At 53.9% G+C, this 69,464-nt stretch overlaps 3 protein-coding genes across 6 annotated transcripts in view; 2 read left to right on the top strand and 1 right to left on the bottom strand.

The window, feature by feature from the left end:
- MINDY1 (MINDY lysine 48 deubiquitinase 1) overlaps nucleotides 1–3,445 on the bottom strand; it is a 25,126-nt gene extending 21,681 nt beyond the window's left edge. For both annotated transcript variants that reach the window (XM_075908434.2, XM_075908435.2), the window contains exon 1: nucleotides 3,100–3,445. The gene's annotated coding sequence lies outside the window, so the exon portion shown is untranslated. The remainder of the gene's footprint in view (nucleotides 1–3,099) is intronic.
- A 5,668-nt stretch (nucleotides 3,446–9,113) lies between these two features.
- On the top strand, nucleotides 9,114–34,878 carry PRUNE1 (prune exopolyphosphatase 1). Its single transcript, XM_075907101.2, has 8 exons — nucleotides 9,114–9,272; nucleotides 25,060–25,164; nucleotides 25,356–25,561; nucleotides 25,976–26,154; nucleotides 27,706–27,864; nucleotides 28,119–28,213; nucleotides 28,813–28,971; nucleotides 31,988–34,878. Exons 1-8 carry the CDS (start codon nucleotides 9,234–9,236, stop codon nucleotides 32,489–32,491), a joined length of 1,446 nt encoding a protein of 481 aa, XP_075763216.2. The 5' UTR covers nucleotides 9,114–9,233; the 3' UTR covers nucleotides 32,492–34,878.
- Nucleotides 34,879–43,080: 8,202 nt separating this feature from the next.
- Nucleotides 43,081–69,150, top strand: BNIPL (BCL2 interacting protein like). Of its 3 annotated transcripts, none has more exons than XM_075907292.2 (10): nucleotides 43,081–43,267; nucleotides 56,236–56,343; nucleotides 57,891–57,952; nucleotides 58,335–58,562; nucleotides 60,300–60,482; nucleotides 61,020–61,122; nucleotides 62,773–62,904; nucleotides 63,867–63,953; nucleotides 67,347–67,445; nucleotides 68,003–69,150. In XM_075907292.2, the coding sequence occupies exons 1-10, from the start codon at nucleotides 43,224–43,226 to the stop codon at nucleotides 68,043–68,045; spliced, it is 1,089 nt and encodes a 362-aa protein (XP_075763407.2). In that variant the 5' UTR covers nucleotides 43,081–43,223; the 3' UTR covers nucleotides 68,046–69,150. The 3 variants fall into 3 exon arrangements, with proteins under 3 accessions (XP_075763407.2, XP_089628550.1, XP_075763408.2); XM_075907293.2 differs by lacking the exon at nucleotides 43,081–43,267 and adding an exon at nucleotides 54,208–54,342; XM_089772424.1 differs by lacking the exon at nucleotides 56,236–56,343.
- The last annotated feature ends 314 nt before the right edge of the window (nucleotides 69,151–69,464 follow it).

Genomic DNA, 69,464 nt, shown 5'->3' with positions numbered 1-69,464 from the left:
TTGGTTTTGTTTTTTAAATACTAGATTTATCCAGCGCTGCTCGAATGAAAATGTCCAGGCTGCGTTTGAATCATTGCTCTGGGGTGGGGCTGTCGCTGGGTATTTCAGGATGCAGGCTGCTCCGGGGGGCAAAGGACAACCCCCGCCCTCTCTCACCACAGCAGTTTGGGGGCAGGTGAGAAGCGCCCCTCCATGCTACTGCAGCTCCAGGGGGCACAGTTGGGGGAGGGCTGCGAGTCCCTCAGCTGGGGCAGGTCCAGGTTCCTCTGCCCCCAGAGGGAAGAATGAATCAAACTGCACTTTCCCCTTGCTCCCTGATGAAGAGGAACAGCCAGCAACGTCCTAATATGAATTAGCAGGATAGCAGGGGGAGCTTCAGCCTCCCCCCACTTTCCCTCCCTAAAGGGTGCCTGGGGGGAGGCTTGGGGCTGGGGCAGTCCCAGATGGGGCATCAGGGACATGCCCCCAGCCTGCCCCTTTCATCAGCCTGATGATTCTGTCTCTTTTCTGTATGGTTTTCTGAGAAGCAATCCCATTCCAGGCACATCCCGTTTTCCTGGCACAGCCAAACCCTGACCTTGCTTTAAGTTATAATAAGAGGAAGCTGCATAGCAAATTTGGTAGTTCTAGCTCTTACTGCTTAGGGGGAATACTTGAGCAAAGAGACAGACAGACAAACCCTCAAAAATATACCATAGATAACGGTGGGGTTCTTTCTATTTACTTCCCAGCTTCTGAGAGTCCTGCTTGTGTGCTTCCCCGCCTGGCTGAATTCATCGGTTCACTCTTTGCTTATATGTAAATAAGAAGCATTTTGGAATGGGGGATCCTGTATTTGTTCAGTTTTGTACAGCACCTTCCACGTGGAGGGTCCTTGCTCATGATTATAATACAAGTAATAACAGAGCCTTTAGGGTGCATGTTTTCAAACTTTTCTCCGTGTCCGCAAGCACTGTCATTTGCAGCCCGAAGCGGATCGTGTTCTGGGAAGGGGGTAGACACCTGCCACCACCCTCGTTTGCCTATTTAAAAGTTGTCTTCCTGACCCCATCTCTTGCGGAGAATGGTGGGCGAGCTCTCTGCATTGCTTTGTCATTTCTAGTTTTAAATGAAAGTTAAGATCCGCCCACACCACATGACCCCGGGAGCTGGGGCTTTAAGAAACACAAGAATATCACAGGATTTGCAAACAACAAAAATCACAAGAGAAGGGTATTGTTGTGTTGCAGAATCTCACATTCTTTCCCAGGGCTGCTCCCCGGCACTGTCAAAACAACTATTGCATCACAGCGGACAAAACCAACTTATCAGACGTGAAACCTCAAGATAACATTTCACCCAAATTCTCCCCAGCCTTAGTCTACTAGATTGTGTCACTTGCTTATTTCCATGCTCAATCTTAAATGGCAAGCAGGCATGGATCCTAGCGGGGAGAGCAGGACTCGTGAGTTCTATCCCCGCTCTGCCAGTGACTCCGTCACAGCCCACTAGGTAAACCACATGCCTATGCCTCAGTTTTCCCACCTATAAAATGGAGATAACAGAACATCCCATTGCTAATCACATGCCATACCAAAACACATCGGGGGGAGGGGAGTCTTTAAATGCAAACCTTATTCATTTACAAGTTTTGGGATGGGTAAGAACATTTTGTTGTTTATACAGGCAGCAAGCGATTTGCGCTGCAAATTCTGGGGCTAGATGGGACCACGTCACTGCACCAATTGACACCAGCAGTGAATTCGGCCTTAGGGGAATGGAAGGCATAAGTCACCGAGGTCTGAGTGGAAAGGAGAGGAGAGGGGTCTCCATCCCTACGTGGGATGCTGCCTCCAAGTGTCTAGGCCTCAAGAGCTGGAAGCCAAGGGGTCGGGTGCTCTATGAATTGCTACGAAAAGGATGTGCTGGCCTTTTTACTGCTCTTTGTCCTGTAGGATCATCTTAGAGGGTGGAGTTGTTGGGGCCACAAAGCAAAGCAGAGAGCTCGCCCGCCATTCTCCGCAAGAGATGGGGTCAGGAAGACAGCTTTTAAACAGGCAAACAAGGATGGTGGCAGGTATCTACCCCCTTCCCAGAACACGATCCGCTTCAGACCGCAAATGACAGGTTTACAAGCTTAGCCTGGAGTGACCCAGTTTCTTATCTGGGGTCCTGTTGCCTGGGCTCTCCGTGGTCACCACAGCGTGTGTGGGTGTGGCTCTCCCAGACGCACCCAGTCCCGTGGAGCCCTCCCCGTCTCTGGGATTTCACTCTCCAGCCCTGCCAAATAAAAGGAACCTCTGGGAAGGAGGTAGCAGGCGTCAAGCTGGAACCAGAGAGCAGCCAGGGCCCCAGCAAACTTCCAACACTTGAGTCCCGGCCTTGAAACCAAGCAGCCACTGCCAGGAGGTGGGTTGCAGCCTGGGCACATGTTTCCCCCCCTCCCCCTGCTTTGGAAAACTTCTCCAAGTCGAGTCACAACCGTCTGGACCCGCCCCTGCTTGCGTCTTACCACACAGCAATCTTGGTCTCCAGGTTTGCAACACACACGCGCAAAGGGACGCTCCCAAACTTGCCCACGACACCGCACCCTAGGCGGCCGGGCTTTTTTTTCCCGGTGCTCATCCCATGCTCCTTTTGCAAGCAGCCAGCAAACCCTGAAGCCAGTTCCGGGCAGCACAGCTGTGAGGGTGGCTTTGCCGTGTCCCAGAACCATGGGAGGAAGGGAACAAGGGTCCAGATAGCTTTGCCCATATGGCTGCACTCATCAAAAGCCACATTTGCAGCCTCCAGACCTGGCACGCAGACACCCCTTGCGTTGGGGACCAGGGAAGCAGGGTCAGAGCCTCACAGGTGGTTAGCTCTTAAAAGCAACTCCCCCAGCCTTTCCCAGCCCTAAAATGTCTTATTCCAGTGCCCCAGCCATCCCTTCCCCAAAGGCAGCCAGAAAATGAGTGGTCATCTTGCAAATCCACACTCCCTCCCCTATTCCAGATGGGACAGAGGTCTCAACCCACTGACACCCCCTCTGCCAACTCTGCCCCTCAGCAGCCATATTTCTCTTTCCCCGCTGGCATCTGTCCCTCTCCCCCCACCAACCACCTGCTTCCAGATTTTTACCTGGTAGCGGGGAGGTGGGAGAGTAAAGTTTCTTTGCAGATTTCACTCTGAAGCCGCCTCTGGGCCAGGACGGACTCTTCTCCTGCTGCCTCTTGTTGACAGCACTGTGTTGTTCTTCTTCTCCGCCCCTCCTGGTGCTCATGTAAATGCAACTAATCCGGATTCTGCTACTGGGCTTGTAACTCTATCTCCTTCCTGCAACACATGCAAACTCCCCTGCCTGCATAGGGGGTCTATAGGGTGCCCCCAACACCTCCCACCGCCCTGAAACTCTCTGCTGCTACTTTGCTGCCTTCTCTGGGAACTTTTGTGTTTTTTATTTTTTTTCCTCCCCTGGGTGGATCCATCAACAAGAGGCCTGGAGCAGCTGGGGAAAGAAAAACTGCTTGGGTTTCTTGGCTTGGCCTTTGTATTTTCAGAAGGGACATCTGCTGGGTTGGAGGATTTACAGCAGTCAAGGAGGCGGAGAAAGTTTTTTCCCCTCCTCCTTGCCAGTTGAACAGTAATCCACAAGAGCTGCCTGGAGAAAGAAACAAGACGAACAGTCCAACCACCAAGGAGTCCGGTGGCACCTTACAGACTAAAGTTATTAGGGCATAAGCTTTCATGGGCTGCGGCTCACTTCGTCCGAGGGGGGAGGTTTTTTTCATGAAGCTGATGAATTTTTGTACGCGGCAGCCCATGAAAGCTTACGCCTTAATACATTTGTTAGTCCTCAAGGTGCCACAGAACTAATTTTTGCTGAAACAGACTCACAGCTACTCCTCTGCAACTCGTCAGTAGCAAGACATTAGCCTTACTTACTGGCTGTGTCTATATTGGCATGCTGCCTGCCTACACTGGCGAGGAGTTCTTGTGCAAGAACACTGACGTTCTAATGCAGTGGTCCCCAACACGGTGCCCGTGGGCGCCATGGCACCCCTGGGGGCATTTGTGTGCGCCCGCCAAGTGCTCGGGGCTGGCCTGGCCCCGTGCACGTGGCACATGCATGGTGATAGAGCCGGCCCTGGGTGCATGGCGCACCGTGAGTGCCGGCCCCGGGAGTGCCACGGATTGGCCACCCGCGCTCTGGGTGCACAGCGCATGGGGGGAGCACTGGCCCCAGGTGCGCAGCGCTTGGAGGGGGCGCCGGCTCCGGGCGCGCAGATGTTAAAATTGTGTGTATTCTGAAAATTTCAGCAGTTACGCGTTTAAACGGATGGTGGGGGGAGGTGTAAAGGTGGCAAGTTCTCTGGGAGCCAGCTTTTAAGAGGCAGCAGCACCTGGGGAGAAGGCCTGTGTGTAACCATGCTCATCGGTTAACCTAGACCTGGGCAAAATATGGCCCGCGGGCCGGAAGCAGTGGAGAGCTGCATAGCCCTGCGGGGCACTTTCTTTTTTGAGTCCAAAAGGGGGGGGGGGGGGAAGAATCATATGCTGCTCCTGCCCCCAGCACAATCCCATTGGCCAGTTTCTGGACAAACACTAGCCAATGGAAGCTGCCCATTTGAATAACCGGCAGCCAAAAAGCACAACCCTCCTGCTCACTCGCTCAAGCACATGGCTGAAGAGGCAGAAACATTTATTTAAGACTCCTGGTGAGAACCTGCCTCTGGCACCTCAGCCCCTCCCTTCCCCAACCCTCTGCCTCAGACTCCTGCCCCGCTACTCCACATGCACCCAAACCCCCTCCTAGATCTGGCACCCCAATCTCCTGCCCGAGATCACAATCCCCTCCTACCCTAGGTCACATGCCAAAACACGGCACCCCAGTTCCCTGCCCTAGGTCACACCCAGGGCCGGATTAAGCGGGGGCTTGCCGGGCAGCTGCCCGGGACGCCAACCTATGGGGGGCGCCTGATGGCAGCTGTAAGGGGCGCTGCACGCCTGGAGCTGGGGGCCGCGCGACACCCCCTAGAGCTGCAATCAGGCTCCGGCACGCTCAGTAAGGTGCGCAGTGTGCCGGGGGCAGGGCCATGCATGCACTGTGCGCCCAGGGGCAGAGCGGCGCCTGCATTGCACGCCCACTGCCCGGGGCGCAGGAATGGCTCGAGCCGGCCCTGGTCACAACTACCTCCTTTGCCTAAACTCCCACACTCCATTCTCCCTTCTTTACCCAAAGCTCCCTTTGGCACCCACCTCCATCCCAGACCCTGCATCTCCTCCATGGAAGAGTGTGGCCCCCCCATCCAAAATTTCAAAAATCTCGGGAGTGGCCCCCCCATCCAAAATTATTGCCCACCCCTGGGTTAACCATTTACACATTGACAGTATCACATCCCTAGGCGGTGCTATAAAAATTCATAATTTTAAGCCACTCTTGAATTTAAAAATATGATTTTTGACCCTTTCAATGTCCCTTTTTCTCTTTAATGTTTTGCTGCGCTTCTTTATTGGGAAGTAAAAGTGGTTCGCAAACAACATTGTCAGCCTAATCGCAATTTGCTGCAGGTTATTTTTGCCTCGTGACGATTTTTTTTTAATTCACGTATTTATTGTAAAGTGATTGTATGTCAGAGACACGCGCATACACACACCGGCCTCCCTAATTCTGAACCGCAGCTGTCAAAGCAACGCCATCTCCCTCAGGCCAGCTGCTGCACTGGATTTGTGTCTCATATCTGAAGCGTAGCTAAAGGCAAGAGGAGTAATTCAGAAGACAGACTAAGAAGCAAGGTTGCTGTAACAACATAAGGAAAAGAACCAGTCCAGAAGTGAGCCGGGTGTTATGTAAATAACACAACTTTGATGTTGGGTAGCAGAGAATATTGCTTGCTGGCAGAGGTTCTCTGAGGTTTTGGTCAAAGAAATATAACAGGACAACCAATCAGGATACAGGGTAATTTAAATTACAGGGTATGCAACACTGGAGGGGGGATTGGGAATAGTGTGACTGAAAAACCATACCCCCATCCCATGAAAACTTCACAGCTCACTCTGTCCCCGTCACTTGGCCCAAAAGATCGGCCTCACTCTCACTTCTGTCAAACTGGATCAACAAACTGCCCCCACATACTCCAGCAAGTCACCCCCCTTCCTACAAAGTCCACACAACCGCACGCTCACAGCTGCTGCCTGTGTGTATTTCCATACAGCTCCGCGCCTGCAAAGTACCTTTCCATCCCCACAGCACATGAAAACCCCTCTGTGTACAAACACAGCCTCACAGAGCTCCCTGCAAACACACTTACTTCTATGTACAAAAACACAACTACACACACACTCCCCCATCACACCCCTAGAATCCCACTAGCCTTCTGACACACACATACTCACCACAACCGCACACTGTCATCTCACTACCTCTACACTCATGCCATACTACCCACACTCAGTTTCCTATGTTCATAGCTGTCCTACACACACCACCATACACACTCACTCCCTACTACACATGCACATCACAACCCAAACCCTCTAATCTCACAACACTCCTATGCTCAAATTCACAACTACATACCATCTCCTGCACACACAACCCTTCCACATATATTCCATCACAACCCTTACACACACACACACACTCACCCGGAGCAGAACCCCATGCACACTCATTTACTGCTAGACATATGCTCCCCATCACAAACTCCCCCCAGTCACACCAATCCTATACACACAACTGGAACCCCTAGACACTCACTCACAGCTACACACATATCACAACCTGACATCCATAACCTTCCATTTACAAATACATTCCCTCCCCATCACAATTGCTACACTTGGACCAGATTTCTTTACATCCCCCCCCACGCACCCCAGTCATAACCCTCATACATACTTACAATCACACACACACTCAGACAGCTGATTACACATTCACTCACCACTACAAACACATCTATCACAATCCTCTGCAATTTCTCCCATCACACTCTCTCCTATACACACACACTCTCCCATCACGCCTTTTCCTACACACACCACAGTCACAGCCTCTCCTACACACACACAACTCCTACAGCCACACGCTCCTCTATATCCCCGGCTGACACACCTGGGCCTATACAAACATAACCCCCACAGTCACAATCTCTTCTAAACACGACCCTGCCAGTCACACGCTTCCCAACACACACATGAACACCGTGCAGTCACACACACATACCCTAGTCACACCCACCTACACAAACATACACATCCCACGGTCACACCCTTCCTACACATAACACACACCCCAGTCACCTTCCCACTACACACACACACACACACACACACACACACACACACACACACACACACACACGGCAGTCACATTCCCCTACACACAGAGTTACATCCCCCCCTACAGTCACATCCCCCTACACACACACACACACACACACACACTCACAGTCACATCCCCCTAAATGCACCCCCCTGCAGTCACATCCCCCTACACACACCCCCCCGCAGTCACATCCCCCTACCCACACACACTAGTCACATCCCCCTACACACACACACACACACCAGTCACATCCCCCTACACACACACACCCCGCAGTCACATCCCCCCCCACACACACACCAGTCACATCCCCCCCCACACACACCCCAGTCACATTCCCCCCCCACACACACACCCCAGTCACATCCCCCTACACACACACACACACACACCCCCAGTCACATCCCCCTACACACACACACACAAACACACACACCCCAGTCACATCCCCCTACACACATACACACACACACACCCCAGTCACATCCCCCTACACACACACACACACACACACCCCAGTCACATCCCCCTACACACACACACACACACACACACACACCCGTCACATCCCCCTACACACACACATACCCCCCACAGTCACATCCCCCCCACACACACCCCAGTCACATCCCCCTACACACACACACACACACACAGTCACATCCCCCTACACACACACACACACACCCCAGTCACATCCCCCTACACACACACACACACACACACACACACCCCAGTCACATCCCCCTACACACACACACACACACCCGTCACATCCCCCTACACACACACATACCCCCCACAGTCACATCCCCCCCCACACACACCCCAGTCACATCCCCCTACACACACACACACACACACACACAGTCACATCCCCCTACACACACACACACCCCAGTCACATCCCCCTACACACACACACACACACACACCCCAGTCACATCCCCCTACACACACACACACACACCCCAGTCACATCCCCCTACACACACACACACACACACACACACACACACACCAGTCACATCCCCGTACACACACACACACCAGTCACATCCCCCTACACACACACACACACACACACCAGTCACATCCCCCTACACACATACACACACACACACCCCAGTCACATCCCCCTACACACACACACCCACACATCCCCCTACACACACACATACCCCCCACAGTCACATCCCCCCCACACACACCCCAGTCACATCCCCCTACACACACACACACACACACAGTCACATCCCCCTACACACACACACACACACCCCAGTCACATCCTCCTACACACACACACACACACACACCCCAGTCACATCCCCCTACACACACACACACACCCCAGTCACATCCCCCTACACACACACACACACACCCGTCACATCCCCCTACACACACACATACCCCCCACAGTCACATCCCCCCCACACACACCCCAGTCACATCCCCCTACACACACACACACACACAGTCACATCCCCCTACACACACACACACACCCCAGTCACATCCCCCTACACACACACACACACACACACACACACACCCCAGTCACATCCCCCTACACACACACACACACACACACCCCAGTCACATCCCCCTACACACACACACACACACACCCCAGTCACATCCCCCTACACACACACACACACACACCCCAGTCACATCCCCCTACACACACACACACACACACCCCAGTCACATCCCCCTACACACACACACAGTCACATCCCCCTACACACACACACACACACACACAGCCCGCAGTCCCAGCCACCCAGTCGCAGGGCCGCTCTCTCGCTCCCCGGGGCCGCCCCCTTTCCCGGCAGCCCCGCGCGGCGCGCACCGAGGAGCTGGGGCCGGGCCGGGCTCCGCACCCGGCAGGAGCCGCAGCTCGCTCGGAGCCGGGAGCCGGGACCCTCCGGCCGCCATGGAGCGCTTCGTGCGGAGCCTTCGGGCCGCCCTGCAGGTACCGGGGGGGGCACGTGGGTTGGGGGAGCCCCCGGGGGACCGCAAGGGTCCCCCCTAACCCCCCAGCTCCTCCAGCCCCCCAGCACTCCCCGACTCTTCCCCCATCCACCCATGCCTGCTCCTCCGTGGTCCCCCTTCATGTGACTCCCTCTCCCCTCATTCCCACCCTGGACTTAGCCCTTGTGCCGCCCAGCTGGTCAGCAGAGTCCCCAGCTAGTGTGTGTGTGTGTGTGTGTGGTGCACCTTCCCACATGCCTCGGTGCATGTCAAAATTGATTCCGCACATCGGTGGGAAAAATCCATTCGGGGATGGAAAAGATTAGAGGGAACTTTGATGCCCGCCATGTGCTGCAGGGATGGGCACTGATGGCTGATGTAGCCCTTTGCCTCTGCAGAACCAGGAGAAAAGTTACTTGGGGATCAAAGTATTTTCTGTTTGGTGCGGGGGCTGAAGCCACCACTTAGCAAAACTATTGGTCCTGGAAGGCACCTTATTAATTACAGTCTTGCTTTTCAGCTTTAGTTGCTGCTCTTTCCCCATCCAGGAGAGTTAGCGTCTCAGGCTGGCACCTTCAAAGGATCCTTACAGGGACATTTGACTCCGAAATCCCTTTAATTTTCAGTGAAAGGCGGGTTCCAAACCCCTTCAGTCCCTATGAGAATCGCAGCTTAAGAGTTTTTGCCCCTTGGATGTTGGATTTTGAGGATGTGCGGGGGGGTATAGTAATGCTGCCTTGAGAACCCACAAAACCCAGGACAGCTAAAATCATGGACGAATTTAAATAGAGAATGAAATGTAAGTCTTTATGTCTCGTAAGTGTCTTTAATAAGAAATCTATATCCCCTACTTCAACTCACACAACTTCCAGTGACATCTAGTTCTGATGTTTCATCCTGCCATCAGGCAAGTGTTTGGTTTTGGCACTAGTTTCAAACTGGCTATTGCATCTCATGGGTCCATATAATTCCCTGTGCCTGTGGGACCTGTTGACTGACAGATAAGATGAAAACAAGCTCAAATTGTAGAAACAAAGGGGCTGGTTGTTAATGTTAGTGTGTATGGGCAAGGAGAGGGAATGTCAGAACTGGATGCATGAAATGACCCAGGGTTTCCCCCTCCTCTGTTAGGGAGAAGCTATCACTTTCATTTCTTTAGGATTCTCGAGTTCTGCTGTGTTGGGCAGCGAAGCTAAAATGAACATGTAACTGTGTCAAACTAAGAAGTGCAGGAAATAGAGGTGGGAAGAGAAAGGAAAAGTGAAATTCTACCATTGGGGTATTAGTGTCTCAGCCCTTCCCTGCTTGGTCCTCTCTCTATTAGAATTTAGCGTTGCCTTGTCTGTTTTGCCAACATCTTTCTAGCAATGAGCTAGATCTTGGCTGTAACTTGGAGAAGCTGCCTTTTATAGATGAAGGCGTGCCACTCCTTTGAAAATCAGCAAAGCTCTAGCTTGTGAGTTTACATGTAAACTCGGCCCAGGCGATGAACGCATGGTAAGGGCACAGTTGAGTGTCAGCACTGCGATTTTACTGCACGGTTCATCTCTGGAGAGAATTTTCTTAGCAACAGACTAGGGCACTCCCAGCAACTTGCAAGTGTCTGACAGCAGTCACAGGCTGACAGCTCTGTATGATTTGGGGCATTCTGACGTGAGGAAAGTGATGAAAGAATGGATGTGTGGTTAAGACTCCTGAGTGTGAGTCAGGAGCGTGGGTCCTATTCTTGCCACAGCTGTCTCTCGTGACCTTAGTCAAGTTTTTGCGCCTCAGTTTCCCCAACTTTGATACTTCCCTATAGCCCAGGGCTGTGGGGTGGAATATTTAACCTCACTTATCTTTGGAGCAACTTTTTCAGGGAGGGCTTAGAATAGAGTGCTGTGAGCACTAATTCTTATGCTCCAAAGGACCCTATGGATGAAGATATGTCAATAAAATGAAATATAAGTAGACCACCCTTTATAGATTCTTTCTGGCCTCAGGACCTTATATTTTCAAGGCCTATTACTTTCTTTCTTTGCTTATGTGGGATATGCACTAAAACCGTCACCACTGGCCTCTGAAGTATTCGAGATGAAGATATTTGAAAAGTTTATGCCTGATTCCAAGGTAGAATTAATGCTGGGAATGTTTGATTAGGGTGCTGCTGTTGGACAAGCTCCGGAGCGGAGTCCAGATAGGAACATACAAATGGAAGATTGCCTGCCTCTAAAAATAGAAAGTGTGTTTCTTCCTGTCGTCCCCCAGTGTGCCAAAATGCAAGTGAAGGCAACGGTTCTATGCAGACAGATTGGAGTGGGGGTGAAGAGTCTATAACCGCTCTATGTGTTGTGGCAATGAGTTTTGATATCCCCACGCTGTTTGTGGCCATGATAATTCTCATGCCCCGCACGTCTCTGTCTCTCCGTGTCTGGAAACTGTCATTCATCTTAGTTGGTCAAGGGATAAAATAATAATAATAATAAAAGCCCCCAAACCTAACTACATGACATGACGCACTTGTTGGAGACATTCTAGTGAATGCAATGGAGAATTAGGTCATTTAGCTGCAGGGCGTGGTGTATCAGCGTGCTTGAGGAGCAAGGGAAGATAAGAAAGACAGAAGAGGTTTGGCTATTTTGATCCTGATTAGGATGTGATTTAAATTACATTTCTCCTCTAATAGGCTTAAATTTCCTAACCAGAGCATACCGCTGTCTTTTTTCTCTACACTGACACCTTGTTATGGTAAGGGAATTATAGCTGAGTATTTTTATGCAAGCAGTTCTTCCAGGAGAGACATGAGCTAATCAGTGATATCTTTAATCTCTCTCTCTGCACGGAGGTGCAAACATGTTGTCTGAGGGTTGTTGGTTTTTTTTAAATCGACTTGACATTTCAATAGACTGCAGAACCTGCCTATTTCTCAGCTAATCCCCCACTTCGATCATTCTTTCTCAAATCGTCCCCCCAAGTTGTTGGCAGGGGTGGTGGTTGTTGGATTTAACAGCAAAGCTAATGCAGCGATGTCACCTGTTACTAACACTTACCATACTACAAACCATAATAGTAACACCCCAAGTCACCAGCTGAGATCAGCCAGGAAAAAACGATATGTGGAGGGAAGCCAACGGACTCTGGTAACCCCGGTCGTGGGCAAGAGTAAACAGAATGTCTCACAGGCCACACACAGAACACTGATGGGTCTCGGTTTGCCCACCTCTGGTTTGCAATCTACACAGACAGAACAGAACGTGGGAGGAGTTTTACTGAGACGCGGAGTGATTTTAAGTGTCTTTCCTAGAACCCAATTCTCCCGAGTTCCAGCCTCGTGCCTTCGCCACAAGATCAGCCTGAACCATCGTCCCTGCAGTGACCAAGTGCACTGAAGAAGGACACCCACTTTCCCTAGTGAAACAGACAGTTTTGCTGTATGGTGTCTTCCCCGTTCCAGGAGCTCCTCTTCCCCTAGGGTTGAGCGTGTGGTTTGAAGGCTGATGTCACCACTTGGCCAGGGACAGCCTGCATGTCACTAGCCTCCAAGGACGTTGCTGTCAGCAGCTGCACAACGCACTCCTGCCCACAGCTGCTGCCTTGTGGCTGGTGACTCGGGTGGGGCCTCCGTAAGAGGAGGCAGGCACCCCCGACCTCCTGTCCCATTGAGGTTCCTCTGTAGGGTGGTCTCCCGACCTTTCCAGGTTGGGTCCTGAAGTCAGGTGATGCTGTATAGCAGGGGTGGGGAACCTCAGGCCCGGGGGCCAGATGTGGCCCTTGGCTTGCCTTGATCCGGCCCCCGAAGCCCCCCCCACATTGGGGAACCCACGTTGGCGCTCCAGCCCCCCTGCCACCCACCTGCAGGACTGGAGCACCCAAAATCTAGCCTGGGCCCCTTCAGGCTCTGGTGTGCAAGGGGGATGTGGAGCATCTTTCTCCTTCTCATTCAGGGGCTTCTCACTTGTGTGCGCCCCCCCAACTGTTTTTTCTGTGGGTCAGCGGCCCCCGACCCAAAAAAGATCCCCACCCCTGCTCTGTGCTGTTCAGAACAGCTCCCAGTTCCTTCTCGGCGCCCGCGCCCCTGGCGGCGGGAGACTTCTCGCGCTCCCTCCTCCTGCCCCCAGGTCTGGGGAGCACGCAGGGTCTGCCCCCGCCCTGCAAGGGAGCAGCCGGCGGTTCATTCTAAATCCCGAGCCCCTTGCAGGGCGGACGGAGACTTTGGGTTCTCCCAGGCCAATCAGGGCTTGAGGGGAGCACATGAAGTCTCCTCCCATCCTGCCCTCCGGCGCACGGCGCTTAGAGTCAACCGCAGGGTTGAGTCTAAGTGCCACGCGCTGCCCCGTCCCTGATTGGCCTGGGGGTGGGGGAGCAGCAGGACCTCTGTGGGCCGGAACAACCTGCTTGGCAGGCCTCATCTGGCCCACGGAGGCCCTTTTGCCCACCCTGTTATACAGGCTGTGCAGTGAGTGAACGGGGCCCGTACGAGACCCTGCATGAGTGTAAAGCTTTATGCCTGCACTAGGATTTGGCACCAGCCATAACTCCGGTGGCTAAAGGCCGTGCCACGGCTAAAGCTTCAGAGACGGGGTGTAACCTACCTGGTGAAGAGGCCCCCTTGTTCTAGAGCCCAACCAGAGCACAGATTGGGTTGTACGTGTGGGGATCCGGGACAAAAAGCTGCTTTCTCCTGGCCGGGCGGAGTCTGCTGGCTGGAGAGAGGAGTGGGGAGGCTGAATGCAGGGCGGCTGTTCTTTCCGACTGTTTGTTTGGGGCTTGCGCATAAGCAGCCCTCTGTGTGCAGCTGGCTGGCTGCAGCCTGCTTGCGCCAAGGGTGTTGTGACCTCGTCCGGCTGCTGTTCGTGTGTGTCTTTGCCTGCCACAAAGATACGTCGGCTGTCTTGGGCGAGACTCGCGGGGCGTCGCCCTGCCGCCCGTTCACGCTGCCTGCAGGCTGGGTGTGAGAAGATGCCCAAAAGAGCGTCGGGTAGGAGGAAAGGTGAACTAGTCCCAGCTCTGCCACTGAGCAGCTGTGTGACCCTGGGCACATCACTTTTCCTGCTCCCTGCCTCAGTTTCCCCTTCCAGCCTTTCTGTTTCGGCTGTCCGCTCTTTGCAGCAGGAATTGCCTCATGGTCCAGTGCCTGGCACAGTGGGCTCCAGTCTCAGCACAGATCTCTGTGGGCACTGCTGTCAATTGGGCTGAATACCGCCCTGGCTTGGAATAGTAGGTCCGTGACCACCTTTCATTGGACCCTCTCCAGCCCCCTGCTGGGCCTGTGCTGTGTGTAGCTCTGTTGCTGTGTCTGTGAATTACCCCTTGCAATCTCTGACGGTCACGCTGTGAGCAGACAATAGCAGTGAGTTTGCCTCTAGCTGGGCACAAGCTTTTTCACGTTGCAGGAACAGGTCTGATGGCCGCTTGTCTCCCTGCACTTGCTTGAAACTAGCGAGAGTGGATACAGTGAGCAGCGAAGATGCAGCCGCTTGGACCCCATGCAAGCTACTAATGTGATAATGTGGCGGTAGCCCACACTGAACCCTATGTCGCTGCATCTCAGCTGCTAGTTTTAGGTGCAGTCACGCCTCCGATTGCAGGGTAGAATCATAGAATCATAGGACTGGAAGGGACCTCGAGAGGTCATCGAGTCCAGCCCCCCGCCCTCAAGGCAGGACCAAGCTCCGTCTACACCATCCCTGACAGATGTCTATCCAACCTGTTCTTAAATATCTCCAGAGAGGGAGATTCCACCACCTCCCTTGGCAATTTATTCCAATATTTGACCACCCTGACAGTTAGGAATTTTTTCCTAATGTCCAATCTAAACCTCCCCTGCTGCACTTTAAGCCCATTACTCCTTGTCCTGTCCTCAGAAACCAAGAGGAACAAATTTTCTCCTTCCTCCTTGTGACACCCTTTTAGATATTTGAAAACCGCTATCATGTCTCCCCTTAATCTTCTTTTTTCCAGACTAAACAAGCCCAGTTCATGAAGCCTGGCTTCATAGGTCATGTTCTCTAGACCTTTAATCATTCTTGTCGCTCTTCTCTGTACCCTTTCCAATTTCTCCACATCTTTCTTGAAATGTGGCGCCCAGAACTGGACACAGTACTCCAGCTGAGGCCTAACTAGTGCAGAGTAGAGCGGCAGAATGACTTCACGAGTTTTGCTTACAACACACCTGTTGATACAACCTAGAATCATATTTGCTTTTTTTGCAACAGCAGCACACTGTGGACTCATATTCAACTTGTGGTCCACTATGACCCCTAGATCCCTTTCCGCCATGCTCCTTCCTAGACAGTCGCTTCCCATCTTGTATGTATGGAACTGATTGGTCCTTCCTAAGTGGAGCACTTTGCATTTCTCTTTATTAAACTTCATCCTGTTTACCTCTGACCATTTCTCTAACTTGCTAAGGTCATTTTGAATTATGTCCCTATCCTCTAAAGAAGTCGCAACCCCACCCAGTTTGGTATCATCTGCAAACTTAATAAGCGTACTCTCTATCCCAATATCTACATCATTGATGAAGATATTGAACAGTACGGGTCCCAAAACAGACCCTTAGGAACCTGGGTTCAGCCCTTGGGCTCCAGGGGGTCTGTCGGCTCGTTTTGTACGGAGAAGCTCTAGTTTAGTTCAGCAGGTTGCTGGTCAAAGTTCTGTAAGCAAGTGGCTTGCTGGGGTAGGGTCTCTTCTTTCCCCCTCCCAGTTTATTTTTGTGGCTGATTCCCCCACGTTTTGGGATGATGTTGCCCTTTGGTGTTGGTTTCCTCTTCCCCAAGAGTGTTGACCCCAGAAGACGAACGCAGCGCCTGAGCAAAGACGCCTCGTGGGCTGTTGGAGTGAATGAATCAGACCTTGACTTAGTTCCTCATCAGCAGACAGTTATTCCTGCAGGTCTGCACTGCTGGCATTTTCTATTTACAGTTGCAGAAGTAGCTCAAATGGGAGCTTTTTTCTTTTCTTACCCATTAAGAAAAACCATACACTTTTGTATCACGCTGACTGGGAACACTGGTATTGCGGGACAGGGTCTGACCTGTATCACTGTAGTATCTGAGCACCTCCCAGATTAGTGTGCTTATCCCCATAGCCCCCCTGTGATGCACGGTAGGGTTGTTTATACTCATTGTATGGGGAAACTGAGGCACAGAGCAACAACGGGGAAATGTGCCAAAGCAGTTAAGTGATTTATTCCGGGTTGACGAAGTTTGGACTCGTTTGTGCCTCGGTCATTTTTGAAAATGGAAGTTAGGCTCCTGACTCACTTGGATGCTTTTGAAATTGTTCCACTGTGTTGAACCCTGAGACAGAGCGGGGAATCAACACATCTCCTAAGCCCCAGCCTCGTTCTTTAACCACTGCAGCATCCTTCCTCTTCTTAGCCAGCAACATGTCCTGTCTCCCGTGGAAGCCATACCAGCTTCTTCAGAGGAAAGCACAAGCCACCTTTACAGTGGGCCATCACAGAATAACCTGCTTGGAAAGGCATTTTCTGACACCTTCGCTTAGTGATTAGTGTCTGCCCCAAAGCAGGAAGGTTTCTTTCCTTTCCAGTCTCTTCTTTAATTCCACCTACGGTAGCTTTGGCCACCCTCTTTACCTGTCTTTGTGACTCTGACTGAGCTGTTGGCCTTGCTGAAATCATGTGGCAGGGAGTCCCACTTGTCAAGTGCGCATTGTCTAAAAATAAAACCGTTTCCTGTCCATGCTCCTCAACGGACTGCTTTTTGCTGAATAATGTCCTCTTGCCCTTGTGTTCTGGAAAGATAACTGGGGTGCTCCAAGTTCTCTTCTCTCCATTCTCTGTAGAGCCCTGCAAATCTGTGGCTCTCCGCTTTATATCCGGGGGTCATTTTTGCAGATGCGGACGCAGATACCAATATTGTAGCCACGCAGGGCTCTAATGATCTGCTATTGTACTTGCCCTGTTTTGTTCCCTCTCCTGTGTCGCTTCCAGGAAGTAAACCGTCTCCGCCTTTTTGTGCTGGACATTTTCCTGTAGGGCCCTCTTTATTCTGGTCCTCTCCTTTTAGAGGGAGCAGGCCCGGAACTGAATCCAGTCTGCCAGGCTAAAGCTGTTGTGGATTGCAGTCCCAGGATCTCGAATCGAGATAGGCCTGGCGGTTATAGAAGTGAGTCCATTTTGACTGGGATAAAGCAACTCCCCTAGGCTGTGTCCAGACTCAGGGGTTTTTTCGAAAAAAGTAGCCTTTTTTCGAAAAAACTTCACCTGCGTCCAGACTCAAGCCGCGTTCTTTCGAAATTAAATCGAAAGAACGCGGCTTTTCTTTTGATGGCGGTAAACCTAATTCTACGAGGAAGAACGCCTTCTTTCGAAAGTTCCTCTTTCGAAAGAAGGCGTTCTTGAATGTAAATAGGGCTTCCTCGAAAGAGAGCATCCAGACTCGCTGGGTGCTTTCTTTTGAAAAAGCAAGCCGCTTTTTCGAAAGTTCCGCGTGTAGTCTAGACGCGCTCTTTTGAAAGAGGCTTGCAGTCTAGACATAGCCCTAGGGACATGGCGGGATAGCCATCTGAGTCTGGGGGGGATGACTTTGTATAAGAAACGCACTTGCCTAGCCAGAAGGTGTATGGGACGGGTGTTGAAGTTACTGGCCGAGGTGCTGGGGCCGGCAGCGTGTAGCAGAGGAGCAGAACGGTCCCATAAAATCTAGTTCAGTGGTCCCCAACGTGGTGCCCATGGGTGCCATGGCACCCGCTGGGGCATTTATGTGTACCCGCCGAATGATCTGGGCCGGCCCTGCCCCGGGTGCGCGACGCATGGGTGGCCCCTATCCTGGGCGCGCAGCACATGCGCAGAGTCAGCCCTGGGTGCGCGGCACGTGGGTGGCCCCTACCCCGGGCACGTGGCACATGCATGCCTCCACCCCCGGTGTGCAGGCCCATCCCCGGGCACCCTCACAAGGTTGGGGACCACTCATCTAGTTCACTATGAATATGCTGCTTGTGTTATTTAGCTGGAGGGACCATTTGAGTTGCCCCTCCCTGCCAGCCTAATCTGATTCCAAAAGGTGCCGGTGTGTCTCTTCCATTGCTAATGGATCAGACCCGTGCTGATGTAATGTGTTTGGAGGAAGGGCTGGAGCCTCACTGCCATTCCCAGCGAACGCTAAGGGTAAATTAGCTTTGAAAAGGCTTGTACACATCCCTCTCCGAGGCCTGTGAGTGCCTTTTAGTGCAAATTGCTTGTGCCTTTCCCTGGGATGCTGTTTTCTTTCCTCCCTGGGGCCATATGCTGCTGTTTTGCCTGTTTGCCCCGTAACAGGCAGCTCTTAACTCTGCTCCATAAATGCATTATCCCAACCCTGCTTATCTAAAGTGCTTGGCTGGCCAGCGCCCAGTCCGTCCAACCCAGCCCCGATTGCGGCCTCTGGTTCTCTTGGCAGTAACTGGGAAACCGACGCGGCTGCTTAGCACCGGAGGCGAAGGGCAAATAGCTTTTAAGGAGCTGGTGCCCATCTGCCTTGTTTGCTCTCGGACAAAGCGGGCTGTTGAGCTGCTGCATCCGTTTGCTTGGGCAGGCAGCGAACGCTTAATTCATAGGTGGTCACCGAGGCCGCGCGTTGGAGCGGCGGAGCCGGCTCGAATGCCCTGCGGGTTTTCCCTCAGCCCCCGCTCCAGAGTCCTGTTGAAGGAGGGATGTTAAACCGTGTGTCATTAAGGAACCGGGTAGCGGCTGAACATGTCAGCGGTTACCTGCGGATCGGCGGTGGGCCCTCCGGAATCTGGTGCACGTGAGGACTCCCCGAACTGTTACCCGCACTAATGTCTCTGTCCCTTCCACACTGTAGGGACACTCATCTTTACCCCGTTTCAGGGGTCAAGGTGCAATCCTGTTAATGTACACCCCCACCCTTACTAATTCGAAGGGCTCAGGGCAGAACTTTCTGCAGGATCTTTCGCCATTGAAAGAGCCTTACGCAGTAATAGTCTTCTCTATTTATTGACAATTCCCAAGCAAGCAGCATACACATGCTAAACACACAGGCTACGTCTACACTGGCCCCTTTTCCGGAAGGGGCATGTTAATTTCACCTATCGTAGTAGGGAAATCCGCGGGGGATTTAAATATCCCCCGCGGCATTTAAATAAAAATGTCCGCCGCTTTTTTCCGGCTTTTAAAAAAGCCGGAAAAGAGCGTCTACACTGGCCCCGATCCTCCGGAAAAAGTGCCCTTTTCCGGAGGCTCTTATTCCTACTTCAAAGTAGGAATAAGAGCCTCCGGAAAAGGGCGCTTTTTCCGGAGGATCGGGGCCAGTGTAGACGCTCTTTTCCGGCTTTTTTAAAAGCCGGAAAAAAGCGGCGGACATTTTTATTTAAATGCCGCGGGGGATATTTAAATCCCCCGCGGATTTCCCTACTACGATAGGTGAAATTAACATGCCCCTTCCGGAAAAGGGGCCAGTGTAGACGAGCCCACAGTGTCATGCTCACCAACCCTGATAACGGCAGGCAGACTTCCCCTGTTGGCCAATCTCTCTGAATCTTAATTGCTGCAAGTCACGGTCATGCAGAGGAGGCTGTGTCCTGGAAGTGAGTTTTCAGATCTTCCCTCCTTCTTCTTGGTGTTCCTTTCTTCTTCTTTTCCTCTTCTTGCCTTTTGCTTGCTGGTCTCCTTCTTGGACCCCAGTGTATATAGTGAAACGTGAGTCATAAGAACATAAGAACGGCCGTACTGGGTCAGACCAAAGCTCCATCTAGCCCAGTAGCCTGTCTGCCGACAGTGGCCAGTACCAGGTGCCCCAGAGAGGGTGGACCGAAGACAATGATCAAGCGATTTGTCTCCTGCCATCCCTCTCCAGCCTCTGACAAACAGAGGCCAGGGACACCATTTTATCCCCTGGCTAATAGCCTTTTATGGACCTAACCTCCATGAAATTATTTAGCTTCTCTTTAAACTCTATTATAGTTCTAGCCTTCACAGCCTCCTCTGGCAAGGAGTTCCACAGGTTGACTACACGCTGTGTGAAGAAGAACTTTCTTTTATTAGTTTTAAACCTGCTACCCATTAATTTCATTTGGTGTCCTCTAGTTCTTCTACTTACGGAACTAATAAATAACTTTTCTTTATCGGCCCTCTCCACACCACTCATGATTTTATAGACCTCTATCATATCCCCGCTCAGTCTCCTCTTTTCTAAACTGAAAAGTCCCAGTCGCTTTAACCTCTCCTCATATGGGACCCGTTCCAAACCCCTCATCATTTTAGTCCTGCTTAGCTATACCTTAACCGTTTATTTTAGTATAATTTTATTAACCAATCATAACATTCTGTAACAGAATTACTTAACCAGTCATACCCCGCCATCTTAGTTGATGTACACCTAGCACAATTATACAGCTTGCAGAAACAGTTACAAACCATACAGGGCTCACGCAGACCAACAATAGGAACGTGAGGACAATAATTATAGAATGAGGATTCCCCAATCTCAGCTATTGATAAGCAGTTTCTTGCCAGACGAAATGCTGTTAATTAAGTTTTCTTTACCCATCTTGAAATCTGTTTCTTTATCTGGTGACAGTGGGGGGCCATTAGGACAGGATCCCCTTCTCACAGCCTAGTGTGACACTATTTTAATGCCATTTACTTAGAATAGTAATAGAGCTGTAGCCGTGTTAGTCTGGTCTGGCTGAAACAAAAGACAGGACTACACAGCACTTTAAAGACTAACGAGATGGTTTATATATATGGTCATACCAATTTTCTTCCACAATTTGATCTGAGGAAGTGGGTCTGGCCCACGAAAGATCATCATCTAATAAACCATCTTGTTAGTCTTTAAAGTGTTGCATAGTCCTGTCTTTCATTTACATGGAATGTGAGTCTGTGACTGCAGGGATTACAGCTCATGGCTGCTGCTCTTCAGTCTGGCTGCAGAGGAAGGCTTTAGTTTAGGCCAGTGTTTCTTAAACTGTGTTTTGTGGCACACGAGTGTGCCGTGAGGTAGTCAGAGGTGTGCCACGGAGAACAACAGAGTTCAAAATGGTCGCCCTTAAAGGGGCAGGCAACTTTTTTTGTTTTTTTTTCTGCTCAATAACTTTCCCCCCGACCTTTTTTTTTTTTCCCCCCCCAACAAAAAGTCCTTGATGTTCCTCATTAAAAAAAATTATTGTTTGGTGTTCCTTGATCTTGAAAAGTTTAAGAAATACTGGTTTAGGCCTTCCAATATGGCGACAGGCCTTCCAGTGTGGGTACAGAAAAACCATATTGTTACAGCACGTACCAGCTCCTGCCTGCCGTCCTGTGCTGCTGCTGCTATACAATGGCAGCAGCGCGAGGCGGCAGGTGCCAGATACCTGCAGGTCATTGCTCCTGGAAAGCACCTTGGTACTAGCCTAGTGTCCACTCTTACCCCTGGAAGCCATAACTGGCCCTTTCATCCTCGCTGCTCATCCCGCCGACTCCTCTCCCATCTTGGCAGAGCTGCTGTCCTACTCTTCCTTTTCATGTCATGCGGGGAGGAGAGTGGGGCAGGCTCTGGTGGCGTGCCTGGCACCCAGGGGTGATAGGTGCAGGTGGGGCGTTAGAAGGACTCTAGGAAGGAGTACTGTAGAAAGGGATCTAGGGGTCATAGTGGACCACAAGCTAAATATGAGTCAACAGTGGGATGCTGTTGCAAAAAAAAGCAACCATGATTGTGGGAGGCATTAACGGGAGTGTTGTGAGCAAGACACGAGGAGTTATTCTTCCGCTTTGCTTTGTGCTCATTAGGCCTCAACTGGAGTATTGTGTCCAGTTCTGGGTACCACGTTTCAGGAAAGATGTGGAGAAATTGGAGAAGGTCCAGAGAAGAGCAGCAAAAATGATGAAAGGTCTAGAGCAGTGTTTCCCAATTGGTGCTCCGCGAAGAGCCGGCCCCCTTCCCTCTTAAAGAGACAGTGCTGGAATCACGGTGGATGGTTTTTTTTTGTTTGTTTTTTGCTCAACCAAACATGGCGGGGCCTTAGGGGCTCCGTGGGCAAATTAAATTGGGAAACACTGATGTAGAGAGCATGAGCAAGGAAGGAAGACTGAAAGAATTGGGCTTGTTTAGCTTGGAAAAGAGAAGACTGAGAGGGGACATGATAGTGGTTTTCAGGTACCTAAAAGGGTGCCACGAAGGAGGGGGGGAAATTGTTCTCCTTGGTCTCTGAGGACAGGACAAGAAGCAATGGGCTTAAATTGCAGCAAGGGAGGTTTAGGTTGGACATTAGGAAAAACTTCCTGACTGTCAGGGTGGTGAAACACTGGAATAAATTGCCGAGGGAGGTTGTGGAATCTCCACCACTGGAAATATTGAAGAGCGGGTTGGATAGACATCTATCAGGGTTGATCTCGATCAGAGCTACTCAACTTTGGACACCCCGGGGGCCACAATGATACGTACAGCACATGCCGAGGGCCACAACTTAATTGTGGTTGCATGTACATGCAAATAAATATGCACAGAGCTTCTTTCACACTGGCGGGCATGAATACAAAGATTAAGGCAAGACCACACAACACACAGGCCCCATTTAAATCAGTTCAGCTGATATTAATAAAATGTGATATTGACCCGACTTCCACCCACGTGACAGCACTTTGAATGAGCAACGACAGTCCAGGAATTGAACTACTAAAACGCATCTCAACAGAAGACCATTCTGTTGACTCGCCGTGGTGGAGCGTGTTCCCAGTGGAGGCCGTGTTTGAAGGATCCCACCCGTGGACCATGTGTTGAGCCCCACAGAAACCCAAACCGCACAGTCGGCCGCAAACAAATGGGCTGCGGGTCGCATGTTGTGTAGCCCTGATCTAGACGGTGCTTGGTCTTGCCGTGAGGGCAGGGGACTGGACTGGATGACGTCTCGAGGTCCCTTCCAGTTCTCGGGCTCTAGGATTGTTCAGCAGATAAACTTGGGAGCCTCAGGGGCTAAATTGGTGGTTCTCAAACTTTTTGGCCTATAGCCCAACCTGCTCACCACAAACCTTTCTACGGACCGCCAGCCAACCACCTAGGACAGGCATGTCCAAAGTCCGGCCCGCGGGCCAATTGCGGCCCGTGTTCCAGTTTAATACAGCCCCACAGGTAATTTGGCAATATCTATCTTTTATGGCCCCCAACGAATCCATATGTATTGAGATGAATACATTGTAAAATCTCAGTTAATGTCAGTTGGTCTAAATCAGTTATAAATATATTTGGACACAACATGTATACTTGGTGTTATGTTCCTGTTCATATTTTTTTAACTTAAAAGTTGACAGACAACCTTTATTACCAATAATATGTAATGTACTTTACAATGTTCCTGACATATATTTCAGCTTCCTGGATTTTTTTTTCATCTGGCCTTCAGATATGAAAGGCAGAGTGATTTAACACCTGTTTAGATTTGTCATCCATGTGACGAAATGAAAAGTATGCCGTTTGCAATAAACTTTGCATAAAATAGTTAATTTGCATTTAATTTTAATGGTTCAAAGAATGTCAGGCAAAATGGTCGGCCCTCACGCATGTTCACTTCATCAAATCTGGCCCTCTTTGAAAAAAGTTTGGACACCCCTGACCTAGGATGACAAAATGGGTGCAGGAGGAGTGAGGATGGGGGTCTGGATGGGAGGAGGGTGCAGGAGAGGGCTGGGGGTGGGAGGACTGGGAGGGTGCAGGGGCGTAGTGGTGGGTAAGGGAAGGAGGGTGCAGAAGCGGGCTGGGGATGCAGGGTTTCAGTGGGAGGGAGGCTGTGTGAGGGCAAAGGGGGTGTGGGCATGGGGGGATGGGAGGTCTCGGAGGGAGGGGGGTGCAGGAGTGGGCTGGGGATGGGACGTCTGGGAGGGTGCAGGAGTAGGGAGGGCGTCTGGGTGGGAGGGTGCAGGAAAGGGGTGGGGAGTTTGGGAGGGAGGGTGCAGGAGAGGGGTGGGGGGTCTCGGAGGGAGGGTGCAGGAGCGGGCCGGGAATGGGAGGTCTGGGAGAGTGCAGGGGCCGGGTGGGGGTTCTAGGAGGGTGGGAAGGTGCAGGAACGGGGTGGGGGTGGGTGGTCTGGGAGGGTGCAGGAGCGGGCTGGGAATGGGAGGTCTGGGAGAGTGCAGGGGCCGGGTGGCGGTCTGGGAGGGTGGGAAGGTGCAGGAACGGGGTGGGGGTGGGTGGTCTTGGAGGGTGCAGGAGTGGGAGGGAGGGAGGGAGGGTGCAGGAGTGAAGTGGGAGGTCTGGGAGGATGCAGGATTGGGGTGGGGGTCTGGGAGGAGGATGCAGGAGCAGGCTGGGAATGGGGGGGTCTCAGTGGGAGGGAGGTTGTGTGAGGGCAATGGGGGTGTGGGCACGAGGGGGATGGGAGGTACTTACCTGGCTCCGCCTCCTGCCGCCCACAGGCACTGCCCCCCACTGCTCCCATTGTCCACGATTCCAATTCCAGCCAATGGGAGCAGCAGGGAAAGTCTCCAGTGAGCCGTTTCCTATGCTGCTGTTCCCCCAGCTGACTTGCGCCCCCACTCCCGGCTTGCCCCTCTCCCCCGCTGGGAAGCCGGCGCTGGCGCCCCAACATCATGGAGGGGGGCATGGCTGGAGCGTCCACGCAGGCTCTCTGCTCCGGGGGGTGAGCCCACGGTGCTCCACAGACCCCACTTGGAGAGCCACGGGTCCAGATGAACAAGCCTTCCTGGGTCGGGCAAGGAGGAGCCGGGCGAGAAGTCCCTGCCACGTCATACTCCTCGAGCAGCCCGCCCCCCGGAGCCCCAGCGTGTGCTTCCCTCCTGCGCCGGCACCCAGGAGCCAGCCTTCCCCGCGGGCCTGCTCCGCCGGGATTCCAACCCGCCTGTCTCTTGGCAGGAGCACGTCCAGCACGGCCGGGAGGTCCACGTGGTGCTGGGCAACGAGGCCTGCGACCTGGACTCCACGGTGTCGGCGCTCGCCCTGGCGTATTACTTGGCACAGGTGAGCGCGTCCCCAGGGCTGGGAGCGCTGCTTGGGCTGGGTGGAGTTAACCGGGGGATCTCTCCGTGCACGGGGAGGCCCCCGGGTTGGCCCTGAGGCCGTGGTGCGGTGCCTGGACTCCCCCGTGCCACACACGCCGTATCCAAGGCCAGTTGCTAACTGGCCCTCTGGGTGGCTGCGTTCTCCTGCAGACCTCTGTGCAGTCCAAGGCGGCGTTCCTCCCTGTGCTGAACATCCCCCGCGCGGAGTTCCCCCTGCGCACAGAGAGCACTTTCCTCCTGCGGGAGCAGCAGATCCCTGACCGCTGCCTGATCTTCCGGGACGAGATCGACCTGCATGCGCTGCACCGGGCTGGCCTCCTCTCCTTGACTCTGGTCGACCACCACATGCTGCCAAGGCAAGGGGAGAGGCGGAGCAGAGGGTTTAGGAGACCGGGGCGGGGTGTGCGCTAACTCTGGTTCTGCCACTGAGCTACTCGGTGACCATGGGCAAGTCACTTCAGCCCTCTGTGCCTCAGTTTCCCCATCTGTGAAGTGAAGCTGAAGACACAGAGACGCTTTTGGAAGTGCTTTAAGATATCTAGATGGAAGACACACTAGGGCAGCTAGGGGGTGTTGTTAAATCGCAGGTGAGGGGAGAGTGGGGGCTTCAGCTAGGATGGGAGGAGGGGGGCGCTGTTGACCCTTGTTTTGGGGTATGGAAGAGAAATTGCGGAGGGAAACACCGCGGGATGAAAGCAGCCGGTGCCCGCCTCTCCAGTGGGGGGCGCCCACCCGGTGCCGCTACTCACTTCCCCATCTCTCCCACCCAGCGGAGACGCAGCCCTGGAGGAGGCTGTGGTCGAGGTGATCGACCATCGGCCCCTGGAGCGGGAGCCTGGGTGCAGCGTCACTGCGGAGCTGGTGGGTTCCTGCGCCACGCTGGTGACGGAGAGGATCCTGCGGGGCCCGCCGGAGCTGTTGGACAGACAGACGGCTGCGCTGCTGCACGGTGAGGGCAAAGCTAGCCAGGGTCGATCCCCAGGGTGGGGTGCAGCGTTCTGGGGAGGAGACTCAGACCTCAGGCCCCCGTGCCAGGCTGTGTCCTGCTGGCTGTAAATCCAACCCCTCAGCAGCATCACGGCTGCTGCGGCAGCAAAGCCCTGACGTCCAAGGCCAGTGTACGGCAGCATGGCTTTGCCTAGGGATATACCCCACCGCATTGCCTGGTCTTTAGACCAGGCCTGGGCAAAATACGGCCCACGGGCCAGATCCGGCCGGCAAGCCACCGGATCCAGCCCACAGAGGCAGCAGGGAGCCCCAGGCAGGCTCCCCCACTTGCCCCGCTCGCCGTGCAGAAACACTGCTGCAGGGCTCCGTTTCTGATTTTAAACAGGAGGGAGGGGGGAGTTTTAGGAGCTGCCCCGCCCCCAGCTCAATCCCATTGGCCGGTTTCTGGAAGAAACCAGCCAACGGGAGCTGCTTGTTGGCGTAACAGGCAGCTAAGAAGAACCACGCCCCCTCTTCTGCGCTCAGTTATTCATGAAGCACATGGCCAGGCAGGCTGGCTAGGAAAAGCTCTAGAGGCAGGCTGGCTAGTTTGGCAGCTGGCAAAGAAGTCTCTTGGCCACAGCCTGCTTCTGGCACCCCAGCCCTTTCTCCCCCCCCCCCACTCAAACACACCCAAACCCTCTGTCCCCCTCTTACACCCACACCCCCTCCCCAATCTGGCACCCCAATCTCCTGCCCCCTCCTACCCTAGGTCACCTGCATTCCAGTTCCCCTGCCCTAGGTCACAACCGCCTGCTTCATCCAGTCTCCCTTTTGCACCCCAGTCCCTTACCCCATGCTCCCTTCTGCACCCAACCTCCATCCCACACCCCACATCTCCATTAATATCATGGAAGACGGCAGCCCTTGAGTACTTCCCAAATCTTGGTGTGGCCCCCCCTCAAAAATTTTTGCCTACCCCTGGTCTAGACTTGGGGTATGTCTAAACTACATGGCTCCATCGACGGAGCCAGGTAGATTAGGCTGATCGGCAAAGGGAAATGAAGCCGCGATTTAAATATTCGCGGCTTCATTTAAATTTAAATGGCTGCCGCGCTGAGCCGACAAACAGCGGATCAGCTGTTTGTCGGCTCAGCCCGCTAGTCTGGACGCTCCCCTGCCGACATGAAAGCCCTTTATCGACCTCCCCGGTAAACCTCATCCTACGAGGCATAACGAGGAGGTCGATAAAGGGCTTTCAGGTCGGCACGGGACCGTCCAGACTAGCGCGCTGAGCCGACAAACAGCTGATCAGCTGTTTGTCAGCTCAGCGCGGCAGCCGTTTAAATTTAAATGAAGCTGCGATTATTTAAATCGCGGCTTCATTTCCCTTCGCCGATCAGCCTAATCTACATGGCTCCATCGATGGAGCCATGTAGTTTAGACACCCCCCCAGAGACACTGAACCCCCACGCTCATGTCTCTGCTGCTGTGGAGGGGGTCTCTGGTTTCTCATGGCTTGGCTCACAGCAGGCTGTCTTTCTCTTCCACCGCTGCTCCCCTGGCCGTAAAGGTACGATACTTCTGGACTGCGTCAATATGACTCCGGAAGCCGGCAAGGTGACTCCCAAGGATGCGCAGTACGTGGCCCTGTTAGAATCCAGGTTCCCAGACCTCCCGGCCAGGAGCGTCCTCTTTGAGGCTCTGCAGACTGCCAAGTTCGACGTGTCGGGTATTCATTTTTCACAGGGTGATCGGGGATCGAATGGGAGGGCCGGGGGCTGCGTGTAACTTATGTAGTGGAGGCACTAAATCACATGAGTCTCCGAATTCACCTGAAAACAGGGCAGGGGATGGCCGGAGGGTTGTGTGCATCCACGCTGCCTGAGGCTTTGGGGGCTTCCAAACCCAAAGCTCCCTGGAACTGGTCCACGCTCCCCCTGGGAATGGAAATCCACCTTCAACTCGCCCCTCTCATTTTCCCAGGGCTCACTACGGACCAGATGCTGCGAAAGGACCTTAAAGCGCTGTCGAGCGACGGGTTGGTTCTTGCCATCAGTGCGCTGTATGTGACGCTGGAGGTAAGGAGCAATGCAACGTGGGGAAACCGAGGCACAGGGAAGTGAAGTGACTTGCCCTGGGCAGCAGAGGGAGTTGGTGGCAGAGGCCAGGAGTGCAAGTGGCTGTCACTGTGTCTGACACCGCTCAGGTTTCCATTTTAGTGGTACCACGGTGGAGGTGGGGAAGACGGTGGTCCTGCAGTTAAAGCACTGGATTGAGTGGGGATAATGTTGCCCCTCTCTCTTGTGTGGCCATGGTTCGGGTTTTTTCTCTCTATGGTGCTTACTAGCACAGAATCCTAGAAGCCCCTCCGGCTGGGCTTTTAGCCCATTGTATAGGTGGGGAAACTGAGGCACGGAGCAGGGAGGTGACTTGCCCAAGCTCACTTAGCAGACCCAGGTCCCCTGCAGTGAAGTCTGTCACGCTGTCCACTAGACCACGCTGCTGCTGAATAGCTGTCCCTTCCACAAGGAGCCCACGGGGTAAACAGTTCAGCCGCACCAGGTACAGAGACGAGTGGGTGGCGCTGGGGAGAGCGGCAGAGGTAGGAAGCTGGGGAGTAAGACCATTGCCTGCCGGTGGGCTCCGGACTCTGATGCCGAATGCTCTCCTCGCCTAGGCCTTCCTGCAGCGGCCTGGCTTGCAGCAGGACCTGTGCGCCTTTTGCCAGCGGCACGGCTACGGCGGGCTGGTAGTCATGGCGATCGCTTTCAACGAGCGGAACGAGCCATTCCGGCAGCTGGCGGTGTACAGCCAGCACGCGGCGGTGCGGACAGCGGTGAGCATAGCCGGGGGCTACCCTCAAACTGTCCGGGGGTATTCCTCAGTGGCCAGTCCCAGCAACCCGTGTGATTCCCGCCTGCAAGCGCTAAATCCCCGGCTTGAACTTGGTTCTGCACAACTTTTAAACAAGGGCGTCTCTTCCGCCACCGAATCGTGGGACTGGAGGGGCCCTCGAGGCCAGTCCCCCGCCCTCACGGCAGGACTAAGTATCATCTAGACGAGGGGGGTAAGAGTTTAACCGGTCAGCATCAGCGTATCGTTTTCCTGCCGACTCTCCAGGAGCGGAGCTGGTAGCCAGGAGCTGGTGCACGTAAGCCGGACCCTGGCACACACTGGCTCCGGCCCCGCTGTGGGCTCTGCAGCCAAATCCGCTTTAGCGGTTACATGTTTCCATTTTAAAATCTTTTTTACATCTCTAATCTAGGGCAGCCTGTCTCAACCAGTGGGAGGGGTCCCCTCAGGGGGACTCGAGAGAAGTCGGGGGGGTACGTCCACACCACTGAAACTGGGAGAGAACTGAATTTTGGTTTTTAGCTTTATTATTTGTGTACTTTTTACACCCCAAAATGTCATCGCCCGCCCGGCTGCGATGAAGTTGTTTAAACAAAATGTGTTGCAATGGTAGAAAAAAAAAGTGTGTGTCTTAAAACTGTAGGTAGGTACTTTTTTTTTTTTTTTTTAAAAGGGGTACTTTATAAAAAAAGGTTGAGAAACACTGATCTAGACCATCCCTGACAGGTTTAACCTGCTCCTAACAATCTCCAAAGATGGAGACTCCACAGCCTCCCTAGGCAATTTATTCCAGTGCTTCACCGCCCCGACTGTCCTAAAATTTTCCTAATGTCCAACCGAACCCTCCCTGTCTGCAATTTGAACCCATTGCTTCTTGGCCTGTTCTCAGAGGTTAAAGAGAACAGTATTTCTCCTTGCAACAACCTCTTAGGGTACGTCTACACTAGCCTCCTAGAGCGATTTAGGGAGACTAATGCGGGCGACCGGAATTGCAAATCAAGCCCGGGATTTAAATATCCTGCGCTTGATTTGCATGTTCCCGGCCGGTTGCCATTTTAGAAATTGACTAGTCCAAAGTAACTGCCCGCGTCTACACGCGGCAGTGAAACGGGATTCCGATTTAAAGCCCCTAATTCGAATTAGCTGGTAAACCTCATTGCAGGAGGAATACTCTCGCCCCCCACCTCCGAGGCGGTTTCTAGCTCTCCATGAATCTCCCTTCCCCCCATCCTTCCAGGCTCTGCACCGCAGCCCTCGCAGCCCCTGCCGTGCGGTGCTTCTTCGTGCCGCAGTCGCTCCCCGAGCTGGAGGGATGGTGGCTGAGCTGCACCCGCCTCCCCATTCCCCCTTCGGCTCCAAGGCCACCCCCAGCGCAGCAGCCCCGCACGCCTGCCGCTCGCTTCAGTGCATCCCAGAGCCCGACAAGGAGAACACGTGGGGGGGGGGGTATTTCCCCCATCGCCAACCGCGCAGCAGCGGCTCCGATCCCGTGCGGTCACTCGTCACTCATTAACCCCGGTCAAAGGTTCGATGCCCTGGGAGGGAAGGCAGGCAAATAGCCCGGGTGGGTCAGAGAGCGAGCGGGAGCCGGCGGCCTTGGAGATGGGAGGTAAGAGGCCCCTTTGGCCCTCTCCACAACCAGCTGTGCTCCAGGAGAAGTTCCCTGCGTGTGACCCTTCCCCGGCGCCCGCCTCCTCCCCCCGTAGCGTCGCCTGCCCCCAGGGCTTTGCCTTCGCAGCGGAATGTCGATCTTTAAAACCCAAACGGTGTCCAGCCTCCCCCCCCCATTCCCGCCAGCCGGTGTCCAGCCTCCCCCCCCCCATTCCCGCCAGCCGGTGTCCAGCCTCCCCCCCCCATTCCCGCCAGCCGGTGTCCAGCCTCCCCCCCATTCCCGCCAGCCGGTGTCCAGCCTCCCCCCCCCATTTCCGCCAGCCGGTGTCCAGCCTCCCTCCCCCATTCCCGCCAGCCTCCCCCCCATTCCCGCCAGCCTGTGTCCAGCCTCCCCCCCATTCCCGCCAGCCTGTGTCCAGCCCCCCCCCCATTCCCGCCAGCCGGTGGCCAGCCTCCCCCCCCCATTCCCGCCAGCCTGTGTCCAGCCCCCCCCCCATTCCCGCCAGCCGGTGTCCAGCCTCCCCCCCCCATTTCCGCCAGCCGGTGTCCAGCCTCCCTCCCCCATTCCCGCCAGCCTCCCCCCCATTCCCGCCAGCCTGTGTCCAGCCTCCCCCCCCCATTCCCGCCGGCCTGTGCCCAGCCGCCCCCGCCAGCCCGTGTCCACTAATTCCGCTAGTTCCTGAATGCCAAACTCTGCACCTGCTTGCTGACCTGGTCCATCTTGTCTGGGCGAGTGGGAAACCCCCGTTCCTAGGCTGGGGGGTGCACGTGGGGTTTCTCTCCATCCGTGGCTTCCCAGGCACAGGGGCCTGATTTGGACTCCCGCTGCTCTGAGAAGCGTCGCTCCATTGGAGCCCGAGGGGAAGAGCCCCGGCTGGGGTAAATCCGGAGCAGCCCCTATGGGGAGATCCCCAACGGCACTTGGTCTCTTGGGCCGTGCCTGCTGCCACTAGCGAGGGGCCTGGCTGACTGTCCGGCCAACTGAGCATCCTCATTGCTGTCCCCAAGTTTGGGGGGAGCGCGACCCTGGGACGAGAAGGGCGCAGCGGGGAGCACTGGGGGCAGCGACCCCCACTCGGGGCGCTGGTCACACCCTAAGGCCACAGCTGGCCTTGCAGGTGCAGCAGAACGGGGCAGCCGTCCGTGTATAATTCCCTCTCCCTAGACCTGAGGGTGCTGCACCATTCGGTACTGCTGGGGATCTGTCCTGCCTGTGTCCGGATAACACGGCCAGGGCCCCAAAGGGTGGGAATGTAGGAAACCTGTGGCTGGAGCTGGGGGGGGAAGACTGAGGGTGATCCTGTATGGCAGGATCCTCTCCCTGTGCGGTGTGATGGCAGGGCCTGAGTTCCCCGTGCCTCACCCCCTCCTGTCCCTGTCTCCGCTAGGTGTGCGGCGTGCTGGAGCGTGCTAACCACCCGGCCCTGGACCTCTCCCCTCTGGGGAGCCGCTACCCCAACCTCTGTGCTTATAACCAAGGCAACACAGTTGCCTCGCGGAAGAAAGTTCTCCCGATCCTCAAAGACTTCCTCCGGGAGTGGGGGGCGGCAGCCGGCCCCGTGCCTCCCGCCGCCACGGATTCCTGGGCCACGCTGAACCCGGAGCCGAAAGACTCCACCGCCAGCGAAAGCGACGAGAACCCGGAGGACTCGGAGGCGGCTGGGGAAGCGGGGGCCTCGGGGTGCAGGGGAGACCCTGCCAGGTGCCCGCGGCTTGGCGAGGCCCTGCTGGAGGATGATCTGCCGTTGCCTCCCACCCCTATGAACAGCCTGGTGGACGAGTGCCCCCTGGACCGGGGGCTGCCCAAGCTGTCGGCGGAGGCCGTCTTCGAGAAGTTCAGTCGCATCGCCGTGGTGCGCCCCTCCGCCAGCGGCAGCCCCAAGAAGAAATGACACCGGGGCTGGCGCCCGCGCGGATTTCAGGAAAGCCGTTCCAATCCTGGCGTCCGTCTGTCCCGCTGGGAGGTGGTCCCCCCTCGCTCCGCAATAAAAGCCAGGTGCTTTGTCAGGGAGGCTTTGGAGCTGACACCCGGGAGGTTCCTTCTCCCGCAGGGAAATCTGTAGCAAAGCCAAACCGAAACGCCAGCAGCGTCCTCCCCGGGGCAAAGTGCCTCTGTACTTCACGGGCACCGTGGGTTTGATCCTGGCTGGAGCTGCCCCCACGCGCTGTCTGTGTCTCGGCGACGCTGATTTCCTTAGACCCCGTCCTGGCACAGCCGCAGCTTGCGTCGCCGTGGCGACGGACACGAACCGGGGTGGGTGTTGTGTGGAAGAACACCCAGCAGCCCCCAGTCACGTTACACACAGCTGCTGTGTGGGGTCCCCTTTCTGTGTGCGCATGCGTACCCCGTTCCATCTCCGTCGATAGACCAGCCGCGTGGGACGCCGGAGCTCAGCCTGCTCGTGAAACCCGCAGTGGATCTGGCCCCTTTGTTCCCACCCAGAATCCCCCTCTGGGATCAGCAATAAAGGAGAGGAACTTCCCCCCCGTCTCCCCTTGTCCACGTGACCGTGCGGCCGGCCGGCCTGCCTCCTGGGCGCCCTGGCTCTGCCACAGACCAGCCTGTCTGGGCAGCACTGGGTGAAGGAAAATTTTTCCTGCCTCACAGCGCTGTTCTCTGGGAGCACAATTGTCCTGTCCCTTGGAAACCCTGGCTGGGGCGTTTTGGAAGCAGTGAATTCCCGTGAGCTGGGATTGTGGGAAAGGGTTTTTCTTGATTGAGTCCGAAAACTTGGCCCTGGAAAGTGACTGAAAGGGAGCTGGGCCCAGGGCCAAGTCAACTGCATTGGGGTTCTGTTAGGCCACAGGGGCCAGTCCAGTTCTTTGGGGAAGGGCCTGGGGTCGCCCCCCATTAACATGGCAGGGCCACCCCAGCTCTATGGGGAGGGATCTGGGGTCTCTCTGTGTTAGCCCGGCGGGGCCAGCCTGGCTCTGGGTTTGGGGGTCCAGGGTCTATTCCTCCTTGTGCATCATCTGTGGAATTGTTCCTAATTTCCAGGCCCTGGTTTTATTGGGCTGTTTTGGTTTCTTCCCCTGCCCCGCCCCGGGTGGAGGCACAAGAAGGAAGGAACCGGTTTTGGAGCCCCGGCTGAGCTTCCAGGGCTTACATTGAGGAGAAAACTCCTTGGCACACGTGAATGGGGTGCGTTTGCTTTCAGAGCCCCAGGCTGCTGCAGCACAGAGCCACCCGTGCCCTGGCATGGTCCGACCTGCGGGTGAGGAAATGGCCGGCCCAGAATGCACCAACGTCTCTGTGCTTGCTCCCAAGAGGAACCATTTGTACTGTCTGTTTAATGCCGCTTTGACCGGTCAAGCCAGCAGTGTTAACGTTACTGCCCGCCTTTCTGGGGCCATGTTTGGTACCTAGGCAAGCACCTTGCATCCTGCCCCTATGCAAGTATCCACTAAACTTGTGCTTGGATGGAGACTGTTCCTTAAACTGTTGAAGGGTCTGCGCTCTCAGCTTGCCTGGGAACCAGGGTCAAAGAAGAGGTGGGGAAAGGTTGCTATTGAGCTTGTGGGGTAAGGAAAGCCTCCGTTCTATCATAGCTGGGGGTTTAATTCATCCCTGCATGAGATAGGGGAGCAGCACAAAGCTTAATGCTGCATGTAAGCCCGCAAAAATTGGCCTTGGGTCCTTGATTCAGGGCAGCACCCCTATTCAGGAAGGCTGCTTAAAGTTAAACACATGCTGAAGTGCTCTCCTGACTCAGGGTTGCATAGATCTTGGGCGGGGGGGTCCGTTTCACTCTGCACGCAGGCTGCTGTTAATCTGGGTATCAGTGGCAGGAATACGCAGTGTGTAATAAAGCTAAAACAAGATGAGAAGCAGCATTTTGTAAATGGAGGGACTGAGCCATTCACATGGGCACCATGAAGAAAATGCGGTTTGATTTTTTTTCTTCCACTGTCGCTTGGTATAAAACCCATCTTAGCAAAAGAACCAATGAGAACTTCAGAATCGGTGTTGTGGGTCTGTAAGCCTTCCTGTCCCGTTCTCCACAGAGCAGTGGGACGAGCCGCCGGCCTCAGCGGGCAGTGCTTTCCGACGGCAAACTTTTTGGAGAGTATTTTTTTGTAATGGTTTGATATGGTAATTTCCCTTCCAACACTTTTGAGGGTGGTATTTTTACGTAGGCTACAGGTCTACCAAAATACGCTGTGTTTAATTAATTTCCACATTGTTGTATGAAAAAGGAAAAATAGTACAAACCAAAGTTTTTTTTTTGTAACTCTGATGATCTTGCATTTTAAGGATTAAATTTGTGTGCTAAATTTCCTGAGCTGCGTTGTGTATTTTAATACACCTCCACTCTCTCCCTATTAATGGTAGTGTATATTTTAAAAACTCCTCCCCACCCTCATACACCCTATTCTTGGTACAGGTGGAATGCATCTAGACTGGCAAGATTTTGCGCAAAAGTGGTCGCTTTTGTGCAAAAACTTGCCAGCTGTCTACACTGGCCGCTTGAATTTGTGCAAGAGCACTGACTTTGTAATATACAAAATCAGTGCTTCTTGCGCAAATACTTTCACGCTCCCGCTCAGGGATAAGCCCTCTTGCGCAAGAATACTTGCGGAAGAGGGCCAGTGTAGACAGGCACCTTAATTTTTTGCACAAGCCCGATGGCTAAAATGGCCATCAGAGCTTTCTTGTGCAAAAGTGCGTCTAGATTGGCACGGATGCTTTTGCGCAAAAGCACTTTTTGCGCAAAAGCATCTTTGCCGATCTAGACGCTATTTTGCGGAAATACTTTTCACAGAAAAACTTTTCCGTGAAAAGTATTTCCGCAAAATCATGCCAGTCTAGACGTAGCCGTGGTGTAAATCATAAGCACAAAAGACTGAACTTACTTGGCTGCGTCTAGACTGGCAAGTTTTTCTGCAAAAGCGGCTGTTTTTGCGGAAAAACTTGCCAGCTATCTACACTGGCCACTTGAATTTGTGCAAGAACACTGACGATCTCATGTAAGATTGTCAGTGTTCTTGTGCAAATACTATGTTGCTCCCGTTTGGGAAAAAGCCCTCTTGCGCAAATGTATTTGCGCAAGAGGGCCAGTGTAGACAGCTAAAAACTGTTTTGTGCAAAAAAGCCCCGGTGGCGAAAATGGCGATCGGGGCTTTCTTGCGCAAAACCGCGTCTAGATTGGCACGGACGCTTTTCCACAAAAAGTGCTTTTGCACAAAAGCGTCCGTGCCAATCTAGACGCTCTTTTCCGCAAATGCTTTTAACGGTAAAACTTTTCCGTTAAAAGCATTTGCGGAAAATCAAGCCAGTCTAGGCGCAGCCACTTGGGTCTGACAAATTTTGCTCTTGCTTAGATGCACGTGGATTGCCAGGACACAGCCCTGAGGAAGCTGGTGGCGACTGCCCAGTTGCTCTCTGGGCGGGCTGGGGTCCCACAACCCCATATTCTGGAAGCTGACGCCTTAGGCAATCCTGGTGTTCATAAACCATTCCCATATTTCTAGTATTGGATTAAAACCCGTAGTAACACAGAGCCAAACATGGGGAGGCCTCTGATGCGCTCAGTGATGTTCCCCTCATCACTTCCTGCATTGGAGGGGTCACCTTATGAGGTTTTAATAGGGGAAATGCAGCTCGTGGCTGCACCCACAGGAACCTGCAGACCGGCAGGTACACCATATCTGCTTGCCTAAGGGGATCGGGACAGGTCACTTGATCGTGTGCTCTGCTTCAGTTTGGGAGGTACCGTCACTCAGGATTTCCGTCTGCACGGGCAAGATTATAAAAGGATCCTGGGGACGCCTAGGGTTGTCTGGTTTTCACCCAGACTGTCCATTATTAGGGTCCCCCACATCTGGTTTAACGGAAGCCTGGTGGGGACAATTTTCCCCTGCAGCATCTGGTGGGGGCAGGGGAGTGAGAAGTGCAGGGCTATTTAAAGGCACAGCTCCTTTTTTTTTTTTTTTTTTTTTTGCTTAACTTTGGTCTCCCCCTTTTGTTTTCTCAACAGAATTTTTTCTCGGTGTTTGTTTTGGTATGGAGGGGGGTGTTTGATATTTTTGGTTAAACCATCTGGCAACCCATCTTGGTCTTCAATCCTGCTCTTGCCTTCAGAAGCATCCTTGCTGGGGACAGAGGGAAGAGTTTGTTGACCCAGCCTAACATAGCATGTACTCCAGAGACTTGGTGGTTTGTTACGTCTCTGCGAAGTGCCTGCATCCAGAACGTGGTGACTGATGAGTGCAGGGTCTTTCCTTTAACAATCTCACTCTCAACTTTTTCTTTCTTTTTATTAAGAAACCTTTAGATTTTAGAAGATTGGCCCAGTGTGCTCCTTGGGTAAGATCTCAGATATACATTGACCTGCGCCTGTCGCTGGTCCTTCGGGACTGGGAGAGTCCTCTAGGAGTTGGGGAGATTGGGCTTCATACCCTCTCGTCTGTGTGAGGTGTGGTGCAGGCAGAGCCAGGGTGGCTAAGGGGATGTGCTTGCGAGGCTTCTTGCTGGTGAGGGTGGCAGCTGATGTGCTCTGTGTGACTGGTTGGGTGCCTTGCAGGGAGGACCGCCGTCTTGGGCTGTAAGTGGCCCTGGTTCTGGGCAATTCACCCTCTCAGTGGTACCCTAGACCGCCCTGGTATATCAAGCTCCCACTCTAGCTGCAGCTCCTGGCCCTGGAGAAGCTGGTAGCAGCTGGTGCCCAGCTGATCCCTGGGTGGATTGGTGGCCCACTAGGGTTGCCAGGTGGTTTCAACAAAAATACCAGACACGCTTGACATGACCTCACAATCGACATGACGGCTTATTTAGAAAACACGACATTTCTATTGTCTCCGTTTGTTTCCTGAACAGAAACTCACTGGCAACCCCACCCACAACCCCAGCGTCTGGAGGCTGATGCCATATTCATTAGGCCTTTGGAGGACTCACCCTACCTCCAGCTGCTGTCTTCTCCTCCCTACCTTCACCCCCCTCACAGCCCAACCCTATGTCCTGAGTCCATCAACCCCTGTACCTCCTGCCCTGAGCCCCTCCGGCTCCCCAACCCAGATTCCTGCACCCCCACCTCCCCAGCCCCCCCAGCCCCCTGCCACTCCCCAGCCCCCTGCCCTGACCCTGTGCCCTGAGCCCACTCCTGCACCCCAACACACCCTAACCCTGTGCCCTGAGCCCATCATACACCTGAACCCCCCGTCCTGAGTCCTACAGGCACCCCAACCCCATTTGCTACACCCCCCCACATCCCCAGCCCCCTGCCATAAGATTGACAGAAGACAGCCTGAATGCACACACACAGTTGGATTTGACCAGTTATCATGGAAACGTCCAAGAACTGTGAAAAAAGATGCAGTAGCAGGGGTCCCATTAAAGCCTGCGAGTACACTGTTTCATGAATGCTATTATTAATCCAAAACAAAAAACAGGACTATGTAGCACTTTAAAGACTAACAAGATGGTTTATTAGGTGATGAGCTTTCCTGGGCAAGACCCACTTCCTCAGATCAAATAGTGGAAGAAAATAGTCACAACCATATATACCAAAGGATACAATTTTAAAAAAAATGAACACATATGGATTTTTTTTAATTGTATCCTTTGGGATATATGGTTGTGACTATTTTCTTCCACTATTTGATCTGAGGAAGTGGTTCTGGCCCACGAAAGCTCATCATCTAATAAACCATCTTGTTAGTCTTTAAAGTGCTACATAGTCCTGTATTTTGTTTCAGCTAGACCAGACTAACACGGCTACATTTCTATCATTATTAATCCGCACGTCCGTTATCAGTGATATTAAGCTGCATATGTTCAGCCATGCAAATGGGCATTCTTAGTTATACAGCTCTTTGGTGGCCCCTTGTTCTGAATTTGTTTTGGCTCTTTGGTTTGAAAAGTTTGCCGGCCGCAGCTTAGAGAGTAGCCGGCTCTGCGTTCTCTAGCCACTAGAGAGGGCTAAAGAGCCACGCTGGCATTTCACATCACTTTCACCAGTTTACTGTGTGTGTCCCATTTCCAGATTTCCCTCTGTGATAAGACTGAAGAGCAGGGATGGTAAAATTCACCCCTGTGCAGAGGGGGCCTCTGTGGGGCACAGAGCTGCTTCCCTGCTCACCGCGGAGCAAGTTTTTCCAGGAAGCTTGATTCACCATTGCCTTGCACTAGTGCAGATATTCGTGAAATGCCGCTGCACCACAATGGTAGCGATGTTGGGCTCAGTTTGCACTGGTGTAAAAGACTGTCCCATTACAATTGTGGCATGGACACACAGACGTCAGCTGAAACCAGAAATTCTCTTGCTGGAAGGTCGTATTATTTCTAAGCAGTCAGATGGATAATACCTAAGAACCCCAAAACCGAGAGAGGAAAAATGGGCTACTCCCTCAAACAGAGGCACAGTTCCACCCACCTTGCTCCAAGCTGGCTCTCTTGAAGACTGACCTCTGTTGCTAGATCTATCTGTCACACTCTTCCCCTTAGCTTGCAAGCAGAACCAGGAACCCCCCTGAAATGGCAAGTGAGAGCTTACACTTATAAACTGTTTCAAAACACCCTAAGCCCAAGGAAGTGGTGAATAGGCCCATGCTGGCCACCATAAAAGCCTGAAAGCTGAGGCATGCCAGCTGGGCACCCACCTCCTTTTCCAAGGCTTCTTTGGAAATCTGAGTCTAAACTCTCCTTTTCTCCTGCCAGAGCTGGGTGAAAGGTCCTTTGTAAAGAGAAAAGTAAACCAGGGCCACACCCATATTTTTGTCTGCCTTGTTTGGTTTAAAGAATTGAAAGGCTTTTGAAACCGGCTCTGCTTGGTTTTATACGTTTAGAAAAGTCTCCTTTTTGCGGAAAGGGTTCCGAGAACCAAATGAGGGGCAGGAGATGGGAGGATCTTTAACAAAGAGAGCATTCTTCCCAACTGCTTACCTAGCCTTTGAGTGAAATCAAATTTAAGCCTATCCTCAAATGCTCACCTAAGACTGGAAAGGATCTTTTCATTTTTTGCTTTCTTTGCCAGGTTGCTGTTTAAACACATTTATAAAGAGGCTTTGCCTCGACTTGCTTTTTTTTCCAGTCAAATATGTAACTGAAGCTCCTGTATTTACCTAATAGTTCCTGGCAGCATCTATTTGTAATGAGGAAAATAAATGTTTGATTTTTGCGGCTTGAACAGCAAAACACAATAGCTGAGGTGCCAAGTAGGGTTCGTTCTCCCCTATCTTTGCCAGCTATGCAGTTTGATTGCTTAGTTTTGAAAGGGCAGTGGAGGAGAGAACAGAAAAATCTTTGCAGGCCTGTTCCTGAATTAGTGGAGAATTGGCAAGATTATGCCATGCAAAATAATGAAACTGGATTAAGATGGGAAGTGGCTTTGAACCAGACTCAGTCGAACTGTTTGTTGTTGTCAACACCAATTTAACTCAAACGCCTATGGGGAGAAAAACTTTCTTTGTTAAAGATACAACAGCCCCTATGCTTAAAGGCTGAAAGACACTCACAATCTACATTGCTGGACTCTGCAAAAAGCCTTAGGGTTGTTCTTTTAAAAAAAAATCCCTACTTTGATGAATCCGTTCAACTATGCGAACATGAAGGCTGCAGGCTCAGCAAAGCAGAAAGACCAGTCTTCCCAGAATTCCTCAGTGAGTGTCCGTTCATTCCACTCTGGAAGCATGACATCATCAGAGCATGCTCCCATTGGCCGAGCAATACCGCCGAGGGCAGATGCAAACCCAGCTGACAGACGCAGGGGGCCAATCATCAGATCCCACCTGGGTTGGAAAAGCCTCCCTTGAATGAAAACTGAAGAGGGTATGTGCACAAGCATGCATAAATGTGCGCATGGGTGTGTGCTTAGAGATTGTACAGCCTGAGGGCCCTATTAGCTCACTGAGTCTGCCCTGTATAAGAGAGGCTGCAGAATTTCTCCCTAATACCTGGTTGGAGTTTTGTTTTAAAGGGCTGCGGGGGGATATGAACTGTGGACTAATTGTGATGAATCCAGGGAAGATTCAGCCCTGAATTCTGAACCCCCTTTGCTGAATAATGGAAACCGCACGTGTCATAGGCCCTGACTCGATGGTTGCTCCAGGGCTGGAGTGCCCATGGGGGAAAAATGGGGGTGTGAAGCATCCACCGACCCCAAGCTCCCCGATCTGTCTCCCTCCCCGCCCCCCCCCCCCCCCACCACCTCTCCTGTGCCAGTGGTCCAGCTGACCAACTCCTCCCCCTCCCTTCCGGCTCTTTTGGAATGCTGAGGACAGCTGATTCCTGGTGTTCAGGAAGCACTGGGAGGGAGTGGGAGGAAGATGGGGCAGGCTTGGAAAGGAGGCAGAGTGGAGGCGGGGGCTTGGAGGAAGGGGTGGAGTGGAGGTGGAGTTGGGGCGGGGCTTAGGGGAAGGGGTGGACTGAGGGCATAGAATCATAGAATACTAAGACTGGAAGGGACCTCGAGAGGGCATGGCCGGGGCAAAGCAATGGTGGAGCATCCCCCAGCTGGAGAGGAAGTCGGTGCCTATGGCTTGTGTTATATTTATTTATAATGCAGGTTGAACCTCTTTGGTCCGGCAACCTCCGTGGTCTGGCATGATTTTAGCTAGCCAGATGTCTACTGATCATGGGTGTGGCCAAGTTTCCCACGGTCCCATAAAGTTTACAGCCACCCGTCCTGGCTGTCAGTGTTCTGTGCTGCGATTTAGCTCTCCCTGAATGTCTTCTCAAAGCCCCGCCAGCAGCGGCAGTGTTGCTAGTGCTGCGAGACAGTGTTGACCTCCTGTAGTCTGGCAAATTCTCAGGTTTGGCACCAGCCCGGTCCCAAGGGTGCCGGACTAGAGAGGTTCAGCCTGTAGCAGGGCAATTTAAGGCCCAAACTGAGATCAGTGCGTCAACTGGGCGGGATGTTGCACAGACACACACAGGGAGACTCTGCCCCAAAGAGCTGCCAGTCTGGCCAAAGACAAGCTTACAACTGGATGTCGTTTTACAGACAGGGAAAGGGAGGTTTGGCGCGATGGTGCGGCATGTCGACGGTCACCCTGGGAGCGGGTGGCAGAGCTAGAAGCTGCTCGCAAAGGTTCTAGTCCTGACTCAGCCCCAAGGCCATTCTGCTGGTTAATTAGAGGAGGGCAAAGGCCTAACAGCTTTTGGGGTCCATTGGGTGGCTGATGTGGAGGGAAGAGGAAGCTAGTGTTGCGGGGGCGGGGGCTTAGATCCGGGGGAGTTGGTGGGGGCCATGTTGCTGCAGTAACCCAGGCACTGAATGGGGCTCTGGGCAGGAGCTGTTGTGGGTTTTGTAGTGAATCAGGCACCTCTGAGTCAGTGGAAAAGCTGAGCCGGGCGTGGAGGCCGGAGGGGAGTTTGCTGGTGTTGGTAATGGCCCTTGTCGTGTACCCTGGAGGCCGGCCCACCCGTCCGTGCTGCCAAGTGCACGCGCCAGAGAGTTAGGAGGGATTTTCATTTGAGCAGCTCAAATGAAGCTTCCTGCTGGGGCCTCGTATTCCTCCATCCTGGGGTTCCTGCCTCACGAAAGCCCTGCCACCGAGAGAGGCTGGAGACCGCAAAGCTCCTTCATGATTAAGACCCCATCTTTTTGCTCTCTCTGTGTGCAGCACCTAGCGCATCTAGGAACCACTGTGATGCAGAGGAGGCCTTTGACTTTGGATCCCTCGGGGCTCCTTCCTTAATTGGCGGGGGGGTGGGAGGTGAATCGTGATTAATGCCTAGCACCCATTATCCGTTTGCCCTCCCCCCTAAAGGGCTGAGTGAGCTGCTGTTTCAGAGTGCTCGGCTTTAGCCAGTCAAGCCTCTTGCAGGGAATAGAGGGGGGCACTGTTCTGCATTGGAAGGGGGAAACTGAGGCATGGAGACTGGCCTGAGGTCACCAAATGAAGCAGCAGCAGAGCCTGGAATAGGACACAGCAGGGTCCCTCTGTCGCCGATAACTATCCCCCTCCACCCCCGCAGAGGAGGGGGCTCTTTTTGTCAGATCCCCACGGCAGCTTGTTTGGTCATGCTGTGCCTGGGAACAGTCTAATGCCAGGACAGGGTAATCCTGCTCCATTGTTACCTACCCCTGCAGACCCCAGGTTTGGCCTGAAATGGGTTGGGATCCAGGGATTTTGTCTGAAGCCGTCCATTACGATGGAGCCCTGGGCCTGCCCCTGCCTTCCTCAGCCCAGATATAGCAGCAGGCAAACCGGGGGTAATAGGAAGCATCCTCACTCCTCATCCCCCAACCCAAACCAGGGATGCCCAGAGGATTCAGGAGGTCTGGGGGAAAGCAATTTCGGGGGGGGGGGGCTTCCTGGCACTCCCTGTCTCAGACTTCAGACATTCTCATGGGGGCCCCTGCAGGGCCTGGGGCAAATTGCCCCACTTGTCCCCCTCCCCCGGGCAGCCCTGAGCCAAACACACACACTTCTGCCACTTTAGGGCTTTGTCCACAGGGCAGAGAAATGGGCACTAGGACCCAGCAAATTCTCACCAGGTGGAGTCAGGTGTTTATGCAGATAAACCAGTTTGGGATGAGCAGTCTGGGTGGTAACTGGTGTTGTCCTGCGATCTGATCTGCAGGAAGGGAGGAACAGCCAGGAAAATCCACTGAGGATCTGTCTTCCAAAGAAGTGGGGGAAAACCCAGCGAACTTCTGCGTTTTGGGGAGGGCTGGAACAATGGGCTCCTACGTGGACTATGGTGAGAAACTCCAGCCTCAAAGGTGAGCTTCGATGCCAGTCAGGGCGGATTCTGATCTTGGTTAATCCAGACCAGTGATTCTTCACCAGGGGTACATGAACCACGAGGGGTAGGCAGAAGTCTGCCAGGGGGTACATCAACTCATCCAGGTATTTGCCTAGTTTTACAACAAGCTACATAAAAAGCCCTGGTAAAGTTAGTAACAACTAAAATTTCATACCACCAATGAGTTGTTTATACTGCTCTCTGTGCAATACCCTGAGATGGAACCACGGTATTGATATTGCGTTTGATATATGTTATAATTACAGGATAACCATGCAAAAATCAGCAATTTTTGAGTAATAGTGTGGTGTGACTTTTGTGTGCATGTGTGTCTGGTTGTGTTGTGAGTAATTTTTCAGTGAGGTAAAACTTAGGGGCATGCAAGGGATCCAGTAGTCTGGAAAGATTGAGAGCCACTGATCTGAAGCGACTCCACTCCAGTGTAAATGGGGTCAGCAGTATCCTATGTTGTTCGAATCTAGCTTGGGAAATTCAGGTTCCCGGTCTGCTGGCCAGGCCAATGAGATGGGCAGCTTCAGGATTCTCTCTAGTCTAGTCTGTGTGTCTCTGGTAGTGCCTATCTGTGCTCAGTGGAACCTGCAAACATCTTTTGCGGGTGTTAAGAGAGGCACCCGGAAAGTCAGGGTGTTACCCTGGGTGTTTTGTGGCTTGACTGACTGTCTCATACTGAGCCTGGCCTTTCAGGCAGGCTGACAAATCCATCTCAGAAAGTGATAGTTTCTGAACGTGGGGCCCAATCCTGTATGATTTTATGAGAAGCAATTCCATTCCATGCACATCCCATTTTCCTGGCACAGCCAAAACTTTACCTGGCTTTAAGTTATGATACAAGGAAGCTGAATACTGAATTTAGTGGTCCTAGCTCTTAGGAGGAGTTCTTGAACAACATACGGACAGACAGACAGACTCTCTCAAATATACAGTAGGGCTGTGTCTAGACTGGCAAGTTTTTCCGCAAAATCAGATGATTTTGCGGAAAAACTTGCCAGCTGTCTACACTGGCCGCTTGAATTTCTGCAAAACACTGATGATCTCATGTAAGATTGTCAGTGTTCTTGCAGAAATACTATGCTGCTCCCGTTCGGGCAAAAGCCTTTTTCCGAAAGACTTTTGCGCAAAAGGGCCAGTGTAGACAGCACAGTAGTGTTTTCCGCAAAAAAGCCCCGATCACGAAAATGGCGTTTGGGGCTTTTTTGCGGAAAACCGCATCTAGATTGGCCACGGACGCTTTTCCGCAAAAAGTGCTTTTGCGGAAAAGCATCCTGCCAATCTAGACGCGCTTTTCTGAAAATGCTTTTAACAGAAAACTTTTCCGTTAAAAGCATTTTCGGAAAATCATGCCAGTGTAGACGTAGCCTAGATGTTTTAAATGTAAAATGTTAAACAAAATTAAAACAAAATGTTCCACTTCAAGATGAATGAAACGATTCCTATGATTTGAAACTTTAAACAAAATTTTTTTATTTTCCAAAAAATTTGAGTTTGGATTGAATAAAAAAAATTCCTGCTTTTTTGCACTTGCCAGGGACCTGAAAAATCAGTGATTCCCACAGCTCAATTTAAGATGCTCAGAAGGGGCGTGGGCAAAATCCAGCTCTTGCTGAAATCACAGGCAACATTCCAGTGACTTCAAGGGGCTCCAGGACTTTTTACCTGTGGTGTTCAGATCAAATAGGGGTGCAAGCAATTTCTGGAAATCATGCCCTCCCTTGGGCTGCCTTGTCAAGTTAGACTGGGCACTCCTCACGGTCTCTCTCGTTATTTTGGGGAAGGTCTCTGGTCTGTACTATGCAGGGCATTACATTGGATGATCACAGTGGGGTCCCTTCTGGGCTTAGAATCGATGGATTTGGGTTAGCAGGGTATTCGGGAGTTGCAGCAGGCTCAGCTACTGCTCCCAGGGTGGTGAAAAGACTTGAGAGCCCATGTTAACCTTCAGAAGGGAAGTAGGGCAGAATCACTGGAGAATTATACCGAGACTTGCCCCAGCCACTGCGTGACTTGTTTGTTTTCTTTGAAGGAGGGTGGAGCAGAAAGCCCTTGCCGTGGAACAAAGGAGGGCGGATGTCTCCTTGTCTCTGCACCTCTTTCCTCTGAGAGCAGGGCAAAGAGAGAGGAAGTGGTGGGACTGGAAGCTCTGCCCACAAGCCTGTGCTCCTCCCTCATCCCCTCCCTCGCCTTAAAATGAGAAGGAACGAAATAGCGAAAGTTAGTGACCAGCAGTAGGGTTCAGAGTCAACGTGCCGCCTGCCAGTAAAGTGCTTCCCCGAGGAGTCTGTAACTTGTCCTGTTGCAACGGCAGGTGCAGCGTTGCCAAATGGGAGGCGATTCTGTGGGAGCTGGGTTTTAAGCCAGAGTGCTGGACGTTGCACCTGACGGGGGATTTTGTAGCCCATACACCTCCATCAAGTCCACACTGATTCACAAGGGCAGAGTGCATCCTGCAAATTTGCAGACACTGCTTCCGGTAGCAGCCTGGCTTTTCTTTCGAGGTTTCCCATCCAAGTATTGAGCATCGAGGCAGTGTGGCCTAGTGGACAGAGCACACACTGGGAATCTGCGCTTCATTTGCATTTTCTATTTCCCTCATTTGCATTCCTCTTTCGAAAGAGGAATGTAGTCTAGATGCACCCACTGGGACTTGGGGAGCCAGCATTCTCTTCCTAGCTCTGCCACTGGCCCGCTATATAACCTTGGGCAAGTTGCTTTGCCTCACCGTGCTCAGTTTCCCCTCCTGTAAAATGGGGATGGTAATACTATTGACTTATTTTAAGACCTAGGTAGGTAGACACTGCTATAAGGCTTCTTCTTAGAGGCAGAGGTGACCATAAGGCAATGCGCCCTCGGGGCGCCGCTCCAGCAAGGAGCCGGCTGGTTGGGGCATTCTGCAGCAGAAGGAGGCTGCAGGAGGGGCATGTCCCCTCATTGGTCTGGAATTGCCCCAGCCCTGAGCGCCCCCTGCAGGGCGCCATTTAGGAAGCGGGGCGAGGGGAGGGCTGAAGCCTCCCAGCCATTGGTACGAGGACACAGCTTGCTGTTGTGCTCCTTCTGGTCACTCTCAGGGAGCCAAGGGAAAGCACGCAGCATGCATGCCTCTGCCTCCTGCCTGGGGAGGGGAGGGGCAGAGGAGTGAGCGCCCCACACGGTGCACTTGCCCCTAGACAAGGATGAAGGCGACAAGCAAGCAGCATCCTGGTGCAAATCTCGGGGGGAGGGGAGGGGACGCGGTGGCCAAAGGGCCAGTGCGATCCTGGGACGCAGAGAGGGGATTTTACCGCTGGGCCCGGCGCTGATGTGACGGCTGCCGGGGTCCAGCTCTGGTGCCCGCAAATCAAGGGGGCTGATGAATTAAAAAGGCTCGGTGCAGAGCCCCGAGAACGCTGACAGGGCTGGCAAACCTGCCTTGTCCTGAGAGACTCCAGGGGCTCGATTTACTGACGAGAGGGGGAAGGGGTGATTGGCTCGCAGTCTGTAAGTACCTACACAGGGAACAAATATTTAACAACAGGTTCTTCAGTCTAGCAGTGGGAGGGACAACCCCAGCCGCAGGGGCTGGGAATTGAAGCTAGGCAAATGGAGACCGGAAATAAGGCGTCACTTTTGAACAGGGAGCGGCATGAATCCTTGGAACGACTTCCTAATGGTCCTGGGGGGTTAAATCAAGTCTAGGGTTGCCAGGTGTCCGGTATTTTCATCTCCTGTCCGGTAAAAAAAATCAGAAAATACCAGACACCTAAAATGATTTTTTTCCCAGCCAGGAGGCGAAAATCCCGGGCTGTCTGGCTCAATATGGAGGCAGCCTGGCAACCCTAGTGCTTACGGGGGAACTGTTTGGCCTGGCACAGGGAGGCAAGATGGTGGGCAGCCGCAGGCAGCCTGGTGGGGCCAAAAAGCCACATCAGGAGTTCTTAAAAGGGCCACTTTTTTTTTTTTTTTTTTTTTTAAAGCTCAACAGACTTTTTCCTGGTGTGTGTGTGTTTTTTTTTTTTTGGTATTTTTTCAGAAACCATCTGGCAACCCTAAGTGGGGCCATTGTTCTGTAAGACCTAATCCAGGGACAAAACAGGGGCAGGGGCTAAGGGGGAAGGGATGGACTATAGGCAGGATGGGGATGGAGCAGGGGTGAAGAGGGGGGTGTCCCAAGTCCCGCGCCCCACTAGGGACAGCGCTGCTGGATTCAGCCCACAGAGGGGAGCTGGCTGGGAGACGGGGCCTGGTGCTGGAGCTGCCCCATACATGGCATGCAGCTGTCTAGGGCACCACAACATTTGGGGCAAGTTGATACCCAAGTTTCTACATGGCGGTGTATTTTGCATATTGGCAGGGACAGTCGTGGGGATGGGGGAAGAAGGGATGGAGAGGAGTAAGCAGGGGCAGGGTCGGGGGGGGGCAAGAGGCAATGTAGGAACTGGGCCTCAGGGGGCAGGGCCACATTTCGGGCACTGGTATCCCCCCACTTTCAGAGAGCTGCCTCTGACCATGGGCAGCGCCCTCTCTCCACAGCCCTAGCCATGTTAGAACCCGTCCCGCGGCCTCACCCCGTCTGTGGGCACCACACCGTTCTGGCCCCACGGGGTCCCGCTAACTGAGTCATGCCCCAGCCCGTCTGGGAGCGCCGGGCCCAGGGCAGGTTGGAGCAGCAGGGCATGTGCCTGCCAGCCGCACGTCGCTGGGAAGGAATGTGATGGGGCAGCAGACAAGTCCTTCTGCTCAGGGAGATGCAGGGGGAAGGTCCCCCCGGCCCTTTATGCCACTTTGCTGCCTCCTCTTCTCCCTTCTACAAGAACAGACTTTTTTTTACCCATGCCCCTCAAAACTGCTTCTGTCCTGGTTAGCCCCCTGGCTTCATCCGGCCCAGCTTTCCAGCACAGCCAGCAGGGGCAGGAAGGGAGTGACTCTGAGGCTTACATTACTGGAAGCTCACTAGATGCAACAGGGAACGGGTGGTAGCGTGGATCAGCGATGGGCAACCTAAGCTAGTGAGCATGGGCGGTAGGCATTGCCTTCCCAAATTTGCCTACGCTGCCCCACTGCCCAGGAGGGGCTGGGGCCGCACCATGCAGCAGCTCCATCTTTCATCTGGGGCTGAGTGGGACTTGGCTGGGGGCGGGGGAAGGTGAAGTGGCATGGTCTCGGGGGAATGGGTGTGGCTTTGGGCAAAAGGGGCGGGGCTTCGGCCCATGCTAGTGAGTGGGTTACATGCATGGCCATCCTCCATCTCAGTGGGGCTGCAAGATTGGCGCCTTCAAGACGATCTCCCGGACAGGGCGGTTTTACTCACGGCGCCCTGGAACCTAGACTGTGCGGGGGGTGCTGATGGAACGGTAGCCGCGCTGTGATTGGCTGCAGAGGGAGCGCCCGGCTCTCACGGTCCGTGCTGGGCGCAATCAGCCTGCACCACCCTTCACCTGCCCTTGCTTCATGCGTGCGTCACTTTAGTGATACCGGTAGGGGAAAAGAACACCTGGACGGAGACCAGCCCATTCTGGAAGCCCTGGGCGTGTGGGCGACAGTAAACAAAATGTCTTGAGAGCCACACACAGAACCCCAATGGGTCGGGCTGCCTGCCACTGGTGCGGGTGCTTCTCCAGTGACACATGGGGGTATTTCATTGCTGTTGGTGTTCTTCTGCCAGCCTCACTGCCTCGACAGCAGGGCGCTGCTACAGTGCTGGGGGTGTATGTAGATCTGTCGCAGCCCCTCCGTGCTGTGTCTATTGAGCTAAATGTTACCGGTAGTCCACGGAGCAACAGTGCTGAAATTGGGCATGAGCCAAGCGTAAGTTTAACCCACACACCTAGGCTTTGTCTACACTGGCGCGATCTTGCGCCAGAGCTATGTAAATGAGGCTAAGCGTGGAATATCGCCGAGCCTCGTTTGCATATCGAATAAGCCGCCATTTTGCGGAAGAGACTCTTGCACAAGAAGGAGCTGTCTACACTGCTCCTTCTTGCGCAAGAAAAACCCTTTTGCGCAATGCCGTTATTCCTGAAAATAATCAGTGTAACGGCATTGCGCAAGAGGGTTTTTCTTGCGCAAGAAGGGGCAGTGTAGATGCTCCTTCTTGTGCAAGAACCTCTTCCACAAAAATGACAGCTCATTAGATATGCAAATGAGGCTCGGCGATATTCCACGCTTAGTCTCATTTGCATAGCTCTGGCGCAAGATCGCACCAGTGTAGATATAGCTCTAGTGTGGGTCACTCTCCCATGCCGTGGCACCTAGATCACAGCAACAGCTGAAAACAAGAGACCTCTACAGCCTGGGCTGAGAGCCAGCTGGCTTTTAGCTCAAAGGGTAGAGGCTCCAATACTGAGGTCCCAGGTTCAAATCCGACCGGTGGCGGTTACACAAGCAGGATAGCAGGGATATAATGAGAAGCAAGGAGTCGCCCAGCGACGTTCACCCAGTCAGCCTGTGACCCGGTCGATGGTGGATACAAATCTGGTGGACTTCTGAGGAAAATTTTAATAAAACCAGCCCCAGAGCAAACCCCTTGATTCTTTATATACAATTTTGGTGTAAAAAAAAAAAAGAGTATTTTTCCTTGGAAAACTGACTGTGAATGCCGTGACTGAGATGGCTGCACTGGGAAGGTTTGGTGACAAAAGTGCCGTCCACGTGCAAAAGTCGCTGGAAGTGAAAACTGGTCAAACCAGTTTTTCTGCCTCCTGTTGTCCATGTTCATGGCTGCATGCCTGGCACCCTGCCGACAGACAGAGCAAAGCGCTGTGAGGAAACATCCCACGCTGCAGTGTGGTGGGAAGGCCAAGCTGATCCTTGGGATTCCCTCCCGGGGGCGGTCTTATGGTTAATGTACTGAGTTGGGAGTCAGGAAACCTCTGTTCTCTTCCTGGCTCTGCCAATGGCCTGCTGGGTAACCTTGGGCAAGTCACTTTCCTGCCCTGTGCCTCAGTTTCCCCCATCTGTAAAATGAAGAGAACGAGACCAACCTAACAAAAAGCACTAGGAGAAGCTAGCTGAAATTTTCCATGTCTATTCAGCAGGAAGTGCCTTTCAAAATGCTCTTGCATTGCAAATTGGCAGGAAGAGCTGAAATGTCAAATGCTTCATTTTCACTTGGACGTTAATGATAGTGTTCATTTACACCACAGCCAGGCATACAGTCGTGAGTTTTACAAGTGTCGTTGGCCCAGAAGAAGAAAGAAGATGATATAAGATAATATACAAGTCAAAACCGTAGAGTCCAGACAAAGTGCTTTGACCTTATTGAAAGGAAACGCTTGGATTATTTTCCGTTATCCACGGATACGTTTTCGGGAGCCACTTTAATTTTGTTCAGTCAGGATTTTAGGACAGAAACCTGTTTTGTTGGGGGAGGAGTGGGGACGGAGCACAAACCAGCGGATTCACTGTGCTTTGAAAGTGCTGGGAGGAAGTGCGGGGCTCCGGTGCACAGGAAGGGTGTGAGGGAAGCGGGGGGTGGGGGGTGGGTTGTGGACCACAGGTGGAACCCCAGGTCACCAGCACTGGTCATGTGACCCACTGAGAGGAAGCAGCACATTCATACAATCCTAGAACTAGAAGGGACCTCGAGAGGCATCAAGTCCAGTCCCCTGCCCTCACGGTGGGACCAAGCACCATAGACCATCCCTGACAGGTGTCTGTCTAACCTGCTCTGAAATATCTTCAAGGATGGAGATTCCACAACCCCCCCTAGGCAATTTATTCTGGTGCTTAACCACCCTGGCAGTGAGGAAGTTTTTCCTCCCTGGCTGCAATATAATCCCATTGCTTCTTGTCCTATCCTCAGAGGGTAAGGAGAACAACTTTTCTCCCTCCTCCTTGTAACACCACCCTTTTAGTTACTTGAAAGCTGCTCTCACGTCTCCTCTCAGTCTTCTCTTTTCTAAAGTAACCAAACCCAATTCTTGCAGTCTTCCCTGATAGCTCCTGTTTTCTAGGCCTTTAATCATTTTTGTTGCTCTACTCGCTTTCGTTAGGCACTGGCTTTGATTGCCCATCGCTGATTTAGGGTCACGCTCGGGTCCTGTTTTTTATCTGCAAGGCCCAGGCTAGAAATGTACTTTAAGCTTTAAGAAGACCCGGTATTTCAAGAGTTGTCGACGCTTGATGATTTTTTGTATGACTGTAATGCCTCGGCCAAGGCTCCGTAGTGTTGGGTGTTGCCCATATAGAAGAGTTTACAGCTTGATTACACCAGATGGACAAAAGGGCCGCTGTTTGCCTGAAGCCACACAGCTGATCAGAGCTGGGATTAGAACCCCCCACTTCACTACATCTGAACCTACTTCATTGGATGGGAAAATCAATCCCATGGCTTATCTATGAAACCACGCTGCCGATTGGCCATGCCCCTTCACCGTACCACCATTAACTTTAGCCCTCTTAGCTGGCACGAGGGGGAGAGATGGCTGGGAATGTGACCCAGCCGGAAGGCAATCTGCTGTGTGTCTTAGAGGACAAGTTTGCTTTGTTGCATCCCCCAAAGAGGGGAGCTGAACCTGGCACAATGGTTCTGTGTCTCGCACCCACACCCCATCAGGCAGGTCTCACTATGGCGTCAAGTCTTTTCAGCGCCCGGTAACGCTCCTGCCTTTTTATCTTGCAGAGCAAACTAAGCAGGGTGGGTCTCCATCCGCCGCTACCGGCTGGTGGCCAGCATCGTGTGCCTCTTTGTCACCCCCTACTGGCTGGTGGCCAGCATCGTGTGTCTCTTTGTCACCCCCTACTGGCTGGTGGCCAGCATCGTGTGCCTCTTTGTCACCCCCTACTGGCTGGTGGCCAGCATTGTGTGCCTCTTTGTCACCCCCTACTGGCTGGTGACCAGCATCGTGTGCCTCTTTGTCACCCCCTACTGGCTGGTGGCCAGCATCGTGTGCCTCTTTGTCACCCCCTACTGGCTGGTGGCCAGCATCGTGTGCCTCTTTGTCACCCCCTACTGGCTGGTGGCCAGCATCGTGTGCCTCTTTGTCACCCCCTACTGGCTGGTGGCCAGCATTGTGTGCCTCTTTGTCACCCCCTACTGGCTGGTGACCAGCATCGTGTGCCTCTTTGTCACCCCCTACTGGCTGGTGACCAGCATCGTGTGCCTCTTTGTCACCCCCTACTGGCTGGTCCAGGCCAGAGCAGCTCCCCCGGAGTGGTTTCTCCACGTCCCTGCTTTTTACTCTGCAAGGCCTGGGTTGGAAACTTGCTGGGGACCTGGCTGCAGGGTGTTGCTCCAAACATGGTGCTGTCCAGCCCTTTTGCTGGATGGAGCACACTCGGTCGCAAGCTTTCCTGGGATGCTGTTGTAACCCATGCACCTAATAGGGAGCCATCTCTTTCAGAGACCTCTGTGGGGGAGGTAGGAGTGAGTTGAGTGGTGTTGGGCTGATTTAGCGCATCACCCAGACGTTTCTGGAGTTGGGTTTGGTACTTTGGGGTCAGACTTCATGAGCCAGCAGGCAGGGCAGCAGCTTTTCTAAGGCCTGTGTGAGCTGGGAGAAACTGAGTCAGGCGCAGAGAGCAGATTGTTATTCCTCACTCTGCAGCAGGCAGTGATGGTGTTAACCCTCTACCAGGGCTCATGGGCAAGGCTACTTAGAGCAAGGAGATCTGGGAGGGAAAATACCTTCTCCTGTGTTAATTGTCTGCTTTCAATGCTGCTTTGATTTTAGCCCAACTGTTCTAGCTCACTTTCTCAGTGAGATTCTTCAGCGCCTCTGCAAATGTAGCAACGGGGAAAGAGTTGTTTCTAAACACTGGAATAAATTGCTCAGGGAGGTTGTGGAATCCCCATCTCTGGAGATATTTAAGAGTAGGTTAGATAAATGTCTATCAGAGATGATCTAGACAGTATTTGGTCCTGCCATGAGGGCAGGGGACTGGACTCGATGACCTCTCAAGGTCCCTTCCAGTCCTAGTATTCTATGATTCTATTTTGTTACTCTCCGGTTTTGTATTTTCTTGTGACAGGGCTCTTTAAGCCTGTTTACTTGTGACTTAAGGGACTAGTTAATCAGTGAGCTGGCTGCCTAGCAGTGATCCACAGCAGAGGAAGAATCTACCTGGATTTCCTACGAGCAAGTGGAGGGTTGGTTCAGACTCAGCATATGGTGCAGATTTGATGATCGGAGGCACAAACGGAGACTTTGGTGAACTAAATCGAAGCTTTTGGGCCCTCTCGGTCTTTTCTTGTTGTGTTTGTGTGGACTGAACTGTTCACATTTTACTTTTTGTTTTCCCTTTACGTATGTTTACTGTCATTGTGGACGTTATCTGTGGGTTATAAAATAGCTGCGTTCTGTTGGAAGAATTAGATTGTTTGTTTCTTCATAAGTTTTTATAAAGTTATTTAATTAAATTCATTTATTCAGTTTCTTTTGGGACTTGAATGTTGGGAGGCCGGCACTGGGCAATCCTTGCTGGACTCTAGGTCTCCAGTACTTCTATGGGAGTGGGGTTTTGGGTTTTTTTTGGACACTGGAGAAGGGCAGTGAATCCAGCCCACCCAAGGTTACACTAGGGGGTGCTAGGCACCAACATGCTGCCGAGAGGCGAGGGGGACTGGCCATGTAGCATCTCCAAAAGTCCCAGCCGTGGTAAGTTAATTCAGATGCCTCTTTGCAAGGAAGCGAAGCGGATTCATCTCTCCCTGCCTGCCAGTGCCAATCTGCCTTCGCTCCCCATTTTTAATGGGGTCCCTACTGCTGACGAAAGAGGCCTAGCCCCCACCGCCCGCTCCCAAAGCAGGCACCAAGTGATCCCTACTTCCTAAGTTCCCTTGCTCGCCGGATTTACGTTTCCTTAGAGACGCCGAGTGGCTCGCTGGGCTTGTGTAAACAGGACCAGCCCTGCGCCAGACGACAGGGCTTGCTAGGGTGGCGCTGGGTTGATTTTCTTGGGCGTGCCGGCGAGTGCTGCCAGGTACAGGGCTGATGTCAGCTGGCTGGAGAAAAGGGAAGCTGCTGGCTCTGAGAAGCTGCTCCAGCGCGTCCTTCCCTGCCACAGGCCCGAGCTGCGGGGGCCCCTCCGGATGCCTTTGTAACTGAGCAGTGTGAAGAGGTAATTGGCGACTGTGATGGGCCCAGGGGGTTCTAGCCCTGGAGAGGGGTGGTCAAACACCGTGATTACCGTGTATGTTTCAACACAGGTGTACCGGGGACGGGAGCTGGGCGCAGCATGGTCTCGGCCAGCCAGGCTGCCGTGGAAAGGGTGGGTGGGTGCCTCTTGGGGGGCGTCTTGGCTCCTCCTCAGCTGCAGTGGGGTGTAAGTCCGGCTATGGGGGAGTGTGTGGGCAGAAGGCGGGGATGGTGACCATGCTGCAGGCTCCATGTTCTTTCTCCAGGAGAACTCATCCGCCTCTGGGGTTCGAGGGAGGGCGATCCGGTCGCAGAGCCCGCGTCAGTCTCCTGGGAGAGCCCAGGTGAGCTACCTGGGGGCACTCGCTGGCGAGGAAGGGGAGCCGGCGGGTCAGATGGTGCCTATTCTGCTGCACCATTTCCACCCGGTTTATGAGTCCCTTCCAGGATAGCAACAAAGTGTGTGTTGGATGACAGGGAATGGGAGGGGCAGCGAGGCAGAGGGGAACTGGGCCATGGGGAGGCAGGACCTGAGGCGCAGCGGGGGTGGGGGGACTGAGCCATGGGGAGGCAGGCTCTGAGGCACAGTGGGGTGGGGTGGGAACTGGGCCATGGGGAGGCAGGACCTGAGGCGCAGCGGGGGTGGGGGGACTGGGCCATGGGGAGGCAGGACCTGAGGCGCAGCGGGGGTGGGGGGACTGGGCCATGGGGAGGCAGGACCAGAGGGGCCGCAGTGGGGGGTGGGGCTGGGCCAAGGGGAATGGATGGGGAGGCAGGACTTGAGTGACAGAGATGGGGGGCAGGCAATGGGGCTGGTGGGAGCTGTGGGGGTGGGGAGGGGAAAGAGGGGGAGATGGAGGCATGTGTGGGGAGGTAGGGACATGAGCTGAGAGGGGAGGCAGTGCCCCGGTGGCAGGAGGTGGGGGAAGGGAGTTGGGGCTGGGTGGGTAGACGGGATGCGGGGGGGATCTGTGTGCCTGGGGTCGGGGCAGTGGCCATGAGACAATTTCTCTCTTCTGGCGAGGTCCCTGCTCCAGGTGGACTAGGAGCCCTCCCTGGCCTGGCACTGAAAGTGCCCTCTGGCAGGGGGGCCAGATGTCCTGATTTTATAGGGACAGCCCTGACATTTGGGATTCTTTTCTTATATGGGCACCTATTCTGCCCTGCCCCCGTCCTGGTTTCCACGCTTGCTGTCTGGTCACTCCGCCTCCGAGGGATGTACTGGGCTGTGCCAGACCAAGCCCGGAGCGGGGCCAGCCCATGGCGGAGGGGGCCCCATTGAGGGATGGGCATGTGCCCCCTGCCCGCAGCAGCGGCAGAGTGGGGAGCAGTGGCCAGCGGTGCTGGGGCCCTGGTGGTGCCTGGTTTGGTGCTGATCCCTCTGGGCAGGAGGTGACATGGGGGGCGAGCCCCAGGCATCCAGGGCTCTGGGGAAAGACCCACAGCCTGGGGAAGGCCTCTTAGTGGCAGGGCTGGACACCTCAGTGCTGCCCTGTGGGGGCCCCCCTCCTGGGGCAAGATGGGGGGACCCTTTCCCTCCTGGTGCTCTGTGCCCAGGCTGCCAAAGGGGGGGGCCCAGTGTTAGTGCCAGCTGGGGCAGGGCACCTGGGACACCAGGCTGAGGCCCAGCAAACTCATTCCACATGGGAGGTGCTAATGGCTCTTGGTTCCTAGGAGCTCGGCTGGGTTTGCCCTGCTGACGGGCTCCATTCTCAGCCCGGGGGCCTGGCCCTGGGAAAGCCACAATCCCAATGCAGGCCACACCACCCCTTAGGATAGAGCCGCCCTTGGGGTTGCCCTGTCAGCCGCGTTCTCTGGGCCAGCCACCGACTAGCCCAGCCCGGTTCCTCCAGCCCACGCTCTGTTGGCATTGCAGGGACCCGACGGAGCCGGAGAAGCAGGAGCTGGCCGAGCAGGGGGAGGGAGCCGTATCCATCCAGGACATGGAGCTGAAGGAGGAGTGGCAGGATGAGGAGTTCCCAGGGTGAGAGATGCAGCGGGGTGCTGGCTGAGATCCTCGGGTGTCCTCAGGTGCCCATCCCGGGTGCAGAGGGAGGTGACACAGACTGCCCCTTGGGGAGCCAAAGGGCTGGTACCACCGCAGTGAAGTGGAGCTGCCGTGTGAGGAAGGGGGCGTCCTTAGTGATCAGTGGTTTCGGCTGCGGCCGACAGAGAGTGGATGTAGCTAAGGGGGGACTAGAAAATCCGAAATGGGTGTCGATCTGATGAGTCTGCCCCCTTCCAGCCGGCGTCCTTCAAGAAGCCCCATGCCTGGTAGAGGCAGCGTGGCCCCCCCAACCTTGCCAGGTGGTCTCAGGACTCCTGGATTCTAATCTAGTGGATAGAAAGGGGGATGGGGAACCAGGACTCCAGGGTTGTGGGTCCAGCTCAGCCAATTAGGGAGACTTGCTTCCTGGCTCTGTGCCTCAGTTTCCCCACCTGTAGAATGGGAATCGATGAACAAAGAGAGCGGGGTCTGATAATTCCTTCCTGCCAGGCTGGGGACGAAATGAATCACAAGCAGTGGGCCAGAAAAGAGGCAGAAAGGCATGTAGCCCTCCCCCTCCTCCCCAGGAAGAAAGCGCCCAGCACAGTCACTCTGAGATCACACAGAGCAGTGCACGGCTGGTGTCTGTGACAGGATCCGTCCCACAAAACACAGCTGCAGGCATTGTCTTCCCAGCGCCTTCCCACCGGCAGCTGGTGCCCGATGAGCTCTGCTGTTCACCCAGTGGGCAGTGTCAGGGGGGAGGAGAGAGGGATGGGAGAGGACAGGAAAGGCTCTGCCTTGTGAATGGCAGGAGGTGGGGGTTGAGAGCCAGGATGACGCCTTCTGGGGGCCGGGGTTCAAAGCCTCGGGTGAAATGAGGTGAGTGGCCTCAGTCCATGGGCTTGGTTCTGGTCCACCACGCAGGCCACAGACCACTGCATCTGTTCTGGCTGAAACTCCTGCCAAGGGATAACAAACGGTGGGGACTCGGCAGAGCTAAGCATGGTCAGCCCAAGACTAAAATAGCGGGGGCACAGCAGGGTAGGTTTGCAGCAGCAGAGCCTCCAATGTGTGACACTTGTTCAGCAGCTGTGTCCGCTCTGGCTAGCCCTGGAGCTAGGGCAGTGCCACTGTTCCCATTTAACAGGTGTGGAAACTGAGGCACAATGTGATGACATAACCTTCGCTGGAGCGCACAGTCTCCACCCCCAGCTCTAGCCAACGGGCCCCACACCTGTCCTGGAACCAGGAACAGAATCCAAGAGCCCTGACCTCCCCAGCCAGCTCTAACCATTGGATCACGCTCCCTTCTCAGAGATGGGGTTCGAACCCAGGACTCCTAGCTCCCCCCTGCTCCAAGAACATCTGTCTCCTCCATAGCGGTGCAGAGGTGGGAGGGATGCTCCAGTCCACGGTCTCTCAACCATGGTGATACCAGGGACCGGTTTTCTGCCTTGCTAAATTGCGTCAGGGAGATTTCACGGACGGGCTGCCGTCTCTGCCCCGTTGCCATGACTGTCTCGGCCTTCCCTCTCTTCCAGGCCTCTCCCAGAGGAGGTCTCTGAGGAGGACCTCGAAGACTCCGGCGACGAGCCCAGCCCAGGTAAGGTCACGCCTGGGTGGGGCAGGTGGGAAGGCAGCAAGCTTCGCCGACAGGAGGGTCAGACCCCAGCACCAAGAGAACCAGCTGGGAAGGCTCTGAATACGAGCGTGCTGGGGGTGTTGCAGGGCAGGGGCCTCCGTGGGGAGGCTATGTCCCCCCGCCTCAGATCCCCAGCCCCCAAATGCGCCAGGGCACAGCTGGCCTGGGTGGGGAGGTTTTCTCGACCAGACCCCTGTCCAGCAGCGGGTGCAGGAGCAGCAGAGCTGACTGGCCGTGCCGTTTTCCTTCCCTCCCCTTTCTCTTTCCCGTTCCCTGTCGCTTTTCGCTTGCGCTCATTTCTCTTTATCCTCCTCCCTTCCTCTCTCCCCCTCTGCCCCCCCAGTTGCCCCCAACACCCTGGAGCTGTGCGGGAAGCGGCACATGAAGAAACGCCTGCCGGCGCCGAATCTCAGCCTGTCTTTGGACCGGGCCGAGGGCTCGGTGCTGTCAGGCACCTATCCGGAGGGCACGCCAGACGGCAGCCTGGACATCAACGTGGACGAGCTGGAGACCCCGTCCGAGAGCGAGCTGCTGGACGGGCCCGAGGGGGGCCATGACTTTGAGTGGGAAGGTGGGGCCGGAGAGAGGATGCGCTTGAGGCTGGGCTGGGCTTTGGGGTAGGGGTGGGTGGGAAACAGGCCTGGCTGGGGCTTGTAACAGTGGGGGCCTTAGACAAAGCTGAGGTGGTGGGTCAGGTTCAGCAGAGGTGACGGGCAGGGCGAGGGCTTGGGGGGCGGGTGGGACTGGCTGAGGGAACGGTTCCAAGGAAGTTGCGTTTGGGGAGGTTGGGGCGGAGGGAAGGAGGATGGCTCTGGGAGTGGCATTAAAGCAGGGACGAGGATCCTTCTTTTGGGTCAGGGGGCCGCCGACCCACGGAAAAATCAGTTGGGGGCTGCACACAAGTGAGAGGGCAACCCTCCCCACCGCTCACTGACGTGGCCCCCAACCGAGGAGGAGAAAGACGCTCCCCACATTCCCCTCACACACCAGAGCCTCGTGAGGCCCAGGCTAGCGGGTTCTGTGGGGCGGCAGCAGCAAACTGGAGCGCCAACGCGGACTCCCCAGTGCTGGGGGGAGCTGAGCCTCCGGGGCCGGATCCAGGCAAGCTGGGGGCCACATCTGGTCCCCAGGCCTTAGGTTCCCCGCCCCGGGATTAAAGGGAGGGGAGGGGGTTGGTTGGCGATTTGAGGGGAAGGTTCAGTTATTGGCTGGGGGTTGGGGCAGAGGTTTGGATGGGACTGAGTGGCGGGTGGGTGGGTGGGTGTGGTGAGGGGTTGGTTGAGTTGGTTGGGGAGTGAGGGGTTGGTTGGTTGGAGTGAGGGGATGGTTGGGATGAGGAACTGGGGGTAGGGTTGAGGGTTGGGCTGGTAGCGGTGAGGGGTTGGTTGAGTTGGTTGGGGAGCGAGGGGTTGGTTGGTTGGAGTGAGGAACCGGGGGTGGGGTTGTGGGTTGGGTTGGTAGTGGTCAGAGGCTGGTTGGAGGGTGAGGGGTTGGTGGGTGGAGTTGAAGGGTTGGTTGGAGGTGTGAGAGGGTAGGAGTGGGGTCAAGGGGTGGGTTGAGTGTTGGTTGGGGAGGTGAAGGGGAAAGGGAGGGGTTGAGGGCTTGGTTGGTTGAGGAGAGGGTTTGAGATTGAGGGGTTAGTTGGTTGTGGTGAGGAACTGGAGGTGGGGTTGCGGGTTGGGTTGGTAGCGGTGAGGGGTTGGTTGAGTTGGTTGGGGAGTGAGGGGTTGGTTGGCTGTGGCGAGGGGATGGTTGGGGTGAGGAATTGGGGGTGGGGTTGCGGGTTAGGTTGGTAATGGTGAAGGGTTGGTTGGAGGGTGGAGTGGAAGGGTTGGTTGGAGGTCGGAGAGGGTGGGTACGGGATTGGTTGAGGGGAGGGCTGGTTGTGGGTGAGAGGGTGGGGGTGGGGTCAAGGGGTGGGTTGAGCGTTGGTTGGTTGAGGGGAGGGGTTGGGGAGCCGAGGGTTGGTTGGTGGGATGAGGGGTTGGGATGTGGAGGGGCTGGGAGGTCGAGAGGTTGAATGTGGAGCAGGGGTTGGGGTTTGGTTGGAGGAGTTGGGGGTGAGAGACTTGCGGCCGGGGATGGTTGGTTGTGGTTTGGCTAGAAGGTTCCGGGAGAGTTGGGCTGTGAGGGAAGATTTGGGAGAAAACTGGGGTCACTTGGGGACTGTAATTCTTCTTTCCCTGGCCTGGTTCCCCCACACCCATTGACCCCCCTTTCATGGGCCCCCGGCACTCTCTAGTTACGCAGCACTTACAGCCAAGAAGCCTTTCCTGCTACCCCTCATTCCCCTCCCTCCCGCCCGCAGATGACCTGCCCAGAGCCCGGCGCCTGGACAGCAGCCTGCTCGAGGAGAAGCTCAGTGAGGGGCGCATGGTGGATGTCGAGGACAAGGACGGACGGAAGTGGAGGATCTTCCTGACGGACGAGCAGGAACAGAAAGTGGATCTGAGTGTGGTCGAGCCCTACAAGAGGGTCCTCTCCCACGGGGGTAACGAGAAGTCGTAGCCTGGGACCGCGTGCTCAGAATGGGAGGCAGCAGGCTTCCTGGGTTCTTTTTCTGACTCTCGGAGGGGAATCGTGCCTAGTGGTTAGAGCGGGAGGGCGCTGGGAGACAGGACTCCTGGGTTCCATTCCCGGCTCTGGGCGGGGACGGGGTCCCCGAGCGATGATTTACATGCTGCCCGTCAGTAACGCAGGCACTTTACCAGTTGTAGCAAGTGCGGCCAATCAGAGGAGGCTTCTGCCCCAAGAAATCCACAACCGCAGCCCTACAGGACCCCGGTATCTGAGCCTGCCGGAACAAACCCACTTCCCCCAGCCTGTGGCCCCCAGAGCACCATGGATCGCCATGGCAACTCCATCTGTGCTGGGTCTGGGGCTGAGCAAAGCCGCCAAATAGACCTGATCTGGGCAAATCCCAAAGCTCCCCCATGGGGGAGAACAAGTGGGCCATGGTGTAAGAGGCGGGGGGGGGGGAGGGGTACATGGGCTGGTTGGACCCACTCCCTTTGCTCTGCCGCTCCAGGATACTACGGAGAAGGCCTCACCGCCATCATCCTCTTTGCCTCCTGCTACCTGCCCCACAGCACTGTGCCGGACTACCAGTACATCATGGAGCACCTGTTCCGGTGAGCGCGCTGCCCCCTGCTGGCTGGGGATCGAGCCCCACGGAGAATAGCCGGGGAGAGGGCGGGGGGCTAGGGGTGGCTCTGGGACCCCTCCAGTGGAAAGTGACAATGGGAAAAGAGCAGACTGTGATGGGAACTCCTCCTGCTTGTGGTACAATCCCCAGAGCTCCTGTAACTTACTCGTGAGCCCCAAAATGATAGAGGGAGAAGCTCAAAGGCAGCTTAACCCCCCCCCCCCCCCAACCCTGAGTTCAGGGGCAGAGTAACTGGAGAGTGGGGCCCTGATGCTGAGAGCAGAAGGTACGGATACATCCCTGAGTCGGCCTGCGGTCCACGGGGGCGAAGCGGGGGCGGGCTCCTTTGCCCCAGGATCCTTGGAACCTCCCGTTTCTCTGCCCCTGGTAAATTGACCCTTTGAAGCGCCAACCTCCCCCCCTTTAAAACAAACCCCTTTCTCACGTCGCAGTCTCCTCCCCAGCCCTGCCTGGCTACTGGCAGCACCGTCACGGGGAACATTGGCCGTTCCCCTCCTGAACTCACTCGCACGTTTCTTCTATTCCCAGACCATCTGTTAGGACTGTCCCTGCACTGGTCAGGACAGAAGCCGCTGGTGCAGGAAGGGATAAATGCCTGGGATAGAATATGGGTTAGTAGTCAGTGCTGACTATTAGGCACCAGGGCTGTGTCTAGACTACATGCCTCTGTCGGCAGAGGCATGTAGATTAGACAGATCAGCAAAGGCAAATGAAGCCGCGATTTAAATGATCGCGGCTTCATTTACACTTACATGGCTGCCGCGCTGAGCTGACAAACAGCTGATTAGATGTTTGTCGGCTCGTCGCTAGTCTGGACGTTCCCCCTGTCGCCATCAAAGCCCTTTGTCGGCAGCCCCGTTATTCCTCGTGGAATGAGGTTTACCGGGGCTGCCGACAAAGGGCTTTGATGTTGACAGGGGGAACGTCCAGACTAACGCGCGAGCCGACAAACAGCTGATCAGCTGTTTGTTGGCTCAGCGCGGCAGCCATGTAAATGTAAATGAAGCCGTGATCATTTAAATCGCAGCTTCATTTACCTTTGCTGAACAAACAAATCTACATGCCTCTGCCGACACAGGCATGTAGTGTAGACGTACCCCAGGACTCCTGAGTTCTATGTCTACCTCTGGACAGGGAGTGAGGCCTAGTAGTTACAGGAAGGAGCTCAGGCGCTTGGACCGCTAGATTCTGTTCCTTGCTCTGGGCTGTGGTTTGTGCAGGTAATTGGGTGTCATGACTCATGGATTTTAGTCCCTGATTTGGGAGGACAGTAATGTCTAGTGGTGAGGGGAGAGAGGGTGGGAGTCAGCACTCTTGGGTTCTTTGTCCAGCTCTGGGTGGGGAGTATGGCCTATTGGTTAGCACAAGTGACAGGGAGGCAGGACTCCTGGGGTTCTTTTCTTGACTCCTTGTGTAACCTTGAGCTGCGCACAGCCTGGCTCTGTGCCTCCGTTTCCCCCACCTGTGAAAAAGGGGTAGGGGATAAGACAATTCACCTTGCTGCTGGGGTGATGTGAAGCTGAACCCACAACTGCAGTGTGCAGTCACTTTTTGTGTCTCACCGAGGGCTGGTTCCAGGCTGCATCGCTGGACCTCCTTTCTGCTCTCCTGGCAGGTATATCATCGGGACGCTGGAGGTGATGGTGGCAGAAAGCTACATACTGGTGTGTCTGAATGGTGCCACGCTCCGCAGCCAGGTCCCGTCCTTCAGTTGGATAAAGCAATGCTACCAGACCATTAACAGGCGGTGAGCTATGGCAGGGGACCGAAACACCGGGAGTAACGCTGCTTGTCCAGCTCATGAAGGGGGAGCTCTCTCTCTGCTGTTAGCCCCTGTCCCCCTTCCACTCCCCTCTGGTGAGCCAGGAATACATCAGAAATTCACAGAAGAGCTGGGCACAGAACACAGATCTAATTCCCATCCCGACCACCCCACTCTTAATCCCTAGACCTCCCTCCCCCTGAAACCTAGCCAGAATCTCCGTCCCTGCGCCATTGGAAATAGGAAACCAGCCGCTTCCTACCTGATTCTCACAGCGTGAAAGCCGGTGAAGCTGACACTGATACAGGCTGGACCATAAGTGAAAATCCCCGCCGGGCTGAGGATGGAAACTGCAGCCTCCCCTGGAGGGAGCAGGAAAAGGGACCATGACGGGTGGTGGTGAATATAAAGGAGGGTTCTCTAATGAGGCTGCTGGATGGAGGGCAGCCCCTGTGGCTCTCTCTGGCGTGCCAGCTCCCAGCCTCTTGGTTTTGGGAGCATAGGATTTATTCCAGAACAAAGTGACTTTTATTCCAGAATAGAGTGCCGATATGGGGAGCTACCCTGGTCAGTTTCTCCATGTGGACCAAGCGTTTTGCTATCTTTAAAAGAAAAGGCTCCAGGACGTCAGAAGCCCTGCTTTGGACCTGGGGCACATCCAGAAACCTCCTCCTGGCCTCCAGTAGTTAGCCATTGGATCGTGCTAGGAAGAGGGGGGGTTCAAAGCCCTTCCAAACTCCTGGATTTCAGATTTTCAAAGGCCCCCCTTCGCCATCTTCAACACCAGCCTCGGCACTGACCACTGGAGCATGGGAGACTGATTGGCTGGATCAACGTCTGACCCTGCTGTCAATGGTGCTGAACTCTTGGCTTCAGAGACAGCTTGTGGCAGAGAGTTCCACTGGCTAATTGATACATTGTGGCCTGTCTGCTTTGCATTGTTTCAGGCTCCGGAAGAACCTGAAGGCCATGATTATTGTCCACCCCACTTGGTACATCAAGGCGCTGATGGCTGTTATCCGCCCCTTCCTCAGGTAGTGTGAGCTGGACTCTTTACTTGGCCTGTGAGAGGAGGCTACCAACAAAGGGGTGTGTGTGTGTGTGTGTGTGTGTGTGTGTGTGTGGTACACATGCACGTGCAAGGGGTTTGGCAACTACCCAGCCTGCAGTATCCATCCACCCGCTATAACTCCCTTCCCCCGCAGGCTGTCCCTTGCAGAGGGTTTTTCTCACCCTTTCAGCAACATTTCCTCCTTGAGTCTGGGACTCCGGGCAGCTGCTAGTGCAGCAGGCCAGGGCTCTGCATGCCAGAGAGTGGGGCTGCTAGCGACACGGGTGCATGGAATAGGGCAGCAGGGAGCAAGGTTCTAGCTCAGATTTCTTGGATGCACTCTGCCAGCATCCTCTATGCGACCAGACACCATGGTGATGGGTGCAGGGTAAGATTCTAGCCCCAGATTTTTTTGCATGCCTTAGGTGTCCGAATATGGTGGCAATGGGCACGAGGTAAAGATTTGGATTTCCCCTGCCAGCTAAAGCTTTACCTGGAATTAGCAAAAACATCACACCTATACTTGTAGGGCACAGCCATTCCCTCTCCCCCTTGGCAGCAGCTCTGTGGTCTGGGGAAGCGCTAAACCCCTAAATCAGACTGGTCAACAAATATGGGCACCCGTAGGCACAAGGCAGCTGGACACGTGTTGCTCAGCAGAGGGCAGAGTTGTGTCTGTTAAAGGTACCAGTTTGTATCACAGTCCCGCCAGAACAACAGCTAGATTGCACACAGCTGAGATTGCTGGGCAAACAGCTGTGAGTCAGTTACAGGTAGTGCCCTGTACAGATACGAACTGTGTATCCACATCTGCAAACATGATCCTCGTAGCTATAAAAGGATATCCACAAATATTCAGGGTTCTAGCTACACACTTTGTATCCGCATCCGCATCCGCATGCGTAAAAAATGAACCGCGGATATCTGCATCCCCATGGTGCTAGAGAGGGATCCGTGCACCAGCACGCTGACATAGCTGCAAGAATTTGAACCAATGGTTTTGTGATTCAGGGGCCAATTGGAGATATCCCCAAGGAATCTGGTTTTTGCAGACAGCCCCAAGCACCAGCAATGCTGCCAACTCTCTCCAGGTTTTATTCCTGACTTAAAACCCCAGCTCCCAGATACAAGTGATTACAGGAGAATCTTGGCTTTTTTTAAAAAAGAAGGGTATTTCCAGCCCTCCTGGTCGCAGAGAAAACCCTGGTATGTGACCCAGTGGATAGAAAAGTCTAAAAGACCAGACAACAGAAAAAAAGAATTTTTAAAAAGAAAAAAAAAAACTCATGATTTCTTTAAGGCCTGACTTGTGACTGTCCTAACCCTCTGAAAATTGAGCCCCTTTCAGGGGTGTCTAGTGGGTCCCTCAGAGACAGACAGAATCATAGAACTGGAAGTAACCTTGAGAGGTTAGTAAGTCCAGTCCCCTCACGACAGGACCAAGCACCATCTGATCATCCCTGACAGGTGTCTGTCTAACTTGCTCTTAAAATTCTCCAAGGATGGATATTCCACAACCTCCCTAGGCAATTTATTCCAGTGCTTAACCACCCTGACAGTTAAGAAAATTCCCCTAATGTCCCACCTAAACCTCCCTTGCTGCAATTTAAGCCCATTGCTTCTTGTCCTATCATCAGAGGCCAAGGAGAACAATTTTTCTCCCTCCTCCTTGTAACACCCTTTTAGCTACATGACATTAACGCGGCAAAATACTAGTCCGTTTCAAAAGTTCCACTTCAGCCGTGTGCACGCACGAGTCCTGATCTTGCACCCAGGCTATGTCTACACTACGGGTTTTGTCGGAAGAGGCAATGCGAATGAAGCGCAGATTAGCATTTTCTTGCACTTCGTTAGCATAATGAAGAGGCATAAGGATCGTGCGCAAAAAGGGGGTTTTGCTCAAAAAGGAAATGTCCACACTGCTTGTTTTCACGCAAAAACCTCTTGCGCAAAAACGGATCCGAAGAGTTTATGCAAATGAAGTGTGAGAAAATGCTAATCCGCGCTTCATTTGCATTGCCTCTTCCGGCAAAACATGTAGGCTGCGGCTAGACTGGCATGATTTTGCGCAAATACTTTTAACAGAAGTTTTTCCGTTAAAAGTATTTGCGCAAGAGAGCATCTACACTGGCATGTGCTTTTGCGCAAAAGATGTGCTTTATATTCCATGCCAGTGTAGATGCTCTCTTGCGCAAGAAAGCTCCGATGGCCATTTTAGCCATCGGGCTTTCTTGCACAAGAAATTAACGTTGCTGTCTACACTGGCCTCTTGCACAAGAATACTTGCACAAGAGGGCTTATCCCTGAGCGGGAGCATCAGAGTATTTGCGCAAGAAGCACTGATTTTGTACATTACAACGTCAGTGTTCTTGCACAAATACTCGTGGCCAGCGTAGACAGGCAATGTAGACACAGCTGTAGTGTGTCTTGCCAATGTAGACACAGCCGTAGTGTAGACATAGCCCAAGTGCGAATTAATCACAGAAAACCCACAGAAAAAGGTCTTTACAGGCTTTTGCTGCAGTCTCCTGCTGAAAGCTTTCCTGGTCCATTGGGTTAGCAATGCTGCGAAGGGGCATTTAACCTGTACTGTAGTGTTCTCTCCGCTATAACGCACTGTTGCACGGAAAAGCCTTTCACGTGTGAAACAGTAGCTATGCTGCACAAAAGTACTGGCTGGCTCACAAGGAGTTGGGGACACAAGGGTCAGATCCTTGCCTGCATAGCTCCATTAGTTTACGCCCATTTGCACCACACCCGCGCACCTTTTGCCAACAGATCGCTGGTTCCGATCCAGCTTGGGATCGACCGGCTGTTTGTGGGCCTGCGTGCAATCAGCTGGCAGGGTTCAACACTTGGTCTGTCCTGAATGGCACAAATGTATCAGCCATGTCAGCTGAGAGGCCACGGATGTAATGGGCTGTAGGGACTCCATAGAAGGTGTGCACTGTAGATTCCCCTAAACCTACGGCCCTTTCCCCGGCATGTGCAAATGGGGACGCTCATGTTTCAGGGCTTCAGCTGGTGGCCTGCAGGGATCAGGAAGGAATTTGGGCCGGTTGTATTCTGAGGTTAGGGGGTTTTCCTGCCTTCCTCTGAAGCAACGGAGATTGGCTGCAGCCGGAGACGGGACACTGGCCAGGCGCTGTGCATGGGGACGCGGGAGGCACACCACAGTGCTATCCATGCGGTGGCTGCTTTGTGGCCAGTAATCGTGTTGCTTAACGAGTTAGCGGAAGGTGCCAGGGGCAGGTCAGGAACCTGGGTAGAACAGAGCAGACGGGAGGGCTGTCAGTTCGGCACCCTGTGAGGTGCCTTGATGAGAAATCAACCACTCTGGTAACCTGAATAAATTACCCTCTCCCTTCACTCCCAGCTCCAAGTTTGGCAGGAAAGTGCAGTTCATGGACAGCCTGTGGGAGCTGTCTCAGCACATTCCTCTTGAGCAAGTGCAGATCCCCGACTGCATCCGACAGTGAGTTGATCCCCGGTACCCCTCAGGCTGGTTGTGGGGGGCGGCGAGTTCAGCTGGGCTGGGGGAGTCTGGAGCCCCCTGCCTCCAGGGGAATGAGGGCTAAAGTGGAAGCCTCTGAAATCCCCCTCCCTCCCTCACCTTCCCCTTTTTGTTCCTGCTCCTGAATTGTTTGCCTGTGTCGCCCCCCCCCCCCGGAGGGGCTCTTAACCCTTCACCCCTAGGTAGGTCAGTGTGATTACCTCCAGGGAAGGGAAGCGAGCGATGAATGGCACCCTGTCGTCCTGGCTTCCAGCGTGAACCCGGGGGGAGCCTCGTGCTGGTGTAACTGCTCCAGTTCAGACCAGACGTGTAGATGCACGTGCTGGTGCACGTCACCCCTGTGCAAAATAACGTGGGTGTAGGCAAAGCCAGAGGGGGCAAACATGGAGGGCTCTGGCCCCCCTCTGTGGGCTCTCTAAGGTACACAGTGGGAATTCTCCCCCGGCCTGCCAGCTCGAGCAGAGGACAAAATCTGGGCCAGTGGACAGCTCACTGCCTTTATGTCTTCTCTCCTCTAGACTGGATCACAGCTGGAATGGCTCCCAGGACACACAGCGGTGACACCAGCCGGAGATGTGCAGCAGCAGAGCCCGGCGCCAGTAGGGGGCAGTAGCGCTGCATAGTTCTGTGACTACCTCTTCCCCCCGGCCCTTTAAAGGAAAACCCCAAAAGACAGTGGTTGGGGAGGGTGTTTGCCGCCAGGGCTTTGTAAATAGACCCAGCTTCAATGGATGCATTGGTATAAGCACTGGGGGCTTTTAAGGCTAGGCCAGCTTAACTGGAGGACTTTGCGTGCACAGCATTTTTAGGTGAATGCTGTTTCAGTTAGAAACATGGCCGTAGGAGGGTGTGAGATATTGGGGTCAGGACAGGCGTTCTCTGGCCTGTTAGATGGGGGGCAGATCTCTCCAGCCTGAACGTCTACACTAATTTTACAGCTTTGCCGTCCAAGCCCCACAAGCCTGAGTCAGCTGACTCTCGGGGGTTAATCACTGTGTAGACGTACCCTGTGGATTTAAAACCAGAATCAGTGTTGGTTTCTCTCAGATCAGTCCCGGTTAGCTTTAAGGATGAAAACAAGTTTTTTCACCTGCACAGCCAGGATAGGAGAGGGAGTTAGAGTCCTTTTCACCTTAGCTCAGTGTGCACCAAGGAAGCAGGAACTCAACATTTGGGTTACCCTGAATGGCACTAATGTATCAGCCAGGCACACAATGGGCCATAGGGACTCCATAGAACAGGTGCAGTGCAGCTCCTCTTAAACCTGCCGAGCTTTCCCCAGCATGCAATGAGGATGTGCAAATGGGCACTCTCATGTTTCAGGGCTTCTGCTGGTGGCCTGCAGGGATCAGGAAGGAATTTGGGCCAGATGTCTTTGGAGGTTAGGTTTTTTTTTCCTGCCTTTGTCGGAAGCAGCAGAGATTGGCTGTAGCTGGAGACGGATCGCTGGAGCCCCGCAGAGCTGATCCAGCTCTGGAAGAAAGCGTTGGATTGTATTCTGCCTCCCGCATCACTGGCGGAATCGGCACTTTGACTCCAGCTGCAGAATTTTGTTCCCAAGAGGCACGAACATGGTGTGGCAGCATTAGTTTCGTTAAAAATCCTGGCCGTGATAGACGGTGCAAGATGGGGAGCAGGACCAGGACAAATACATTTCACAGAGAAAGTTTTTATCCCACGTGTTTATTGTGAGGCGTCTGATGCAGGAAATTAACTAGTTCTCCCAACACCCAGCTCTGCTATAACCTGCCATTTAGCTTCTTTGCTACACATCCTTGCTGGTTGTCTCTGGCTGCCCAGGTGTGCTTTCTTAGTTCTTGATTAGTTTGTAAGATCTCCTGGATGGGAGGCTTCAGCCCCGCATATCTGTCTCCCACCATGCAGGCGAGGAAGCTACCTCAGTTAACTCCGTGTTACTCAGCCATTGTTAAGCAACAAATTGCCTGCTGCTGCCACATTGCCAACAGCCCCCCACGCTGT

Source organism: Pelodiscus sinensis, chromosome 22 (assembly GCF_052426305.1).
Source record: "Pelodiscus sinensis isolate ZL-2025 chromosome 22, ASM5242630v1, whole genome shotgun sequence".
NCBI classification, from domain to species: Eukaryota; Metazoa; Chordata; order Testudines; family Trionychidae; genus Pelodiscus; species Pelodiscus sinensis.
The sequence above is the reverse complement of the archived record's forward strand: the minus strand, read 5'-3'. Positions and strand labels throughout refer to the sequence as shown.

Bases quoted from the DNA above. Each gene is read 5' to 3' on its own strand.
- PRUNE1 (XM_075907101.2), top strand. From the start codon at position 9,234: ATGGAGCGCTTCGTGCGGAGCCTTCGGGCCGCCCTGCAG. The intron at 25,165-25,355 runs GTGAGCGCGTCC...GTTCTCCTGCAG, and splicing joins TGGCGTATTACTTGGCACAG to ACCTCTGTGCAGTCCAAGGC. The intron at 28,972-31,987 runs GTGAGCATAGCC...TGTCTCCGCTAG, and splicing joins ACGCGGCGGTGCGGACAGCG to GTGTGCGGCGTGCTGGAGCG.
- BNIPL (XM_075907292.2), top strand. From the start codon at position 43,224: ATGGGCTCCTACGTGGACTATGGTGAGAAACTCCAGCCTCAAAG. The intron at 60,483-61,019 runs GTAACGAGAAGT...CTGCCGCTCCAG, and splicing joins GAGGGTCCTCTCCCACGGGG to GATACTACGGAGAAGGCCTC. The intron at 61,123-62,772 runs GTGAGCGCGCTG...CTCTCCTGGCAG, and splicing joins ATCATGGAGCACCTGTTCCG to GTATATCATCGGGACGCTGG.